The sequence below is a fragment of the Chelonia mydas genome, chromosome 19 (assembly GCF_015237465.2).
Source record: "Chelonia mydas isolate rCheMyd1 chromosome 19, rCheMyd1.pri.v2, whole genome shotgun sequence".
Taxonomy (NCBI): Eukaryota; Metazoa; Chordata; order Testudines; family Cheloniidae; genus Chelonia; species Chelonia mydas.
In genome coordinates, this window is record NC_051259.2 from 9,492,759 (window position 1) to 9,561,258 (window position 68,500).

Consider the following 68,500-nt stretch of genomic DNA (forward strand, 5'->3'; position numbering starts at 1 on the left):
CAGTTTGTTTTTAAGCATTTACTTTTTTTTAATTTTCACAGCTGTCAGAAGTTATGGAGGGGTCAGACAAAAGACCGTGAGATTCAAAAAGTTAAAACTTTATAACGGTTAAAACACAAATTGTCAAGATCATGTGTCAAAATATACAAAGTAAATAGCCTTAAAGCAGACTCTAGTAACTTCTCAAAAAGCATTTTTCTTTCTTTGCCTATCTGTAAATTTTTATTATGGAAGAAAATATTTTTTTCATGGGCTTGTAGGTATAGGGTGAAATTTGATGTCTACTGACATTTGCTGATTAAAAATCGAATCCTTCCAATTCTATCTATGTTCATGGAAGAACAACAACATCAGTAATTTTTCTTTTGGTTTCCCATCCGTGTGTCACAAATCTGACAACAGGGACTGATGAGACATAAAGATCAACAGCTAATTTTCTTACCAATAGAAATGGCCCATGTCCATTCAGTCCCTGCTCTCTCTGCTGAGGCTGTTAATGAGGGTCTAAGTCATGGTGGTAAGAACTTGTGTATAAGACCATTAAGAAGTGGTCTGAGATAACAAAAATGTTCTTGTACATACCAATGAAGGCATCAGATTGCAACAGTTTTCAGTCATTGCCACCCAGGGCTGTCTTTTGAATCTCTGAAAGACCCTCTCTTGTTACCAATCCTGTTAGGCTTTTGAGCCTATCCCAGCAGGGTATCTGTAGACCGAGATGCCTCAACCCTTTTGGGTCACTGACATATAGCCTATTAGAACAGAGGTTCTCAAACTGGGGGTTGTGACACCTCAGGGGGGTAGTGAAGTTAGTATGTGGGGGTTGGAAGCTGTCAGCCTCTGCCCCCACACCCTATTTCACCTCCAGCATTTATAAGAGTGTTAAATATAAAAAATGCTGGGTTTTTTTTTTTTAAATTCAGTGTGGGGGAGGGGTCCCACTCAGAGGCTTGCTGTGTGAAAGGGGTCACCCATACAAACGTTTGTGAACCACTGCTTTAGAATGACCTTTGTACTGTTAACTTATGCTCAAATACACACCAATGGGAGGTTCATCCTAGGGGGATGTCTGTGTTATGCATTGGAATAGTCACTTATTCCAGAACGATGCCACAAACTGTTCTGAATGTGTGTAGAAATTGTCACCAGCCCAGCAATGACATCTTGCAACATTAGCCTCACTGCAAAGGATTGGAGGGAAGCATTAAAAAAAGGTACTAACTGGCACGTCTCCTTCCTCAAGTATAGTATGTGGGCAGAATGCCCAGATATGACTTTATTGTTTAAATTAGTCTGGTTTTAAGTTGGAGCTGGAAAAAAGCCTCCACAGTCAGAGGGCAGCACAGGTTGCTTGCTTAGACAGATCCTGGACCCAGTTAGATGTAATTGACTCTTTTTGGGGAGGCATGTGAAATGACACTGACTCCCTAGCACACTTGGGTCCTTGGCTAGGGCTTCTAAGCACAGCAGTAATGCTAATAATTATGATGAAAAATCTTAGTTGTGATAATGAGTGGAAATATAAAAATACTCTCAATGATTAATTTAAAAAATTATTAGTATGAGTGTTCCAGACTGAGGGATTGTACAACTGGGGTGAAATGATTAATGTATAGAATAGCACAAGCTGTAAACTTTATAAATTCTATTTCCTTGTCTTCTGACTCCCCTGTCCCTCCACCAAAGAAATCTTTCATCTTTGCCAGTGCATCTAAATCCTGACCTATGATACCCTATCTATCCCAGTGGAGAAAATGGATCTGGTTCCCAGCTGCGAAAGACTTGTGTGCTAAAATCAATAAGCTAATGCGTTCCTCCCTCTGGTCCTTAAAGTATACATTTTTGCTACAGGATAAAACTGATTTAATTCAAGGCAAAACTGTCCCAATTCCTTGATGGACTGACTTATTTATTTTAATTTTTTTCAGAATGATGATTTTTAAACAAACTAAATTCCCACCCAACAAACGAAATAAAATGCTAAACCTACATCAATTCCAAATATGTATTACAGGTTAATGCTTTTAAAACTGAAATTAATGTGAGTGACGCAATGAAGGCCACATTTTTCAAAATTTAACACAACTACTTTATTTCACTAATTTTTTGCAATACGTTAAACTCTAGTCTGATCTTGCTCATGCTGTATTTATTGGCAGGGCATTGCTCTTTGAAGCTGGGGTTGTGAACTTTACTTGCTTTTGTTTTTGCTTTCTGTGTTCATTTAAATAATGCTCTTCTCTGTGCATTGGCCAATCAGGGCACCTTCCTAAATTGCAGCGTAATGATAGACGTTTCTTTTGCGGTTTAGATAAAATCCTGTCTGAGGAAACCTACAGTAATTATGCCCTGCCCCTTGGAACATTGCCCTCTTTTAAAGTGCTGCATTTTTTTCCCCCTTAACATTGACTGTTTGTTAGGACAAGGTCCATTTAAGCTTGTGCAATCTGCATAATGAACTTGAGGTTTTTGTGTATTGTTTTTTCTTTCCTACCAAGGATTGGTGTTCATGATTCTTTTATGCTTGTGTGTGCCAATTAAATGTCCTTCTAAACTTCTACTGAAGAGCTGTAAGAGAGGAGAAAAGGGTAATGAACTTCTACTAGAATACAAAGGATACTGCTTCAAGGTAAACTAGCAAAAGATGTTTAAACACAAACCATTTTAACAGGGCCCCACAGCTCGCAGGAGACACTGCCAAGTAGCATGTGCTGTGCCGCATTTCTTTTTCGGTCATGGGGTGAGCAGCTGATGCAAAGTGCTGGTAATTCTTAGAGGTACAGTCCCACCAGTTAACAAAGAAGGATTTGTTACACTCCATATTAAATGCCACAAATTGCCTCCGTGTGTCTGACCTATCTGGTGAATATTTATGAAAATACATTAGAAGAATACCCAGCTCTTACAGTGCTTTCCATCCGTAGATCTCAAAGTCCTTTATGAAGGAGATCAATATGATATCCCCATTTTAGAGATAGGTACAGAGGTGAAGTGACTAGTCCAAGGTCATCCAGCTGGCCAGTGGTAGAGACAGGAGTAAGAATGTCTTCAGAGGCCCTGTGCAGTGCTCCATCCACTAGGCTGCACTGCATCAGATTGGCTGGCAAACTGCTGACTAAAACAGAAGGTAACTGTGTAAGGAATGACAAATAGTTGTGCCAACTCTAATATTTACCCAGTTCAGCTAACACGTTCTATTGGCTGTAATTCAGAACTTTCAAATGTCCCACTGAGTAATATGGAGCATGGCCACAAGGTGGCACATGATAACCATGATTTTTGCCAGAGTCTGCCTGGGTTTTGAATTGCCTCACTTTAGTGTTGATGGTGATGAGATGAGATGAAAAGCACTAAGTCTTACATTTATTTTCAGTGAGAGCCCTGGAGCCTGAAATTTTCTATACAGCAGTGCAAGCTTTCCCCCAGGCTGCTCCTCTAATGTCCCTCAATGTGACACAGAAAGACCATTTCTAGGGGAGTCAAGGTGACCCATTCAGTCTATGGCCTCTGCTGTTACTGCCACAATGGTCCCACTTGTGGTGATTTATTGATGTGAAGCCCTGTTCAGTGAAATCATTTTGATGGGCCTCATAGAAGATCATAGAACATAGATCATAGAATATCAGGGTTGGAAGGGACCTCAGGAGGTCATCTAGTCCAACCCCCTGCTCAAAGCAGGACCAATCCCCAATTTTTGCCCCAGATCTCTAAATGGCCCCCTCAAGGATTGAACTCACAATCCTGGGTTTAGCAGGCCAATGCTCAAACCACTGAGCTATCCCTCCCCCTGGAGTTCTCACTGGAGTTCTCACTGAAGTCACGGGAAGTGGTATCCTAGAGGTGAATCTCCCTTGCTGCAGATTAAGTCCATTACTTCTTGTCCTACCTCTAGTGGACACAGAGGACAGTGGCACTCTTAGAGGACAATATCAGGACTCCTAGAAACTATCCTCAAATCACTCCCCTCAGAAAGAGCCAGTTGACACAACCGACTTCCTCCAGAAACTCAGGAACATCAACAACCCCCCTCTGAACACCATCCTTGCCACTATGGATGTCCCCTCCCTGTACACCAGCATTCTTCACAATGACAGCACTGCTGCTTGCCTCAGATATCTACAAGGCAATGGACAATACTCAGATATCCACCCCAAACATCACCAAACTCATCCATTTCATCCTCATCCAGAACAATTTTACATTCAACAACAAACATTTTGTCTAAACCATGGGAACGCCGTTGGTACTAGGATGACTCCCCAGTATACCAACTTCTTCCTGGGCTGCCTTGAGGAAGAACTTCTGGACAAACACACCATGCAACCAATGACATACCTGAGATACATCAATGATATTTTCATCCTCTGGACACAAGACTTAAACTCCCTCATAGATTTCCACCACAACTTCAACAACCACCTCCCATCCATCAAACTCTCTAGAACACTTCCCCACTGGCGTCAACTTCCTGGACACCACGATCAGCTTCAGGAATGGAACTGTATGGACAACTACATACAAGAAACCCACTCATCGCCTCATCTACCTTCACAGATCCAGTAACCATTCCAAGCACGCCAAGAAATGTTATCTACAGCCAGCACTCAGATACTACAGAAGAAAGTCCAGCATGTACACCTTTTAACACACTTAAAACTGCCTTTAGTGAACAAGGACGCCACCCAAGAAATAGATGCCAGTATGGAATGGATCCCCCCCCAAGATAACCTATTTAATGGGGGGGGCCAAAAACCTCTGATCACATACCCCTAGTTGTCACCTACCACCCCACACTGGAATCCATACACGGTATCATTAAACAATTACAACCCATATTCCACGGGAACCGCTCCTGAAAGAAATTTCTCAAACTAAGCTCATCATCAGAATCTAGCTCCCCCCAACCAGGACTCACCAACTCAAAGCGGCAGCAGAGCCTGCCAAACAGATGCAAAGCTTGCAGATGTATCTCCGCTGCTTGGAAGATCAATTTCTTCCTCCCCCCCACCCCCCCCAACACACCTTTCAAGATCCATGGGTCCTACACATGCCTTTCACAACATGTGATGTACCTCATCCAGTGCACTAAATGCCCCAACAACAACTATGTGGGTGAAACCAAACACTCTGCTCTTGAATGAACTCACACAGAAAAATAAGACAACCACCGTATCTTCCATGGGCTAATATTTTTCACAAAATGATCACTCCATATCTGACCTCAGTCCACATTCTCAAAGGAAACCAGCTCAACACCTTCAAAAGATGAGCCTGAGTGCTTAAATTCACAACTTTGTTAGACACTAAAATCATGGACTGAATGGAGACACTGGCAGTTATGGTGGCTTATGACAATCTGTAACCCATTAACCCTTCTCTTCTCCCCACCCCCCCTTTTTTTCTTCTATGACTGCGCGGTGGTGGTGGTGGGGGTGGGGTGTGGTGTGGTGTTAACAGGCCACTTCACCTTGAATGGTCTCTTACAATATGTGTTAATTACTTATGCTAAACCATCTGTTCCACCTTGTATTTAGCTGAGACACTGAGTACCTTCCCCAGACCTAGAGAAGTGCTCTCTGTAGGTCAAAAGCTTGTCTCTTTCATGAACAGAAGCTGGTCCAATAAGACATTACTTCACCCATCCTGTCTCACGAAGAGTTGATCCCTGTCCTCTGTGTAACAGCCTTTAGCATATTTGAAGACTCCTATGAAATCCCCCTCAGTCGTCTTTCCTCAAGACTAAATATGCTGTTTTTTAGGTCAAGTTTTCTAAACCTCTTGCCATATTTGTTGCTTTCCTCTGGATTCTCTCCAATTTGTCCACATCTTTCCTATGGTGCGGTGCCCAGAATTGGACACAGTACTCCAGCTGAGGCCTCACCTGTGCTGAGTAGAGTGGGACGGACAGTTACCTCCTATGTCTTACAACACTCCTGTTACACCCCAGAATGATGCTTGCCTTTTTTGCAACTGCATCACGTTGTTGACTCATTCAATTTGTGACCCACTGTAACCCCAGATCCTTTTCAGCAGTACCAGCGCTTCCCCATTTTGTAGTTATACATTTGATTTTTTTTTCCTTCCTAAGTGTGGAGTACTTTATTGAAATTCATCTTGTTAAATTTAGACTAATTCTCCAACTTGTCACGGTCCTTTTGAATTCTAAGGCTGTCCTCCAAAGTGCTTGCAACATCTCCCAGCTTGGTGTCATCTGCAGATTTTACAAGCATCCATTATTCAAGTCATTAATGACAATATAGACTAGTACTGGACCCAGGACTGGCCCCTGTGGGATCCCACTAGGTACACCCACCCAGTTTGACAGTGAACCACTGATGACTACTCTTTGACTACAGTCTTTCAACCAGCTGTGCACCCACCTTTATAGTAATTTCATCTAGACTGCATTTTCCTAGTTTGCTTGTGAGACTGTCAGGAGGGACTTTCAAAAGCCTTACTAAAAATCAAGATCTATCATGTCTACTGCTTCCCCCTTTTGCCCTTCTCCCCACCCTCCCCCATCCACTAGGACAGTAACCCTGGGCAAGAAGGAAATTAGGCTGGTTTGGCATGATTTTTTTTTTTTTTTGATTAAATCCATGCTGGCTATTTCTTATAACCCTATTATCGTCTAGGTGCTTACAAATTGATTGCAAGCACCCATCTCCCTTTCCTACCCCGCCTCTCCCCTTCCTATCAGTGCTGTTGAGAAGCTGTAGGTGACTACTGTGGATTAGATACCTTGCATCTTAAACACTGCCTTGATCCTTTTTGTTTTCGATTTATAGACCAGTACTGCCCCCGCCCCCACCCCCTCCCCAAGCTCTAGTTGCAGGTGGACGGCCTTCCACCTAGAATGAACAGCAGACAACACCCAGGCATAGAAATCTAGACACTCGCAGCTCTGGTGCATCAGCTCATCTCGCAGTGAGACAGTCATACTGTCCTCCAACCATAAGGGACTTTTATGGATTAAAACAAGCAAGTAGAATTGCACCTAGAAACAGATGGGTATGTTACATGCTCACTGTGGCATCCGAATGCTTTTAAAAAACAATCTCTGAATCCAGATGAGTGGTTGCCACCCAGCTTTCCATCACTCTCATCCCGCCAGTCTTATTTTGCCCACTACAGGCAGAGTCGTATATGGCTTTTGTTCTTTCTCTTGCACCTTGGCCCATACTATATTCTTTGAGCAGTCAAGCCGTTCTATGTGCTAGGCAAAATCTGATGTGGCATTCTCAAGTGGAAGGTATATTGAATGTTCTTGAGTTCTTACTATCGAGTCCTCGAACTCTGGTCCGGGAAGGACTAGGAGATGACATGGTAGTAAAAACACCTGAACTCTGTGCTCTAGCTCAGGGGTTCACATACCCCTGGGGGTATGCAGAGGTCTTCCGGGGGCACATCAACTCATCTAGATCAGTGTTTCTCAACCTGGGAGCTGCAGCCCCAGGGGAGTCACAGGACAGATTTAGGGGGATTGTAAATGCAGGGTCAGCATTAGAGATTGGCAAGCAGGACGATGCCTGGGGCCCCAAGCCAAAGGGGGCCACATGAAGCTAAGTTACATGCTTCAGCTCTGTCCCCTGGGGCTCGGTCTTCAGACAAGGCTCACAAGTGAAAAACAGGCTGAAGTATCCCACTGAAATGTAAGTACAATATTTATATTTCAATTGATTTATTTGATGATTGTATGGTAAAAATGGGAAAGTCAGCAATTTTTCAGTAACTGTGCTGTGACACTTTTTTGTATTTTTATGTCTGATTTTGTAAGCAAGTAGTTTTCAAGTGAGATGAAACTTGGGGTACCTAAGATAAATCAGACTCCTCAAAGGGGCATAGGGGCAACTGGAGAAGTTGAGAACCAAGTCTAGCTTACACTATTGCTAGCACTGGTGGAGAATTACAGGTCAGGATTTTGTCCGTATAGATGCAGCCCTGAAAGGTCGCCTCACCATGCCCCTTATAGAACGTTGCTCTGAACACAACGGATACACACATGTACATCTTTTTAAGGGTACACCTTGTAAAATGACACAATATTGCACACACAAATCTTATAAGCCTGTCCTCTCCTGCTCTCTAGGGCAAAACCTTTGTTGCATTCTAAGTGCCAGCAGTCTCTCTGGGCAAGAAAAAGTTTGAAAGCTTCTGTTAAATGTGTAAAATTTTTACTAAGTTACAGGAAGAAAAGTGGCCTTCATTTTCATCAGTGCAGCAAGCTGACGGCTCACAAGAGAGCCTATCCTGAGGAAACTGAATAGAATTGGAAAATTCAGTTGAGTCAGTGGGTGGCTATCTTCCAGAGGAGTCAGGATGTCTCACTTTGGGTACGTCTGCCCTGCCATCTGACATGCGATTGCAGCTCAGGTAGACCTACTCACGCTAGTTTCACCCACGCTACCATGGCTAAAAACAGGCAGCCTAGGCTATCAACATGAACGTGTGCCCAGGGTCCTGGAGATGCTTGTACAGCCCTTGTAATTGTGTCTACGCAGCTATTTGTTAGCTATGCGACTGTGAGCATGTCAACGTGCTGCAATCACACCTCCAATTGCAGTGTAGACATACCCTTTGTGGCGAAGGACTGTTGTACTCCTGGAGGTGCTAGAATGACTGGCATCCTGATTGCTCTGATCATTAAAGATCTTGTCTCGCTTTTTGTGGGAGTTTGGCTGTAGGCCTGGCTGTCCAGGTAGACTTCCATCTCTGGAAAACACATTCTCCCTCCCCTCCCTGCAGTCTCGACTGAACGCAGCAGTCTTCAGTTCTTCTCCCACATGTTTCTAGTGTGTAGCCTTTCAAATTATTTCTTGCTTGATCATCTGGGGTAAATTAGAACTGCATGCAGTCCTTAGTGATCTTCCTGGACTCTTCCATTCTTCTGCCTTCCTGGTTTATAAGATGCTTTGTTATGGGTTGTAGGTAGGTAGATATGAAAGTCCTTTGCATATATTGTTGTCAGCATTGCCAACCCCAAGTGTTTCATATGTTAGGCCCACCAAAAATAATAAGTTTACAAAATAACAAATGTTGGGTTCTTCTGATTTACTCCCTGGCTCTTCAGCCTTTAGAATCCCCATTTTCCAGCATTTTTCCTGCGAACATGAGGGCTGGAGATCTTGTTTAACCCTCCCTTCCTCCCCCTGAGATTGTCACATGATCACCTGACTCCAGGAGCTGGGGCTTTAAGGAAAACCCTCAGATAGCATGAGCCCCATGATAAAAGTGCAGGAGTGGCCGACACTACTCACCAGTGCATATTAGGGGATACTTTGGAATGGACTTTTAAGGTAGCTTGTTGCCTCAAAGGTGGCCTCTTGTGCAGGTTTCACAATAACTTATGTTGCTGCATCGCCTTTCACCCCAAAGTGCTTGACAAACTATATAAAGGGATCCCTTCACTCACTTGTGAAAGCAGCCCCCTCTGGATGAAGGAAGGTAGCTGTTCTACACTGCAAAGCAATAGTACCTACCTACCCTACTGGGTAGGAGAGGAAATAAAGAGGAACTTGGGATCCGATTGAAACTGCAAGCGGAATTTGAGATCAGCTGAACTGGAAAATTTTGCTGAAAGTGAGGGGGATTTAGGTACTTCTGAAAATTGTTTTCCAATGTGTTTACAGTGGGCTGGATCCTTACATTAATTTACCCAGGCAGTCTGTGCGCGGTAAGCCTGAACCGCTGCTGCTCAGGGCTGGAATAAAAAGGGCTTCTAGTTCTTTGTTGCTCAGCTGAGCTGAGAATAGATGCAGCACTTAGGGATTTAATTTAGTAGGGCAGCAAAAGCAGACACACTCCCGAGGCTCCAGTCCCGGGAGCTGCCCTTTTCCAGTCTTCTAAGGGAAGCTGGAGCTGGCTGGGTTATTGCTGGCCGATGAGGCCTCAGAAACCTTTGTTGTTGTACCTGGAGAGGAATGTTGGCTTATCCCGCAGCACCCAAGACTGCCGTTAGATCGTGACTCGGGGCTCTAAGGCATGATCTGATTCAGCGTGCTTCGTGCGTCTATGCTGCTGGCTGGCGTGGTGGGAGTCTCTTGAGAGCAGCTGGGGACGGTTCCTGGGTGTGCTTTTGTATCTCTGCCTGCTAGGAAGGTGCAGGCTGTCGTCAAAGGTTTGGTAAAAGGGCCAGGCATTAGCAGGAACAATCCCCATCTGCTTGGCTGCTATTACTCACCTCTGTCTTTACCAGAATAGCTGGTTGAATTCCAGCGCTGTAAACAAACTGAGCATAGTAACCCATGATTCATGCTGGTGGGGGGCTGCAGAGCTAACAATAAGAGGATGTTTTTAACACTGTTTGTTCTTTTCCAGCTTGGCATTTCCAGCGTGGGACCCTCCTGTCCCAGAAAGTTTGCTGAGGGATTCTTCATTTCCCGCTCTGGGTGACCCTCTCTCTCCCCCATTCTCACTCCACGCAACTGTTGACCAACAGCCGCAAAGCATGGGAAGGACCAAGCGTGTGGGCCTGGCACTCAGGTGCGAAGTAGCTCGCTGGGGTTTTCACACCTCGTCCCATCTGATCTGTGCACAAAAAGCTGGGATCAGCAGTGTCTGATGTTGCCCTGTTCTCCAGCCGGACCTGCCCAGCTTTCTGCAGTGACGGGAGCACTTTGCTCTTCGCAAGTGCTTTCCACCCGCTCTGGATGCCAAAGCACTTTACACACACCAGCGGAGATCACTGCAGCCGGGGGTGGGGCTGAAGTTAGAAGCTCAGAGAAGTTAGTAGCCTTTTTTAATTTTTTTTTTCCAGAGGTGCTGGGCGCCCTTGGCTCCTACTGCTGTCAATGGAACCATGGGGGCTCCGCACCTTTGAAAATCAGCCCACACGTGGCTTACCCACACCATGCACAGTGACTCTGTAGCAGAGATGTAGGAATAGAACTTAGGACTCCTGGCTCCCAGGCTTATGTCTCCGTCACTCGTACAGAGACCCACCCAGGTCAGGGGCTAGGATTCTCTCTGTAAGTACATGGACAGTTAAGTCTAGCAGTTAGAACAGGGCCCTGAAAACCAGGCCACTGGAGTCTGATTTCTGCCACTGACTTCCAGACTGACCTTGGCCAGGGCCCTTGCTCTGGGTGGTAGCTCCCTCAGGAGCTGCAGCGGAGTCAGTGACTGCAGGTTGGGGACGTGCTGTGAGATCCTTTGCTGGAAGGCACTGAAGAAGGGCAGAAAGTTGCTCTCCAGCTCAGCACTTTGTCTCCTGTTGCTACATGAGCAGCAGTAAAAAAGCCCTTAAGAAGGAACATACCTATGGTATTTTCACAGTCCATAAAGGCCCCCACCATCCCCCAGGGGGTGGCATCGTTAGCAGGAAAAGCAAGCTCGAAGCTCAGCCATTGCTAGTCACTGTATACCCTGCTGATGGCACTCAGATCTCTTTCCTTCCCTGCGAGCGGAGTGCATGCAGCTGCCTCTGTCACTTTCCCCGCCGGAAGCAAAGGTCAGGCTGCAAATCATGTGTTTTCTTTACCCAGACCTCCCTCCCCGTTGCTCCTTTATTATTTCAGATGGGCTCGACGGAGACTTCCACCCCTGGGACGATGTGCCGGGGAAGCCGAAGTGAAACCTAGCCCCTTAGAGTTTTGCTAAGGCCCCAATTCAGCAAGGCTCCTGAGCATGTGAAATTCAGCAGGTGAGTGGTCCCATGGGCTTTAATGGGACTAATCGTGTCATTCAAGCTATGCACATGGATAAGTTCCAGGCTGAATTGGGGCCCGAGACTGGAGAAGGACCCATGGATCCGTGTAGGGGTTGCCTACTGACATGGGAGGTTGTCTTTGATCGTTCAGTGCTGAGAGCTCGAACCCTCTCTAGCTCTTTAGGGCCTTGTGCATGCTGGGAACAAAATCACTGTCGCTACAACGGTGTCTGAGCAGGGTTGGAACGAGCAGAGCTCTAGCTCGTTTCCTTGAGCAGTGCCGGCTGGGCACTGCCAGCTATGGTGCTGACTGGTGCTGATAGTGGAGTCGGCATAGCATGATTCTCAGAAGACACCCCTGCCCTCAGTCGTCAGGGAAAGCAGGCCAAACTCTGCTAGCAACACCAGCCTTGTCTGCCATAAAGCTCCCACCAATGCTAGCATCGTCCTGCTGGGGCGAGCGCTCCATCTGTGGCTGTCTATTGAACCCCCTCTAGGGCGGAGCAGGCTTAAAGCACGGCTTGGGCCCGTCCACTAGGCAAGACCCAGCTGCGCTGGGTCACTTCTTTGTTCTAACTAGGGCCCCTACCGTGAAGCTGTCTGGTGTAAATAGTCTTCCGGTTATAGAGGTCCTTCGGGCCAGGAAGAAGCCGACACTTGTGTACGACAGGTGCCACAAATAACTAGGCAAAGTGTCCTGTAGGATAATCCCGAGCGTGAGGAGCGTTCAGAGGCAGCCTCGCTCTAGTCACAGCAAGGACAGCGTGAGCTGTCGCACTCGGGTCCGTGAGAGAGACGTGAAGTGAGCAAGAGGAAGGACGGCATTTCTGCTTTGATACAATGCACGCAATAAATGCACCAGGGAGAAGGCTGGACAGTTACGGTGGGAAGAGAACAGGGAGACAGAAATAACTGAACAGGGGCCAGAACTGTCCTCATCCCTGCTAGCGATTTGCGTCAGAGTGGCACCTAAAGGCCCCGGCCACGTTGTGCTAGGTGCTGACGTAGAACAAAGAGACGAGTCCTGATCTCACGCTCTGCGTCTACACTAGAGCTATGCACCATGGCCGCATAGCCCCCTCGGCTAGGTGCAGCCTACACCAACCGGAGCGTTTCTCACTGTAGGGACACCACTTCCCAGAAGGGCGTTAACTATGGGGAGGGCAGCCCTCTTCTGTTCAATGAGCTGCCCCGACACTGAGGGGGTGTTGGCATACCTACGTCAGCCAGGCGTGGCTTTTTCACAACTGTGACTGAGGTAGCTATGCTGACAGAACTTTCAAGTGTAGATCAGGCCTAAATATATGCAAAAGACAAGTGGCTGCATCATCTCATTGTTATCTTGCAATGGTACTGGGCCGATCCCAGCTCCTGGCGGTGCCTCTGGCCAGGCAAGGGGGAGCTGGGCTGATCCTGGCATTACCTCCACCCAGACAGGGGGAACTGGGCTAATCCTTGTTCCTGGCATTGGCTCCCTCCGGCAGCGTGGGGCTGATGACGACGCAGGAAGGAACTGACTGCTGGAGAAAGGTGATTGTTGACCATTGGACTCTGTTTTGACTGTGATATAAACAAACCAATCTGGGCTGTAGCCCCGGGTGGATTTCCCTTTCCACTTTCCTTCAAGTCCCCCTTCCTTTTGGCGCCATCGCTTCCGGCAATCGCGCTTCGGGGAAGCTGGGGGCTGCAGTCACTCCCCGCCTGCTGGAGCCGCCCTGGCCGCGTATCGACCTGCGGCAACAGCGTGCCCACTTTGTATGTGTTACATTGTCCTGGACTCAGCAGGCCACTGGCGTGAGCAGGAGCCCTGCACTAAAAAGTGCATAAGTGTAAAAACACTGTTGCAACTTCTGTTATAAACCAACCCCAGCTTCCGTTATAAACTGACTGTAAATTGAGCATTGAAGCCTGGGGAAGAGCCTGTACGAACGGTGGTGCTGCAGGGGTAGGATGTAATGTACTCGTGCCCCCAGTGCGTTGTTTCAGGGTTAGGTCTCGCTGGCTTCAATGGGACCAGCGTTGCTGTGACAGGACCAAGCTGCAGCCCTGAAAAGGACGGGAGCCAAACGCATCCCCTGGGAGGGAGGTGAGCTGGGGGCGGGGGTGATCTCTCTCTCCTTGGGCCCGGTGCCGAATCTCACTTTCCCCTCTCTCGTGTCTATGCTCCTGTCTCTCAGAACGGGGGGCTGGAGCACGGAGAACTGAGCCAGGGTTTCAAGTCTGAATAAGCTGAAAGCAGAAGGAACAAGCTGCCCCGTGCCTGCTTCAGCTCTGCCTGCAGCCCCCGCTGGCTGCCCCGAGAAGTGTGCGGCGTGGTGTTTACAGAGCTGGTCAGTCTCCCTGCCTCGGTGCTGGGGAGGGCCCTTTCCCTGCAGAATGAACAGCCCTCGGGCAGGTCAAAGGGCAGATGTAAAAATAACCCCTGGCTTCACTCCACCTTCCTGCAATTTATAAACTCCCCAGGAAAGACGAAAGGCAGGAACCTTCCCCTGGCTGGGCTTGGCCAGCTCTTAACCCTTTTCGCTGCCAAGGAAATGCACCAGCAGGACTTGTGCTCTCCCTCTGCCGGTTCAGAGTCTCGTGTCTAGCACTGTTCTAGGGACAGCGGGACACGTGCCTGCTAAGGGACAGTGAGAGGGGAAGTAAGTAACAGAGGTTAGAGCTCAGGCTCAGGGCTTGTGGGGGTTAATGAGCCTAATTCCCCTCTGGTGCGGCTTCACTGCAGTGTGTGTTGGGGATGGATCTGGGCCAGCGAGTAAATGCAGCAGATGCAGAGAAGTTCTGGGGAACTCCCACCGCTATCCTTGCGGTACCCGCCGGTCCAAGGTCCGGGCAGACACAGCCGCCTGTCAGCTCATCAGCGCTCAGTTCATGTTTGCTCGCTCAGCGGGGCTCCCCGGGGAAGGTGAATTGCAGTCGAGTTCCTGCTGCCCGGCTGCACCCCGGGCCTCTGAGTAATGAGGTGTAAAATGAGAAACAGCTGGGGCCCCCGTATCACTTTGTCTCATTCCAGACCTGGTGCTGGCAGGGAGAGGGCAAAGAGAGGAGTGGCTGTTTGCTGCAAGGCGTTGAGGGTTATCTCCCAGCCCAGACAGAGACACCCACTCCATTGGTGTAAACTCTTCCCTCCACCCCCTCCTGCAATGCCCCAAATGGCAGATCAGGCTGCCGAAGCGCAGACAAACTGAGCAGGGGGAATGGTGTGAGGGTGGAACTTGATCTAGACCAGGGGAGGAAAGCCGGTAGGGAGGAGAACAGGACATAGACTCCAGGACTTAAGCCCAGCTCCTCGCTTCCTTTGTTGTGATGGGAATTAGGTGCCGAAAAAACCTTGGTGAATTTGGGGGTTAATGACAGTGGGGCTTGTTTGGAACAGCCCGGGGAATCGGGTGGGTAAAATCCGGCCCTGAGCAGTGATGGGCCCCCGGGCGGTATTTGGATGTTACCATTTGTGGCAGAGTTGCACGCACAGGCCGCAGCTCGGATTAGCAGTATCGGTGGTTTGTCATGCGTTGTGCTCGGCGCTGCACGTACACCTGGGGAGAGTCCTGCCCTGAATAGCGCGGTCGACCTGAACAAGACAGGAAGGATCCTTGCCCCCGTTTTATAGATAGGGGAAACTGAGGCCCAGAGAGATGACGTGACTTGCCCAGGCTCACTCAGGCATCTGTGGCAGCGCTCGGCACAGAACACAGCTCTTCTGTGTCCCGGTCCACAAGGCCAGCCTTTCTCTGCAGCCACTTAAAAGGCCAGAGGTTTCCTGTGAATGTCGGAGTCAAACCACCCGTGCCGCTCCAGGCAGCACGCAGACAGGGCAACGCCAGGGCGCCAACTGAAACCTGCCAGGGAGATCAACTGCAGCCACAAATGGATCCTCCCTAGCCATGTGTGCATGCAGCCCCCTCCAGTACCCTAGAGACAGAGATGGGGGCGGGGGGAGCAGCAGGGGAGTTGGAGGGTCTTCTCATCAGGAAAGAAGAGGGTGAGGCATGGACGGTAAAGCAAAGAGGAGGAAGGTAGGCAGAGTTAGCACCGGGGTGTCATTGCAGAAAAATCTGGGGGAGGGAGGGAAGTCATGTCGTTATATGTGATTGTCTATTTCCTGGAAAGTCTGGTGGGTGGAGTGGAAGACCCAATGGAGCATACAGACCTATGAAAAGTCTGGGGCGGGGGGGGGGGGGGAACAATTGCCCCATAGCAAATGACGCCTCTGGTTAGGAGGGGGCAGATTATGTGTAAACAAGCATAAGGCAGATGTAGGGGAAAGGCCGGGGGCAATGTACAGTGGGTAAGAGATGGTGGGACAGTTTTAGATAGAGTGGGCACTGTGGTACGTGTTGCATCTGTGCAGAAAAAGGGAATGTGGGCATGAACCTAGGAGAGGGAGGGAAGGTGTTACTGCACTAGGAGCAGGAGGGCAAGGGTTAATACTGGGTGGGGTCAGGAAAGAAGGGGTTAATTCTGGGTGTGAGCGGGAAAGAGTTAATGCACTGGGTGTGTGGAGGGAAGGGGTTAATGCTGGGTGTGAGCAGGATGGCAGGGGTTAATACACTGAGCTGGAGAGAAGGGGTTAATGCAAGCTGAGGGCAGGTAGGCAGGGGTTAATGTGGGCGGGCAGGGGATAATGCAGGCGGGCAGGAAGGGGTTAATGCAGGCTGGGGGGTGGGCAGGGGTTAATGCACTGGGTCTGAGCTGGAGAGAAGGGGTTAATGTAGGCTGGTGGCGGGCGGGAAGGGGTTAATGCAGGCTGGGGGCAGGCAGGGATTAATGCAGGCTCGGGGTGGGCGAGCAGGGGGTTAATGAGGGCAGGCAGGGGTTAATGCAGGCTGGGGGTGGGAGGGAAGAGGTTAATGCAGGCTGGTGGCGGGCGGGCAGGGGTTAATGCAGGCTGGCGGCGGGTGGGTGGGAAGGGGTTAGTGCACTGGGTCTGAGCTGGAGAGAAGGGGTTAATGCAGGCTGGGGGCGGGCGGGCAGGGGTTAATGCACAGGGAGGGGATGGCTCTCCCCTGACCCTGTATATCCCGTAGCCGCTGCAGGCCCTGGCTGAGCTCAGTTCCCTGGGAGCTCTTGGCAGGGCAGGACCAGCTGGCGCTTGACTGGAGATGCCTTAGCCGGGCTTGGTGAGTTCACCCTCTGTGTTGAGGCACCACTTGCCTGGAGCCCCCCACCCTGCCCTGCCTTACAGCCGCGCTGCTCAGCTCAGCAGAATTTCTGCTGCAAGGCTGGGGTGGTCCCAGGGGGTAGCAAGCAGGGCAATTTCTTGGGGCCCCGTGCCACGGGGGGGGGCCATGAAGCTAAGTCGCTCAGGCTTCGGCTTTAGCCCCTCATGGCGGGGCTCGGGCTTTGGCTTTCTGCCCTGGGCTCCAGTCAGTCTAACACCGGCCCTGGGAGGTAGTAATGGGGGCATGCGTGGCAGTGCCAGGCTCTGTGGGCAGGGCGTAGTGTCTTGTCCCTTGGGGCAGGCCATGCCCTGCTGTGGGCTCCTCTGGAGCCCTGTTTGCTCTGTGCAGCCCTGGTGAGCGGGTGCTACCTTCGGGCGTCCGGCTCGGGGCCCGAGGGAGGCTGGAGACCTGGGCTGGTTGCTTTTGGGAACTGAGGTCTGGCTGCCCTGTGTTTAAGCGCGGGCTCTGCAGGGCACGGGCCAGGGAGGCGGGTGAGTGTCTGCCCTGGAACTGCTTATTTATAGCACTACATTTAGGAGGCAGAAGGTCAGCTCTTTGGGCTTTTTATAGCAGGGTTTTTTTGTTTTTGTTTTTTTCTCCTTGCATCCTAGTGGCCCTGGGATAACACAGGATGGGATCTAAGCTCCCAAATGGAGAAACTTTGGTCTAGCTTCAGTGCTGTGTTAGGATCCACAGGGGAACGCCCCCAGGGGGAGCCTTCCTGCAGCCTTTGCAATCAACCTCTCCTGGGTGAGCAGGGCAGGGGGTGATCTTTCGAGATGCATGTTTTTCCCCCCCTGTGAGCTCCAGGGCTGGAGCCAGGTGTCTGGCAACAAGGGGCAACGAGGCATCTCATGCGTTGGCTGCTGCTGTCCCAACTCACGTGGCATGGGTGTCTTGGTACGGCACCTCGCCCATGGTGAGTCTTTTGTCTCGGGGCTGGATCTTCAATCGGGGCCAGGTTTTCAAGTGCTCAGCTCCTGTTTATGGCCAGTTTTTCGAGGGCATTCAGTCATCAACCAAGCTGAGCTCCGCTGAAAATCTGGCCTTTGGTGTCCTGGCCATATTCTCACTCGGGAACTCTCTCTCTGCCCTGGCAGTTTCACCTGTGCATCATTCTTCTCCTTTTCCTACACCAGCCGTTGCTATAGTGTGGCGGTGGGCTGCTCAAGACCTGCTGCATTCCACCCCATAGGTGGGTGCAGTGATCCTTACCTGGCTTTACATACAGGACTGTTGTGTGGCTTAATTCATGGGTGTGAAATGCTTTCAGGTTCCCCACAAGGTGCTGTACCCAAGCAGAGTGGTGGTGGTGTGGTAGGAACAATCACATTTTGACTCAGAAACTCCACAGCAGACCTAGCTGGAGTATACTGGGGAGAGCTGGCAGAAAACTTTTCTGGCAAAATATGGAGGTGCGCTGAAATAAAATTTCCCTGTGAAAAAAACTGTTTGTCTTGTGATAGCATGTGAGAGGCTCAGTCAGTGCACCAGGACCCATTGTGGAGGCGCTGTACAAACCTAGGACAAAGAGACAGTCCCTGCCCCCAAAAGCTGGTCTGTAAGACCAGAGACGACAGATGGATGTAGGCAGACAGGGCGGCACAAGGGAACCAAAAATGTTGATTTTTTTATTACGTTTTTTTAATTGGGAAAACGCAAAAGGAAATGGCTTGAACGAGTGTTTCACTCTGATGGAACACATTTCCTCTCCCAATTTCTCAGCTTACCAACTTTTTGCTTCATGAAAATTCTCACCGTTTTGACTTTTCCTCCTCCTTTGGGATGAAAGCAAATGTGGAAAGAGGGATTTCCTGCAGGCTGGAAATTCCATTTCCCCAGTGGCTCTAATAACAGCTTGGGAGCTGGCCTGTTTGCTCCCCCGCTGACTTGATCTCTGCCCTGAGAGCTGGAGTTGAAATTCCTGCACTCAGGACTGATCAAGGCAGTGAGCCTTTTCCATCAGAAATGCCCCTTGGGAAGGCGGCAGGGAATTTGTGCCTTTATATCATGCAACCCCTCTTTGCATGACCGAACTGGGTAAGCCAGACCCTGGGCAGCCTCTCCCTGGGTGGCATGAAGTCTCCGTGTGAAAGTCTTCCTGATCTCCAGCGTGTGGGATCTTTACCATGACCGTGCAGGTCAGAAGTGTGTGGTGGGATTAAAGGGCAGGAAAGGCAGAAGGAAGTGGGGCTCAGCTGGTGGAGGGTTTGGGTGCTGGATTCAGCATCTCAGTGGGTGCCGATCCCTTCCTTCCTAACACCACAGTATCAAACTCCAGCTGTTGCCTCTTTCTCAGTCCCGACTCTTGCTTCTCGTCTCAGAAGTCTCGGTTGGTTCAGCTCCAGGGCGATCTGGCTCTGCCATAGACTTCCTGTGGGATCTCGGGCAACTTGCTTAACTGCTTCATGCCTCAGTTTCCCCACTTGTAAAATGGGAATGAGATGGATGTGCCTCCGGGGGATGTTGAAAAGCTTATTTTTGTTCTTGTTTGTCATGTGCTTGGAGATCCTCAGCTGAGAAGGGCTAAGTGTTCATGAGACAAGTTAGCTGGGGGGGTGTCCTGAGTGTTCCCTGGCAGGCTGGAGGGGAATTTGGGGGGGAGGGAACGCAGCTCAGAGTGTGGATGGGCTTTTCTCCAGCAATGGGCAGAGAATGGTGACTGCCTGGGGCAAGCAGGCTGGTTAACCATTAGCTTCCGATCAGTCACTTCAGCACCATTTGTGTCTCTTCTGTTAAAGGAAACCATCTGCCTGGGCCATTTACAGCTTCTGCATCTGACTCCAGGCCCCCTGCACTAGCTGCTGTCAACTTCAGCACCAGATTTACTGCCCTGGTCCCACCCTGGCCCCTCTTTAGCCAGCCCCTTAGGCTCAGACCTTGCTTTGTCCTAGTCCTTCCCTGGATGGATGGTCAGTCGGGAGGTGAATAAGAGCCATTATGCCCAGTGGGCTAATAATGGCTCTCTGGTGGTCACGATGCCAGCAGTGACCTCTGGCTGCTCATTTAGGGGCTCCTATGAATTAGGAATTAGTCATGGAGCAAAGCCAGGGGGGATTTTGCCCTTTCTAAGCCTTGTTTGTTGGAGGCTTATTCGCTGTGAATGAGAGGTGGTTGGGATCTGAGCCTGCAAAGTTTAATGGTTCGGGGATTGGCCCACCTATTCCAGGAGAAGGTTCTTTGGTTGCCGAGGATAAAGGGTCCCAGAACCAGACAGGTGCTTGTTTATATGACAGTAGCACACGGAGGCTTTGCACGCATACCTAGTCAGAGCCAATCCCTGCCCCAAAGAGCTGACCATCTAAATAGATGAGCCAGATGGGGAAACTGAGTCACAGAGACAAAGGGGTAAGTGACATGCCCAAAGTTGCCCAGCAGGTGAGAGCTGGGAGTAGAACCCATGTCTCCTGACTCCTCGTCCAGTGCTCTAGCCGCTGGGCCATGCTGCCTGCTGGGGGGCTCTAGCCCTCGACAACCACTATGGAGTCAGTGTGTCAGCTGGCTGAGACTTGGACGGATTAAAAAAAGCCTTTTTCTTGTTTTCCTTTCTGAAAAGGGAAACCCAGAAGGGAGCCCGTCCCAACCCGGGGCCGCTCAGACGCTGTGATTATTCTGAGCCACGCGGAAGGCGAGTGGAGCCAGAAACGCCCTTGTGGCTTTTCCACCTCCTGCCGTCTGGTTCCTCCCCTCCCAGCTGCTCCAACCTGGCTCCTCCCTTGCTCCCCGAAGGTAGCACTGGCCGTGCTGGGGGCTGCCGGGAAGCGTGGCACTTGATGGCCGGATTGTCTTTGTTCTGCTACCGTTGGGCACATAAAGATAAGGCTGCGGGCTCCGGTATTTTTTCCTGTTTAAGTTGCTCTTGGAAGCTCTGCAATAACCCAGGCTGTTCAGTGCTTTCCTTTTCCTGCGGTGATTATTCCCACCTAGGAGCCTGTTGCTGTCTAGAAAAAGGCCCCGTCTTCTGTCCCCTCCCAGGCTCTCTGCTGTGCATCTGAGCTAGCCAGTCCGGCTGTTGTGCCAATGGGCCGTGTGCCCTCCTTGGCTCCTCCTCGGCGTGAAGCACGGTGGCATCCCAGCAGAGCTCAGCCTGCGATTTCTCCTTTTCCAGCATCCTGGCAGCTATGATGCTTCAGAGGAGCTGGGGCTGCCCCGGCGGGGAGAGGGGGAAGTCGCACCCATCGGAAAAATCGCCGGGCCCCTCAACAGCCCGACCCAGGCCGCTCTGAACCGCACGCCGCGTCTAGAGGTGGCATCAAAACCCTCCCTGAAACCGCAGTCCCGGCGGGCTGCCCCATCCCACCAAAGTGCCCCCCTCCGTCTCGTCAGTGTCTCGTTTGCTAAGCGGCCTTCTGCGGTAGTTTGGTTTCCTCCTGGCACCTTGAACGCAGCCATGGGGGTGGGTGGTTCACAGGGGCATCTAGCCTGGACCCTTTACTGGACAAGAAAATCAAGCTCCTTCCCCGCTCTCGTCAGCTCCGTGTTGCCCCTTCGCCAATGCATTCTCCTCCTCTTCCTCTCCTCCATTCCCCTACCCCCATCGTCTTGGGCTCTGGACTCTCTGGGTGCCCATCTCTGCCATGGTGAGGGGGGGAGGCTCCAACCAGAACCCTTGTCTACCCCCAACATGGGGGGTGGGGGGCAAGTCCCATTTTGTGGGGGAGGTGGGGCCTGAACAGACTCCTCCCCGTGGGGCTCTTATCTTCCTCTCCCTCCTGAATCCTTGATCGATCTCCCACAGAGCAGGCAGCAGCTCTGGGCTGTCCCGTCCCCTGCTGCCATATCCAGGCTCTCTCTGGCTGCGGGGCCTCGTCCGAAGGGTCTTGCTTTGCTCCATCTCTGGCTGGTGCAGCTGAGTTGGACGCGCCGCTGCCCGCTGGGGAGAAGACTGTGCTGGGTACAGGCTCCTCCTGACTGCATCCTCCGCAGCCATGGAAAGCAGCTGGGCAGCAGGCAGAGTGGAGCTGGGGGGGGGCTGCAGCCTGGGTGCCATATTATACTGGTGGGGAGCGGGGCACCTCTCTGTGCCCATACTGTGGTGTTGCGCTGGGGAGGAGGAGATGGCATATATATGTGTGTGAATGACCCAGCTGGAGGGCGGCTTCCCCTTGAGATGATGGTTCCTGCTCAAAATGGTCCTTCTCCTGGGGGAAGCTTGGGTGCTACATTATCCGCGTCCCCATTCTCCGCACAAACTGGAGACTTCAGAACTTCTCCTGTGGTGGGACCAGGTCCTTCCCCATCTTGGGGATGGACGGCAGCTGCCCGTTACCCATGCAGGGCCCTTCGCCGGTGGTGGCGGTGACAACTTTCCTGTTACTAACCACTTCCCTCCTCTCCTTCCAGGGGCTGAGTGCACCTTCACCACGGCCACCGAGGACTGGCCCCTGCGGTGGGGCAAAGAGCAGAGAGCTGGTTTCCGGGGCTCCCTGTGGACGAGGAAGCTGGTGCCAGAGAGCCCCTCTTGCAGTCCCGTCTGGATACAGGCTCCAGCTTCTGGGTGAAGAGCCACGTCTGTGTCCTGTGGCCCACGTGAGGGGCTGGCCTTAGAACAGTGTGGATTTGGGGTTCAGGGCTTTTGCGCTATGGTTCCCCTGAGGGGCCCCCCATTGCAGGTCGCCAGGCCCTGTCCCTGAGAGCCGAGGTGCCAGAGCACGAGACCATGAGGCCTGTGTCTCCTGCAAGCAGCGCATCCCCCCTGGGGCTGCTGAACCGGGGCCCGGAGTATCTCCGCAGGCAGATGGAGGTGGGGAGCGGGGGCCGCACCCCGAGTGCCGTGGAAAGGCTGGAAGCCGACAAAGCCAAGTATGTCAAAACCCAGCAAGTGATCAACAGCCGGCAGGAGCCGGTGCTGCGTAGCTGCCCCCCGCGGCCTTCCCCTCGCAGCAGGAGGCGCCTGACTCTCCACCAGTGTCACGAGATCTGTCAGAGCTCAGAGCTGGGCCGAGAGAGCCCCAAGCAGAACGGCCCCAGGAAGCTGCTGCCTTCCCCCCAGTCCCCCGTGGCGCGCAGGGGCAGCAGCAAACGCCTGCTGAGGCCCGACTCGCTCATCATTTACCGGCAGAAACGGGACTGCACGGCCGTCAACAAGGAGAATGCCAAGGGCTCCGGCCTGGTCAGGCGGCTCTTCCAGGGGCCTCTGAGAGACAAACTGCCCGGCTCCCCCTCCTCCAGGGGCCTGGACGATGGGCAGCAGGGGCCGGAGAGAGACGAGACCCCCATGGTGTGGGTGCCAGTGGAGAAGGAGGCTGCTAGAACGCAGAGCCCAGGGGACGGCATCTTCAGCCCGAACGCGAGCCCCGTGGGGCAGCCTCCACACGGCACCCAGACGCACCTGCCCAGCCCCCAGTCGGGGCCAGGCCCGAAGGAGGCCAAGAGGGAGCTGGGCCGAGGCTGCTCCCTGCCCCTCTCCGAGAAGGAGAGGTTTTTCAACTACTGCGGCTTGGACCGGGACCTGGTGGAGGTGCTGGGCAGGGAGAGGTTCGGTCCTGCTGGCTGGGACGCGGCCTCCTCCTTGCTCCTGGGGAGCGCGGGCTCGGCCGGCTCGGAGCTCAGCGGGCCGGCCCATTCCAGCGGCTGCGAAGCGGGGCCCGAGGCGGAGGAGCCGGGCGCGCGGCTCTGCTCGACCGTCTCCATTATCGAGCGCAACGCCCGGGTGATCAAGTGGCTCTACGGCTGCCAGCGAGCCTGGACCACGGCCAGGGAGTCCACGGTCTGAGGGAAGGGCCCTGGCCGGCCTAGAGAGACCCCGTCCCGTCTCAAAGGCTGGGGGCAGGCGATCTCCACTCCAGCTCAGGGCCCACACCTGCCAGTCCGGCCTCCAGCGAAGGCCATGGCAACCGCCCCCGGCTTGCTCTCAGCGTGGGCAGGAGGCGGCCTGGGGCATGAACCAGGCAGATCGTTTGGCTCCTGGGTGAAACAGACGCTGCGGGGGGAGATGCCCTGAGCTGGCTCCTCCCTCCTGGTCTGCTCCTGCCTTGTATGTGCAACTACCCACAAGCACCTGTCTGCACTGGGGCTGCCAACTGGGGGACTGTAATGTAAATGTGGGGGGCCCCAGGTGCTTCCAGCACCGCATGGCCTAATCCTGCTGAGCGGGGGAGGGGGTGCAGGTGACATTCACCTCTGAGGGCCAGTGTGCTCAACAGAGACTTTCCTCTTTTGAATGATATTTTAAAAGGTGCCCGGGGGAGGCATTGTGCTGGGAGAGGGGGCTTGGAGCAGCTCCCCCTGGGCTGCCCCCCTGCTTCTGCTCCCCTCGGTTGAGTCTCACCCCCCTCGAGCGTTTGTAGCAATGGGACTGGAAGGGGGAGACAAACTGGCCCTTTAAGCCTTTCTCTGCTGCTACGCTCTCGGCCTGGCCCCTTCACTGATGCAGCCGGCCCTGCAGTAGATGAGGTCGTAAGGGCAGAAATGGACCCTCTGGCTGCGTGGTCTCCTCCCTCGCTGAGGGATCCGGGAATGGCCGGAGGCGCTGGCATGACGCTCGCAGGTTGGGGTGTGTTTAGGTGTGTGGCTGCACCATGAGAACAGGATCCAGCTGTAACTAACAGCAGTGTGGGCAGCCGTGGGACCTGGCTGTGCCAGTCCTGGGAGCCCCCGCCCCCAACGCTGCAAAATACCCCCCCCCCCCCCCATGAGAAATTTTCATTTTGGCTGGATCTGAAAAGTTGAATAAAGCTGGCTGTGTTTTAAATCCTGCCGTGTGTGATCTCTGCTCACCTGCGAGGGGCAAAGCCTGTGAGGATATGTCAGAGCTGCGTCCCGTCTGTGTTTCCCTGCGCCCCACCCCAGGCACTCCACATGGGAGCAGAGCAGCAGAGTGAACTGAGGAGGGCTCTGAGCCATTGCCTCTCCTCTTCCTGCTAGAGCCGAGCAGAGGGGTAGACAGAGGGGAGGCGACTGGATGGCAGTGGGGCGTGCTGGGATCATGGCCATGCTCAGGTGGGGTACAGGGCATCACCAGTTCTCCCACCCGTCTCCCAGCGGCAGAGTTCAACATCATTCTGGAGAATCTGCTTCTCTGTGGCTGGTGGGCCAGTTTCCTCCTGGGGGCTGCAGGAAGATGCCAGCAGGCTCTGCCCTCCTGAGGCCCCTTTCCCCCCCGCAACATCAGCTTTGCCTTCAGCAACTTCTGCTGGCCACCATCCCTAGCCTTGCTTCCCTGTCCCAGCCCCCCGCAGGGCGGAGCTGAGCTCCCAGGAGTAGAATGATCCTTCCCAGCCTGTGCAGATTCCAGCCTGACGGGAACCTGCCTGAGTGCGCTCTGAGGGATGATTTACTCCTCCTTTCAGGAGCCTCGATCACCCGCGTGACCTGTGCCCTCCTCCTCCAGGTGCAGGAGGGCTCTGGCACCCGCTATGCTCCAGAAGCTCTGCCGTGATTAATGGCTCCCTTTAATCTGCCGGGGAAGAGTCGTCAGGTTATCTTAGGGGAGTGCTGAACCAACCGACTCCTTTCATGGCCTCTGCTCCCCCCTCCCCACCTGGGCAGTGGCAGCTGCCTCTTGGGGTCACACCTTCTGCTTGACTTAAAACACAAACGGGGGTTCATGCCTCTAGGACTTTCCCAGCCAGCCCCACCGCTGGCTCTAGCAGAAAGGCCTGTAACCGGCCGGGAGGAATGACCAACGGGAGAGTGGTTCTCTCTGGTGGGCCATGGAAAGGGAGCTCCTTGGGTGTGGGAAGTTGAGGCAAGAGGACCCTTTAACCAAGCAGTCCTCAGAGTGGAAAGGGGTGGAGACCCAAGATGGAGCCTCTGCCTCTAGGATGGTGGGTTGAAAGGAGCCCCTCTTATGATTGACTGAAAACTGGAACAGTCCAAAGCCTGTTCAGTGTCTTGGGTTATGAGTTTGTTGGGCCTCAGTCCGGCTCATAGCAGCCATAACATTGCCAGAGTGGGAGGCCAAGCACTCAACAGCGCTGGCCATCCACGCTTCTGTCTTTGCACTGTGCTTCCTGAACAGCTTGGCCTGTGACCCACTGTACGGGAGTACTGCCAACTCCTCGGTCCACAGGGCTCTATGCCTGTGGCATTGGGGCATAGCAATGCCCCAAAGTCCTAGCAATTAATCTTTGTATTGCTTGAGCTGTCCTTTCTTACAGCCAGGTGCCTCTGTTGCCTGGCATGCACTGTTAGCAAATAACACCTGGATTTCAGTATCTCACTAGTGTAGGGGGCCCTCTGAAGAGCAGGGGGGCCCACTATCCACCTTAAAAACTGTCTGGGACAGTCCCTGTCTATTCGAACACCTGTCTGCTTTGTGTTTGGGAGCTGCCTGGCAGCCCTGAATCTGAGATCTTCGAGCTAGCCACCGATCGCCTTCAGAAAGTTACATCCTCGCTGCTGCAGCCGAGAGGAGCAGATGATGCTTCAAGTTAATCAGCTGGAACTGCTGAACTCTTGGGCTTGTACCTGGCGTTCTACACGTTTACACTTAGTAAGGCCTCCTGGAAGCTGGGCTAGGGAGGTCTGGCTGGGTGACCACAACTGTCCTTTCTGGCCTTACACTCTATGAATGAAAAGGAGGACTTGCGGCACCTTAGAGACTAACCAATTTATTTGAGCATAAGCTTTCGTGAGCTACAGCTCACTTCATCAGATGCACACTGTGGAAAGTGTAGAAGATCTTTTTATACACACAAAGCATGAAAAAATACCTCCCCCCACCCCACTCTCCTGCTAGTAATAGCTTATCTAAAGTGATCACTCTCCTTACAATGTGTATGATAATCAAGTTGGGCCATTTCCAGCACAAATCCAGGTTTTCTCTCCCCCCCCCCCCCCCAAACCCACTCTCCTGTTGGTAATAGCTTATCTAAAGTGACCACTTTAGTGGCTAAGTCATTATGCAAGGTAACCTATTTCCCCTTGTTTTTTTCCTACCCCCCAGCCCCCCAGACGTTCTTGTTAAACCCTGGATTTGTGCTGGAAATGGCCCACCTTGGTTATCATACACATTGTAAGGAGAGTGGTCACTTTAGATAAGCTATTACCAGCAGGAGAGTGGGGTGGGGGGAGGTATTTTTTCATGCTTTGTGTGTATAAAAAGATCTTCTACACTTTCCACAGTATGCATCCGATGAAGTAAACTGTAGCTCACGAAAGCTTATGCTCAAATAAATTGGTTAGTCTCTAAGGTGCCACAAGTCCTCCTTTTCTTTTTGCAAATACAGACGAACACGGCTGTTATTCTGAACTCTATGAATGAAAACTGAAGAAGTTTGATCAGTTCTTTTCTCATGCTGTAGACTTACTGACACCTAGTGGCTGCTCTGGGAACAACAACCGAGTCAGGATGACTTTTATTAAAGTTTACCCCGTTGATGTTCTTTCTCTTTCGCAGACTTGGGGGAGGAGGGAGGTTGGGGGAGGCTTTATATTGTTAACGAGAAATTAATGATTGAGGGGTAGGGCTGTAAAATTGGGCCAGGAGCTAAGGGCTAGGCTGCAGGCTTCATGTGGAATCTATCCCCATTGTGCTGGTGCCAGGAGTGGGAGTTGAGAGGCCAGGCGAGGGGCTGGCTGGGCCCGTGCTCTGTAAGTGGAGATGCGACAATACAGAGGGGGTGGAGGTGCTTTTGTAAAACCTCATTGGCCAGCTCCCATGCCAGGAGTTTGGGTGGGATCCCATATCCTCTGAACCTGAAATTGCAGGGGTGGGGCACTATTGGGATAGAGGATTCCCACCATATCCCAGGACTAGCAAGAAGGTTAACAAGGCACCATGCTACATTAAAGCCGCTCCTGGTCCAGCCCTCAGAGATCCCAGCTCCTGCCTGGTCTTTATCCCTTTTTTTATGCATAGGCAAAAAGTGAGAAGAATGAAGGCCAGAGAGGCTCTGATGGGCGAGGTGGCTTCCCTGAGCATATGATCTTCCTCATGTGCTCTGTAAGCCTTGCTCTTTGTGTAGAAAGAAATACCTGCATCTCAGGGTCAGATGCAGATAGAGGCGCTGCAGGGGGTGCAAGTGGGGGTCATGTCCCCTCCCCCAATTTCTGCCAGGTTTTATATACCCTGTCCTGAACCCCGCTGCATACCACCAAAACCTTTACATTATGTGTCCCGTCCCCGCCTCTGCTGTCAACAGTTATGAATCATCTCTGGGTGCAGGGAAGGTGAACTCTTCCCCAGGAGGAGAAGGGCTTGGTTGGCCTGTGCACGATTGTAGAGATGGTTGAAAGGTTGTCATGCGGTCCATGCAGGAACTGAATCTGTCTTAAATTTCTCTTGATGGCCAACTCTCTGATGCCAGAGCAGAGACCGAGAGAACCCGGTGGGCGAGTGGCTCGCAGTCCATCGGCCCACTATGCTGGTCTCTCTCTTTCTTGGGTTCCCCCATTTGAAAGTAGCTCAGGAGAGGGGGCTGCATGGGCCTGGTGAGGGGAGAGGGAACCTGCCCCTCTAGGTTATCCGTTCTGAGCTGGGGGCAATGGACCTATCTCACTGCTAATCCCATCCGAGAGGGGTGGCTCAACACTGTCCTTAAACAGCCGCCATGGACTCCAAGGTTGTGTATCTACAGGCATTATGTAGGTCGTGCTCTGTGAATTACCTGGCCCTTGACATGGTGAACGTTCTCCCTCTGCCAGGCTCCCAGGTAAGTCACTCTCAGGTCGGCTCGGGGCCAGTTTCCGTTGGAGCTTTAGTGCATGCAGCAGCTTATCCCCCAGGGACTAAGCAGAGAATGCTAAACTCATCTCATTCGGACTCGGGGGGGTGGATCCTCAGTGGGTGTAAATAACCATAGTTCCATTGACATCTCTAGTGCTATGCCAATCTCCACAAGCTGAGGATCTGGCCCAGGTTGTCTGGTTTGCCAGGCTGTTTTTCCACTAGACTGCTCAGTAAAGCAAGGGGACGTTTGGCCCTGTTGCTAAATGCTCCCCCTGGGGCTCAGCTACTCTGCAACCATACTAAGTAAAAATGTGAAGACCTTTCTGGTTGCAAAGGGGTGACTGTCCTTTGCAGTGCAGCCCTGAGCTTGACGCTGAGCGCCGTAGAGATGACACAAAGAAATAATCCCAGGCCGAGCAATGGCCTCGGATTGTGGAAAAGGGGGTTGAGGGAAGGGATCTTTACTTCGTACACTTCTACATATGATAAAGATCAGCTGAAACTCACTGCAAATGACACCGTCAGTGTTAAACAGGCACAGCGGCAGGAAAACGCCTCACTCATGTGCACGCTGCAAATGCCCCAGCCAGTCAAACTGCAGCCCCCATCCATGTGCGATGGTGGGTCTGAGTCCCAGAAACAGAGTTTCATGCAGGGAAGCTTGGCTGCGTCGGTTCCCTGGGGCTGGGCGATCCAGGCCTTACAAGGATCTGTGGATCAGTAATTGACAAGCTTCAGGGCAGCACCATGAACACCTAATTCCAGAACTCCTCCTGCTGGAGGGTGAATTCTTGGCACTCCTTAGCCAAACACTAACCCAGAGGTGCGAAGAACCTGCTCCTTCTTATCCAGGCTTTGGCCAAAGAAAGTGTAACCAGGGCAGCCAGGCTTTCAGACACAAGTTAGGAAGGAAGCCACCACGGCCAAGATCTTTAAAGCGCCTAGTGATCTTTGGTTCTTCATTTTCAGGGTATCCAAATGGAGCCACCTTTAAAGAGGGTCTGGCTTTTCTGAGGTGGGTGCTCTGCTCTTTCAACAAACTGGGCCCCCTTAAGGTCTCCCAGGCTCGGCACCCACAGTCTCTGGTCACTTCTGAAAGCCTTGGTTTGCCAGGTATGGGAAATCCCAGTACGCAGAACTGCAGCTCCTCAGGCTATGGGCTTCCACCACTCCAGCTATGCAAGGATCACAGAGCGCTCTAGGTACATTAATTGCTCAGTCCGTGGGGCAGGATCAGCCCAGTCACCTCACGCCATGCCTGGGAGGTAGCAGATAGGCTCTTGCTCAGATTTCAGATATTGTGCAAAGAGATTACGGGACTTGCCCACAGTCACTCAATTCAAGTCAATAGCAGAGCAGGGACAAGAACCTGGCAACCCAGGTCCCTGCTCTAACCGCTAGGCTGCGAGCAGGCTGTACAGTACGGGCAGGGAATGCTTAGCCCTGGGAAAGGCGTTACACACTGGAGTGGTCCCAGAATCTCTCCCCGACAGTGCAAACGGTACAGAACACAAGGGGGGAGCTCAGTGGAGACCTCGCTCTGACAAGTGCTTCCCAGCAGTGGGGACCTCATCCATACCCTGCAAAGAGGCCAGAGCTGCACCAGGGTGATCCACGGGGGGTGTTTTCAGCTGTTTCAATGCTTTACCTACTTGAGTCTCCTGGGCCTGAGGGGTGCTGGCTGGACCTCCCCTGTGTCCCCAAGATGCTACCCCGAGCCCTGCACTCCCAACCCAAGTGCCGCTGTTGGCCCGAGGCGAGGCGAGCAAGGCTCCAGGGCAGGCGAACCCTGCAGGTCCCTCCTTCAGCCTCAGAGTGCTGGCTTCCCCGTGCCCAGCCACGTGCGCAGGCCCAGAGGGCGTCACTGTGAGCAAAGCCCATGGAGACCAAGGTCCCCCGGTGAGCCACAGAACTTGGAGATGTGAGACGCTCTAGTCTCTCCACCCCAGGGCAGGCTGGCATCCCCAGAGGGAGAGGGTGTCAGACACTGAACAGTCCAGCCCCTTAGCTCACAGGGACAGACGCTGGGGCGGAGGGGGTGGGAGGCTGCAGCCACGCTGTGGGTGTTCCAGGCTGACGGCGCTGCTGGGGGGTCCTTTGCAGTGACTGGAAGGGTTACAGTGCTGGGTGTTCTCCTCCTGAGTGAGGGGCCCTGTGCTGAGGCTGATGGGAAAGGTCCTTCCGCTCTAGTTACTCTTGGGGGCATTTTTATTCCTTATCTCAGCCAGTTTGCTGACCAGGAAGCCCCACTTGAAGGCGCCCTCTTCTGGCTCCCGGAGGTCGCTGCCGTTGTTAGAATAGGAGGCCTTCTCTCCGGGGGGCTCCCCGGGCGCCCCGCTGAACTCGGCCGCTGGCTCGCTGATCTCCGGCTGGGCCGTCTTCTTGTCCAGCGCAGAGGCCTGCTGCCACTTGGCGGCAAAGACATCCCAGAACCCTGAAGTCGTCTTCTCTGCAGAGGGCGACTCTGCTGGCTTTGGTGCCAGGGGGCTGGAAGCAAGAGAGGGGGAGATTAGGGGGTGGGGAGCATCTGAGCATAAAGATCCCGACACACACAGGAGAGACGGGAAGGGGGAGAGCGTCAAGGAAAGAAAGAGAAGGAGATGAGCAGCAAGAGGGTGTCGGGCAGTATTGCAGCATACAGGGAAGAGACTGAGCCTGTGTAGGAAAAGCACGGGCAGACAAAATGATCCCCAGGGAGGGGCAGAGACAGGATGCTGAGTCCTGGTGTCTGGCAGGCTGCTAGAGTGCAAGCGAGAGAGGCTGATTCGCACAGACGTGACTGTAGTTTAATGAGAATCCCTGAGCCACAGGCTTCCCCTCAGCAGATGTTATTGAACCAGCCTTGTTGAGAAGGGCGTGGCTTCTCATAAGGCGGGCGGGGGGGTACCCAAACCCTAGCCCCCGTTCCCAGGCGCAGGGCCAGAACACAGGCACCAGCCCGGGTCTGGATTTTATAGACACAGCGGAAGCGATGTGGGCGCTGGGGTGAACAAGCTGGCTGCAGGGCTCAAGGATCGCCGTGCACACAGGACTGGGGGATGCTCTGAACGGGGGGCTTTGAACTCTCCTGGCTCGGGAGGATCTGCACGTTGTGCCCCAGGGTGTGGGACAGGGAACTTCTTATTGCAAAGCTGCCGGCTCTTGGGGCTGAGCCAAGGCTGCCCCGGCGGGAGGCTGGAACAGTCTCCACACAGGCAAAGGAGCCCATGGGAACTGGGTAACTTTTCTACAGTGTGACTGAGGCACCTGGTGGATCTCCAGCGCATTTCTTCTCTCTCCTCCTACGCTGGCTCCGGGGCCAGGAAATGCCTCTCAATCTAAACACTTTGCATCCAGCACTGGAACCACGGGGACAGATTTCCACATGGACGTGACCAGGACAAGACAGCAGGGTGTGGTTCTCTTGCCTTCACCTGCGGCCATCTGAGTGGCCCGTGCATCATGTCCTCTGGCTAGTAGCGGCAGGAGCGGGAAGATAGCCGAGGGCGCTGTTGTTGGACACAGTTTCGGGTTCAGACTCAGCCATGGGGTAAGCAGGTGTAGCTCTCGCTGATCTCAATGGGAGTGGGGTCCACATACAGCAGGGCTGAATTTAGTCATAAGCCCTCTCTGGAATCCAGGTCAATGACAACAGGGTTACTGGACTTGAGAGGACCCCTCGCCTGGCTGAGAGCTCAGGTGTGCAGGGCCGTACACTCATCCTTGCTCTGGGGGGGCGAAATCCAGATACGCTTGTACCTCGCTGCCTGAAGTCTCACCCCAAGCCACCCCTCGTCCTAGTCCTCAGGCCTGTGGCAGACCCTCAGCCCTACCATAAGCTGGGCCATGACTAGCTGGGCACTGCCTAGAAGGACGGGATCCCGACGGGGACGCTACGATGCAGACGCGAGCGTCAGTCTTACTGGTCAGCGCAGGGCTCGGGGGTCAGCAGCTTGTGCTCATCCTCCCTATTGAACAGAGACGACATGGTCCTCCAGCCTCTGGCGCCAGCCCCCTGGACCTGCAGAGCAGAGGGAGGGAACCACTGGTCAATGAAGCTGCCCGGGTCCAGGCAGGAGTGGTGCTAGTGTGGTTCGGCCGAGCTCACATGGGCCCCTGGGAATGTCAACGGGCTCCAGAGCTTTGCTCCATGGGACTGACGCAGCAGGAATTTATTTCCTCTGCCTCCTCCTCCACCACACACAGACTAGCCTCACGGACGCACCCCACAAAGCGTCACCCTCCTCCTCTGTCACCCTCAGCATTATCCCCCCTCCCCCCAAAAGAGCAGTGCCTGTCTCCATGCCAGCCACTCGTCCCAGCTTAGGCGATTCAGAAGAGGGGTCTCTGCCCCGCTCAGCCCTTGCATGCCCACTGCCCCCTTGTTTTCCATGCCCCCCTTTGAGTGACCTCACTGGCCGTTGTGCGGGTGAGGAGTGGGTGAGGAACAGCTGGCAGAGACCCCTGGAGCCCAGAGGAGAGGGGGCGTTTGCCCTTTGTCTTTGTTAGCCTGGGTGTAGGCTCTTTGGAGCAGGAACCAGCCTTCTGGTCTGTATTTGTACAGCACCTGGCGCCAGGGGGCCCGGGTGCAGGACTGGGCCACCTCGGTACTATAAGGACAGCACAGACATTATGACAGCAAATGACCAGGTTCCACGCTCACACTGCCTGTCCCCCACGACACTCAACCACCCCCGCCACCTGTTTATGGGCATCTGCCACCCACTGCAGCAAGAAGGCCTTTTGGTGCCGCGTGAGGTCTCGGCCCACGGGGAGTTCTGCTCATCAGGGTGGTAAAGGGGCGAAGGTTTGACCAGCTCGAGCAGGGCTGGCTGGAGACTGATCAGAGCCAGTGTGGCTGGGTCAGGGAGGGGAAGGCTGACTCTGGAGGGAAGATGCAGCCAGAGTAATGGGTGTCTGGATACAGCTGGGCACCCAGGGCCACACCACCGCACCTAATTTCTAGGGTGCTCGGTGCTCTGTGAGCACCTAAGGCTCTGATCCGACAGTAGACTGGGGGAAGCAGCGCCCATGCCAGGATGTGATCAGGGCCTCCAGCAGACAGGCACAATGCCCCTGAGGGGGATGTGGGCAACCAAGTGACTTTTTTCCCCTCTTGCGGTTGCAGATCTGCAGTCCCTTTCCGTTATCTGCGGCCTCTTTGCCTTAGGCCGGGCTCTGCACTGTACTGGTGCTTTGCTGTCTACCTTTGGAGGGGGTCTGTTTCTTTAAGGACACGTGGAAGAAAGACCAGGCTACGGTCAAATCAAACGCACCTGTCTCTGCTAATTCACATTCATTAAAGAAACCTGCGGCCGGGTGAGGCCTGGTATTAGGGCCAGGGGGCTTGCGGCCTCCTTATAATAGCCTGGTTTGATTCCCTTGCTCTCCCTCAACACATTATTGTGCACTAAATCCCGCATCTGGCTTTCCCCTCGGAGCACTGATACAGTAGGGTTGCCACCCCTCTAGGATTGGCCGGGAATCTCCCGGAATCGGCATCGATCTCCCGGTGGCTGCTGAAAGCCATTCAGGAGATTTTAATGGGATATTTTAAGAAAATGACATTACGTCAAGTTGGGGGGCCAAAAAAAATCTCCCAGAATAGCTTCAGTCAGAGTTGGCAACCCTAAGATGCGGTGGCACCGAGTGGGGGTGACAGAAAGCCAGGCGAATCTCCAGGGTAGATTGGAACCCGCAGAAACTCCTGAAAACAATCCCAGTGAGCAGAAAATCCCCCCGGCCGGTTCGGCTGGGGTGTGGTGACTGGTGCCAGAGGTATGGTGCTAAGAGAGAGACGGCAGCTCTGGGACGCAGGTGGGTCGCCTAAGATGGGAGGCCTTACCCTTCGTGCCAGCTGGGAGATGGGGTTCGATCCCTCCTCCATCAGAACTGGGGCATCTGTGGTTTCCACCAGCTCGGGGTTATCCCTCTGAAACAAACTCACAGTATCAGCCATGGGGCAGCAGCGTGTGGAGAGGAGGGCCATGTGAACAGCTGCAGGGGCAGCACCTGGAAAGACCGGCTGGCTCTGTCCCTGGGTGAGTGGAGTTAGCAATGGGATTTCTCACCCCCTTGACTCCCCTCACCCCATTCACTTTTTTCTCCTCCTCCTCTAGCTGCTGCCTCTGGTCTTGGTCTGGTCCATGCACTAACTATTCCCCGTGCAAGGAGCTTCCACCAGACTTCCTCAGTCGTTTGGCCCTGGTCCTAGCGGAGTCCCTTGTCCTTGTGTTTGACCCAGGCTCGGTGTTGTGGCATCTCCTGTCTATTCCCTACTGAACAGAAGGTCCCTTCTGCGCTCCCCTTCTCCAACGAATCAGGTCAAGCCCTCAAACCAGGGTGGGATTAAAGAATTTGGGGGCCCTGCACACTATGAAAATGTGGGCTCCCCACCTGCCTTCACCTAGACAGTTCAGTTAGCTAGATACTAGCTGTGGGCGAACGAGGCAGCTGCCTAGGGCTGCAGGGTCTGTCTAGGGGGTGCTGGGCCAAACCTGAGTGCGTGGCTCTTGATCCTCCCCCACTTCTACCATAACCAATTTTTTGCCCAGTGGTTGGGGGCCTGCCTGAGATGGGGGCCTCATGCAAGTGCACTGAGTTCACATTGGCTAATCTGGGCCTGCTTCAAACTTATGTGACTAGATGGGAAGCGGAGAGTCTCATGTTATCACCTGACTCCAGGAGCTGGGGCTTTAAGGAAAACACCAAAATTTACACGATTGGGCCACAGTGAAGATAAAGTGACCAGGCGAGGTCTCTCCATGCCCCATCTGCCATGCTACAAGAATCTTCTCTGCTCCGAGCTCAGTGACCCCTAGAAACGGGTTTCCCTCATTTCATAGCACCGACCAGCTCTGGAGTTGTACCCACCCCTTCACTCCAATCCCTCCACCCCGACTGGTCCTTCTCCCTGCCCTGTAACAAGCAGTGCTGAGTTCACGGGGCCGGGGCTGGGTTTGTATTTCTCTGCGCTGAAGGGCGCGAACCCCATCGCTCTTGCCCCACCCCAAGACTCTCCAAATTGCTCGGATCTGATTTTTCTTTCTGACTGGATGATTTGTCAGCGCCCAGAACACAGATCCCTGCCAAAAACCGGGGCAGGGCGAGCAAGCCAAGGAGAGCGGCTGAAGCGGCTGGCGGATGCCGGGGCACGAACACGGGGCACCAGAGAGTGACTGGTTGCCACAGCAGCAGCAGGGGGAGGAACAGCACAAGGAGAAGCAGCAGCAGGTAGCCTGGTGGCCACAGCACTAGGGGCCCCGGGGGCAGTTGTCCTGCCAGAGACTAGACGTGGCAGCAGCAGTGGCCGTGCTCTGCACTGTGCCTCTCTGAGTCTGGGAATCGATGAATAAACCCCAACGTGGCGTGGGGGAGGCTTGTGCCAAAGGGATAGAGGGGGCGGAGCTGGGACTGGGCGGGGATCCCGGGGGCGCAGGGTACCAGAGTGGGTGGAGACAGGGGCTGGGCACGGATCCTGGGGGCTCAGGGTACCAAAGTGGGTGGAGCTGGGGGCTGGGTGGGGATCCCAGGGGCTCAGGGTACCAGAGTGGGTGGAGCCGGGGGCTGGGCACGGATCCTGGGGGCTCAGGGTACCAAAGTGGGTGGAGCCAGGGGCTGGGCACGGATCCTGGGGGCTCAGGGTACCAAAGTGGGTGGAGACGGGGGCTGGGCGGAGATCGTGGGGGCTCAGGGTACCAGAGTGGATGGAGCCGGGGGCTGGGTGGGGATCCCGGGGGCGCAGGGTACCAGAGTGGGTGGAGCCAGGGGCTGGGCGGGGATCCCGAGGGCTCAGGGTACCAGAGTGGGTGGAGCCGGGGGCTGGGTGGGCATCCCAGGGGCTCAGGGTACCAGAGTGGGTGGAGCTGGGGGCTGGGTGGGGATCCCAGGGGCTCAGGGTACCAGAGTGGGTGGAGCCGGGGGCTGGGTGGGGATCCCGGGGGCGCAGGGTACCAGAGTGGGTGGAGCTGGGGGCTGGGTGGGGATCCCAGGGGCTCAGGGTACCAGAGTGGGTGGAGACAGGGGCTAGGCGGGGATCCTGGAGGCTCAGGGTACCAAAGTGGGTGGAGACGGGGGCTGGGCGGAGATCCTGGGGGCTAAGGGTACCAGAGTGGGTGGAGCCGGGGGCTGGGCGGAGATCCCGGGGGCGCAGGGTACCAGAGTGGGTGGAGCCAGGGGCTAGCGGGGATCCAGGGCGCAGGGTACCAGAGTGGATGGAGACGGGGGCTGGGTGGGGATCCCGGGGGTGCAGGGTACCAGAGTGGGTGGAGCCGGGGGCTGGGTGGGGATCCCGGGGGCGCAGGGTACCAGAGTGGGTGGAGACGGGGGCTGGGCGGGGATCCCGAGGGCTCAGGGTACCAGAGTGGGTGGAGCCGGGGGCTGGGTGGGGATCCTGGGGGAGCAGGGTACCAGAGTGGGTGGAGCCGGGGGCTGGTTGGGGATCCCGAGGGCTCAGGGTACCAGAGTGGGTGGAGCCGGGGGCTGGGTGGGGATCCCGGGGGCGCAGGGTACCAGGGTGGGTAGAGACGGGGGCTGGGCGGGGATCCTGGGGGCTCAGGGTACCAGAGTGGGTGGAGACGGGGGCTGGGCAGGGATCCCGAGGGCGCAGGGTACCAGAGTGGGTGGAGACGGGGGCTGGGCGGAGATCCTGGGGGCTCAGGGTACCAGAGCGTGAAGCCAGGGGCTGGGCAGGGTTCCCGAGGGCTCAGGGTACCAGAGTGGGTGGAGCCGGGGGCTGGGTGGGGATCCCGGGGGCGCAGGGTACCAGAGTGGATGGAGATGGGGGCTGGGCGGGGATCCCGGGGGCGCAGGGTACCAGAGTGGGTGGAGACGGGGGCTGTGTGGAGATCCCGGGGGTGCAGGGTACCAGAGTGGGTGGAGCCGGGGGCTGGGCGGGGATCCCGGGGGCGCAGGGTACCAGAGTGGGTGGAGCCGGGGGCTGGGTGGGGATCCCGGGGGCGCAGGGTACCAGAGCATGAAGCCAGGGGCTGGGCAGGGACCCTGGGGGTGCAGGGAAGTAAAGCTGGGAACCCCTGGTGCGTGCCCCCGTGGGCAGCGATAGAGACCCGAGGCCCCTGCCAGGGCCGTCCCTACCTCATCCTGGAACTCCCCCTCCTGCCCCTCGCTGCCCAGACTCTGCAGCACTTTGGACTTGTAGACTTTCCAGAATCCCTGAGTCATGGTGGCGGCCGGGACGTTGGCCCTGAGTCCCAGGGCAGCCGCGCTCCTACCGCCGGTAGCAGGAGAGGCCCAGACAAGCAGGCTCCTTGTGGCTTAGGTGGTGCTGTCTGCCTGGTGCCTGGCAGCCTTTGGCTCAGCTCCTGTGCCCCGCGTGCCTAGGGCTGGGGTGGGGTGCCATTGCACAGCTACACCCAGCTGCTCCAAGGGCTCTGCGGGGAATCGGGGACTTGACGGGATGCTGGAGAACGCTGCAAACTCGCACCTGGTACGGGCGGGTGCCTGCTGGGATCTGGTGTCTTCATTAAAATTGCAGGGGCCGCCTATGTTCAGACCACAAAGAGGAACTCGATCCGGGTCTGACCCAGAATGCCAGTGGGCTCCTAGACATAGGGCCGGTGGGCCTGCGGGGAGTTCTATCCGCCTGATCCTGGAGGGGCTGTTCCCTGTCCTTCAGCTCCCCCCATATCTTGCCTCCAGGAAAAGATTCTCTCTAGCCCCTCATCCATCCCCTCTGTCTTGTTCCCAAAGGGGGCTCTCTCCTGGGCCACAGCTACCTTCTCCACCCCACTCCCTGAGTCTGTGCCTGGCCAGACAGCATCTATGTCCCTTTGCAACAAAGGTCTGTCTCCTGCCTACTCTCTGTTACCCTGCCCCTGTAGAGTCTTCCAGCTCCCAGGGTGAGGTCCTTGCATGGCCCCCACCCCCTCCCGGGTCCTGCAGACAGTCTCATCCCAGCTTGGCTGAGCTCTTGCGTTACACTTCATTGTTTGTGGCCTGTAACAGATCCCCTCTGAGAAGGGGCGCCTGGAACACAGTATCTCAGCAACCAGCTGAAAATAGTGTCCGGAAGCTAAATTATTCCTTAGGAGTCGCCAGCCCTGCAAACCCATCTCTTCTCATTCACGTATTTAATTTCCGTTCAGGGACTGAAAGCTTTTTGGAGCTGGGTCTATGCAAATTGCAAACAAGGGAGGAGAACTTGAAGCTGGAGTAGAAACAGGGCAGCTAGCTACAGTCTACGAGGAAGGGGCTTCTTGCCTGCCACATATGAGATGAACGGACATGGAGGCAAATGGCCACTGGTGTTCTGGAGTGGCAAGACCCTGATGTCTGGTACGGGGGTGTCTTTTGTTTTGCCACCCTACCTGAGCCGCACTGTGTTAATGACAAGAGGCCTGTCTGCCATTGCTACGTGGCTGTATGTATTATTGATTCCTAAGCAGAGAGGTAATGTGATCACAGGTGGCTAGCTGACTGACGGCTGCTTCTTTGTTGTGGATTGACAGGTGTATCCAACATGCACAACTCCATGTTTGCTGCCCTTCATGCCATTAAGACACCCATCTACAGTGGAGTTTAGTCATGCTGAGAACCCCCCAGCTCAGTGCACCAGTGACTTCACCCAAAGTGGCAGCCATGCACTTCCCCGTTCCAAAGGTCACCCTCAGGTTAAAACCCCCTCACTGTGTTGTTTACCTTTTGACCCTCACTCTGCTTGGGCAGAAAGAGCAGAACAGGGTGGGTCACTGGTTCTCTAGTCAGTATCAGATTCTCCCCTTGCAGGGGAAGGTTGCAGACACTGCAGACGAATTTACACACCCCAATCAAATGCTATTACCTCAGAAAATCAAGACCCACAACCACGTTTCTAGGTTTGTTATTTCCTGCCAAACGCTTTAAACACATCAGACAGGACCTGGTAATGGCACTTTAAGCTGCCATCCCACAAAAGCCTGCTTTTGATTTCATCGAAATGCAAAGCCAAAGTCAGACTCACTGAGTGTGTTTAGGTTTCAGAGTAGCAGCCGTGTTAGTCTGTATCTGCAAAAAGAACTTTCTTTCTCTTCGGGCTTTCCAGATCATTCCCTGTAAGGGTGCAATACTGCGACTAACTGCACGTGTCTGTATCGCTTTTCATTCAGCCAAGCTGCCTTAAAGAGTTTATTTATAGAGATCATTCATCCACCACTCAGGCATGCCCACCTCAGGAGTGGGAGGTTACAGCTGTTTATATACAGCAAGGGGCAGGGCCCAGTGTGGTTTCAAGCAGAAAGTGAAATACATTAGAACATAAGAACGGCCATACTGGGTGTGCCATTATGAGTGTAATATAGTATCTCATGCATTCGATGAAGTGAGCTGTAGCTCGCGAAAGCTTATGCTCAGATAAATTGGTTACTCTCTAAGGTGCCTCCTTTTCTTTTTGATAATATCTCATTGAAAGGTGACAGGGCCAGAAAGAGTTAATTAACTCACAGACTGACCTGACCCATGGCCAAACTTGAGAGACTGGTTAGGAAGATACGTAAATGAATAGAGCTTTGAAATGCAAGCCTGTATTGTTAGAGATAGAAGGGTAGATGTTTGTTCAGGTCTTGGGATGTAAGCCAACAAGTCTTGTCTATAGCTTTGATTCAAAGATCAAAAGAAGTATTAGTATTTAGGAAGACACTTGAGGGAAATTGTATTATTGTCTATATGTCTCTTTGAAGGTTGTGTGTGTAACCTGTATCTGAACTGTTTAATGGATAAATTACCCTGTGCTAATTGCCATGATGTTTGGAAGAAGGAAAGTTAAGCCTATTGTTTTCTCAGGCCAAAAAGCTGCTGGAAATGTATAAAAACCTTGGGACATGATCCTTCTTCATCTCAGATCTGCTTTGGGTTTCAAGAGGGGGAAACCTTAAGCCATAAGGATTGAGATCCCCAGTCACTGACTGGAGTCACCCTGAATATGGACATTGGACTATAACCTATGGACTATTTCTAAAAGGACTTTTGGCAGCTACAAGCTCATCTCTGCCGTGTACCTGAACCTCAAGAATTGAACTCAGGTCTGTCTGTATATTGATCTTTTAACCAACACTCTCTCTCTCTTCTTTTTTAATAAATTTTAGTTTAGTTAATAAGAATTGACTGTAAGCGCGTATTTTGGGTAATATCTGAGTTATCATTTGACCTGGGTCTGGGGCTTGGTCCTTTGGGGTCAGGAGAACCTTTTCTTTTATTTGATGAAATCAGATTTTCAGAATTTATCATTATGTTTGACGTGTATCTGGAGGGAGGCCTGAGGCTGGGTACTTTAAGGGAACTGCATTATTTGGACGTCTGAGTACTCAGGGAGGTGCTAGAGAAGCTGTTTTGGGCTGGCTGGGTAAATCTAAGTACTGGAATATCCACCAGCGTTTGGGGTTTGTCTGCCCTGTTTTGTTTGCAGTTCACCCTAATTGAGTGACCTCAGCTGGCTCCCACGGGCAGCACCGTCAAACTGGGTCAGACCAAAGGTCCATCTAGCCCAGTATCCTGTCTTCTGACAGTGGCCAAGGCCAGGTGCTTCAGAGGGAATGAACAGAACAGGTCATCATGCCTCACGGGGACACCAACAAATACATAGCTGGAATTAGACTGCCTCACCTGTGTATTAGTATTGTTAAATAGGTAACAGAGTTATAAAAGTGTGCTTAGTGTTTAGACCGCGGTAGTCAATTATTTTTGCCAAGGTCCACGTTTCTTGGTCAAGGTATAGTCAAGGTCCGGGCTCCAGAGAAACATTTTTCACACCAAGTGTCACTGTTCAACGAACACATACAATCCTATGTTATATACCCTATTGCTTATATTTTTAGTGCATTAAATGAAAAATAAAATCAAACCACTGTATAACCTAAAAATAACCTCCAAGAAAGATGTAATAAATTACATCTGAGACTTTGAGAAAGTACATAGAGAAAAAAGAAAAGGAGTACTTGTGGCACCTTAGAGACTAACCAATTTATTTGCATTTATTTAGTATGCATCCGATGAAGTGAGCTGTAGCTCACGAAAGCTTATGCTCAAATAAATTGGTTAGTCTCTAAGGTGCCACAAGTACTCCTTTTCTTTTTGCGAATACAGACTAACACAGCTGTTACTCTGAAACCTGTCATTATACATACAGAAAATGTCAAATCGATGCAAATATTAGCATTAAAACACTTTCAGACAACTGTTTTAAGTTTTGAATGTGTTTTGTCAAATAAGACTATTGTAGGCATATATGTATATAGAGAGATAGAAAAACATATTTGACACTTTCAAGCCTTTTGTGGTTTATTTAATAAGTATCAGAGTATGAAAGAAAATAACACCTAGTACACATGAACTCTTTATCTTTTATAATTCAAGTCTTTCCAATAACAAATACACACGCACTTACATGTATTAAAAAAAAAGAATCATGAATAATTACTGTGAAATACCTGTTAAAACTGCAGTATCACTATTGAAAATGTAATTTTATACAGCAGTACAAATTTAAAATAAAATATGCGTGAATAATGTATGATTATACTGCTCGTCATCGGTGGGGAAAGTCATAGGTCCTCTGCTGGACAAGAGCCTTGAAGTCTGGAGTGAGTTCAGTCAATGCAAGACGAAGGCAATTGCGCAGATGATTATCAGTCAGAACAGAGCGATTACGGGATTTCATGTTGTTCATTGTTGAGAATGCTGATTCACACATGTAGGTCGAGCCAAACATAGTCAAAATGTTAGACATGCATCCGACGAAGTGGGGATTCACCCACGAAAGCTTATGCTCCAATACGTCTGTTAGGCTATAAGGTGCCACAGGACTCTTTGCCGCTTTTTCCAACTGTTAAATGCCACCTTCCTCAAGTGTGGATACGGGGAGTCCAGAAAGTTTCACCTGTAGTTTCAGCATGCTGCACCCTTAGCACTTCATTGGCTTGTAAATCAGTAAACTCCTGCTTTAGTTTTGCTTTTTCAACATCAGGAAAAGATGCTTTTGCTTGATCAGACTAAGTGCCATTTGCTTGGACCACGAATGGATTCCTTACACACAGGAAGATGTTGTGAATGCTTTCAGATTCTGGAATCCTCTGCAGGAAGTTTTGAAGAAGTATGTCCAGAGATGATGCCACCCGAGTAACGTCTGCAGTGTCCCAGCAGCTCAGCAGGGTTGGGAAATGCAGCATCTCTCCAGGTTCCAAATCACTTTTGAAGAGACTCAGTTTGTTTTGAAATGAGGGGACACTACTGTGGAGATCCATTATGTTGTGATTTTACCCTTGTAGCTTTAAGTTGAAATCATTTAAGTGGCCTGCCAAATCAACAAGGAAGGCCAGGATGCTCATGCTTGCGGCATCCCTCAAAACCACATGTAACTCTTCTGCCTTTTTCCCTGGAATGTTATGTAGATATTCTTCCACATGAACTCAAATTTCCCACAGCCTTCTTAGTAGTTGCCCTCTGCTCAGCCAGCGGATGTCATTATGAACCAACAGGTCATCGTAATTGGCAGATACTTCTGAAAGAAAGCTTTTGAACTGTCTGTGTTGCAGTGATGACTTGGACCAAAGGAAGTTGACAAGTTTAATCACCACTGACAATACAGTCGCATACTCATTGCTAAGCTTCGCACAAAGTTCGGTCTGGTGAATTACACAGTGATAGCAAATCAAACTGGGGTTCAGAACTTGCAGGTGTTTCACAAACCCTCTGCGAGTGCTGATCATGGCAGGAGCGCCATCTGTTGCAATTGACACAATCTGAGTTACATCAAGACCTTCATTAGACAAAACAGTTTGAACAGAATTAAACAAATCTTTGCCTGGCGTGCAACAGTTATGCAGTATAAAGGTCAACAACTCCTCCCCAAAATTCTCTCCATCAAAAAAATGGGCATACAGTGCTAGGTGCGCTGTGTCCCTGATGATATGGGACACTTCCACGGCCATGGAAAATTTTCCCATTTGCTGTTTCATACGCAATTGCTTGAAAAAGTCTTGTGCCATCATCTCAGTGTGCCTAATAGCTGTTGTGTCTGAGAGCAGCAGTTGTCTGAAGGCTTCAACAATGTCTTTCTTCTCTGCAAAAAAGCATTTCAGCTGTAGTAACCATGCACTGCTTAATAACATCTGCATCTGCAAAAGGTTTCCTGTGTTTTGCCATTATCCACACACACCTCAGTGATGCTCCAGTTGCCTTTTCCTAAGCACAAGTAGCCTTTGAAATAGTATCAGTGCTCAGGAAAAGGCAACGGAAGCATCACTTGCCTTCAATATGTATCCTTCAATGAAGCGATCTTGTCTGATCTTAATTGGGAGCCCAGTGGATACTTGTGGTCAAAATCCATGTGCTTCATTTCGTAGTGCTGTTTGAGGTTCCCACATTTAACAACAGCCACAGTCTCTGTACAAATTAAACATACTGGTCGACCCTTTGGACGTGGTGGCAAAACAAAACAATAAGCGTCGGTCCACTTTGCTTTAAACGAACGGTTCTCGGTGTCGACTTTCCTTTTCTTTGCGGCCATGTGTAAACACAGGTGTGGAAAGGCCTGGAGGTGGGACGACCTTGGCTCACCTTTGCTCCTCCTGCAGTTCACCCCCGCGCCCCCCCCCGCAGGCCTGGGAGAGGTGGTGCAGGGAGGGAGAGGAGCAGGCCCAAGAGCCCTCCCCTTGTCGCAGGAGCGGAGGACAGGGAAGCGCGACTCTGCCGCAAGCCACCGAACTCTGTGCCTTCTCCTACCTGGAATGGGGCCTGCTGGGGCAGGGGGAGCGAGCAGAGCCCGCTTCCCACAGCAGCCCTGATTGGCGGCAAAGGATAAAGCAGCCAATCAGAGGTGGCTTCCCCAAGAGAGGCGGGAAATATACCCCCGCCCCCAGCAGCTGAGGGGGAATTGTGGCCACAACCCCGAGGAGCCATTTTGGATTTTGATGGGGGAGGGGGGTCATTGCAGGGAGCCAATGGGGGCGTGGCCCAGCCCCGCCCCGCCTGCCCTGAGTTCTGCTCCCACCCTGGCCCTGTGCCTTTCCCGCATGCGCGCTAGGCTCGCTCCCCTGACAGGAGCGGGAGGGGGGGTCGCTCTGTGATGAGGTCACAAGCCGGCGCCGGCCGGAAGCGGAAGTAGGGGAGGAAGAGGCGGCTCCGTTTTCTCTCCCAGCCGCGCCATGGCTCCGCGGAGCTCCCGTCACACGGGCTCGCACAAGGCGCGCTCCCTGGCCCGCCAGTGGAAAGCGAAGCGGCGGCGCCGGGACCTGGACCAGATCCACGGGGACCTGCGGCCGGACAACGCGGCCAGGCTGCTGCACCAGGAGCCGGACCCCGACATGCCCGGGAGCGCGCAGCACTACTGCCTGCACTGCGCGTGCGTGAGAGTGTGGGGGGGGGGGCATTGCGCGTGAGGGGGGGCGGCTGGGGCGTCCAAATGGCCCCTCCCGCTCCCCCCGGTCTGTCTGCCCCTCGCGCTACCCGGGCTCGTGCTCCTGCCTCCGCGGGGGCGGGGGGAGCCCAACTGCCGTGGGGCCCCGGGGCTGCCCTGGCCTGCGGGGTGTGAGGGGCGTGTTCCCAGGGCCCAGTCCCCTGGGCTAACCGGGAAGAGGCTCCCGAGCCTGCCTGCCTTCCCCCATGTTTGTACAGCGGGGCCCGGGGCCGAATACTTAACTTCATCAGGCCCCTTTCCCCACCTTCTGATAGAAACAGTGTTTGGTCAGTGATGACCTTTGGTATCCTGAGCCTTCAGCTCTGTCTTCGGTCTGAGCCTGCAAAGCCTCCTGTTTAGTTCTTAGCTTGACTCTTTCACGGAAAGGGCAGGATTGTTTTCAACTGCCTGAACATCTTTCTTCTCTCCCGACAGGCGATACTTTGTCGATTTCAATAGCATGAAGGAACATTTCAAATCTAAAGTTCACAAAAGAAGGTAATGTAAATTCTGTTGTGAGGGCATATTTTTCTTAGAAGCCTATTAGCATGAAGAAGAAAATCTGATTTATTTGGGGTTCTTATGAATAAGAAATCCCCTACTCCCTTTTCTCTTCAAAAAGTTACTTGAAAAATCTCTTTTCCCATCTCTTCTCCCCACCCCACCAGTCTTCATGGCTTCTTAAGTCTTCTAAAGATAGTGTAATTCCGCTAGTGGCTGAAAGTGTCCATTTAGTCACAGAACAGGTGGTGCAGCAATGATAGCTTTGCCACTGCTGTTTTTCAATCCCACTCTGACATTTGAGCACCTGAGATTTAGTCTAGATGTACCTGGCAATGTCAAGTGCAGCTCTAACTGGTTTGAGTTTGTGGTAGTTTTTAAAGTGCTAGACTTACAGGGGGAACATTAAAGATCACAACCCATGTGCCTCTCTTGGGTTTTTTTTTTTCTTTTTTTTTTAGACTGAAGCAGTTGAGTGAGGAGCCTTATACCCAGCAGGAGGCAGAGAGAGCAGCTGGGATGGGATCCTACGTTCCTCCAAAGAAGATAGAAGTACAGACTCAACCGCTTGAGATGGAGGAATCCAGCTGAATAGGGAGGACCAGCAATTGTTCTCCGATCCATCAGAAAGCGCCCTTGTTTAAAGCCGCACTTCGTGGCAGCTTCTTTTCTGAGTTCAACAAGTGTCTTTAAAAACACTCCCCCTGCAACAAGGCATAAAAATTAACTCAGCTGTTGTCATTAATTCTTCAGCAAGGAGTAGAGCACTGGCCAGTGGAGACCTTTGGACCCTCTTGGTTTGGCAGATATTGTGCGTTATGTTCTCATTGGCAACATGGACATACAGTGCAGCTAGAGGTCCAGAGAAAGGATGACCAGCGTCCTGGTGATATTGACCTGATTGTTACAGTCTTTTCTTTTTGTGTTTAGTATTTTAAGCAGTGGATGCAGCTCTTGAGGAGTGTGACCTCTGTAATCATCCGTCAAACTATTTTAATAAACAAGCTGGCAGCTGCTAAATGAGCCATTTTGATCCTGATTGAGTTGTAGGGACTCAGTTTGAAAAATGAGCTGAGCTGAATAGTTAGCAAAAACATCCCTTTCACCATCCAGCTACCTGGATGGGGCTAATCCCACCAGCTTGATTGTCCATTATGACTGTTTGAATTTAATTGGTTGAAGTAGCCTATCCTTTCATTTGTGGGGCACCTAGATAAGAGGTCTGAGCAGCCTCCAGCTTGGTCACTGCTAAATTCACTGCTATATTTATTCTTAATATATTTCCTTTGGCAGATGTTCTAACATCTCAAACAATTTCCTTTCTGCCCTCTTCGTGTGTCTAGCTAACTCTTCCCTGGTATGGGAGGATGACTTACTAAGCTCCTTCCCTTCTCTTCTATCAAGAGGAGTCCGCTGAAAGACATCCCCAACCCAACTGATCCCAACCTCATCACATTGTTAGGGATGGATAGAAATTGCATATGAAACTGTTTAAAACCCACTGACAGTCATTTGATTGCGGGAGATCTCCTTCCAGCCAGGGAGCTGTGTTTGATGAGGTCAGTAACCTAAGAGGAGGGACATGCAGAGGGTAGGCAGAGTCCGCATTGACCCACTTTACAAGTAGGGGACTAACAAATTCAGCCCTGTTCCACCAGATGTAGGATACTACTGGCCGGCACGTGCCAATATGCTGCCACAGCATAGCTGGGTACTTGGCTTGAGCCCCTCAAACAGTGAGGCACTTTCTAGAAAACACACAGTCTGTGTTAGGATAATCTCTGGATCTGCAGGATGGAATGTGGGGAATGCCACTGTCTGCTGTAAGTCCCTGCAAAGCAAGTTCAGCTAATGCCGGCCACTGCAGTGCATCAGTGGAAATTAAACATCTTCACTTCTCTTCTCCCCCCCCCACCCCCAAGGGTGGGGAGACCATCTCTCCCACCCCAGGCCTTTGTAATATTTTTCTCACTTGACCGTGTATACTCTATTGGCCACATGGAGGTGGGGTTGCAAAAGGATGAAACAAGCAGGTCACTTAATATAAAGGGATTTATTTGACAAACACCAAATGATTTCCTCTGTTCTTTCCTCCCCAGGTATAAAGGAGGGTGAGATAGATATCAAAATTTAGAAATGTCTTGTATTAACATCTAGCCTTCCCTGTTAGCAGCATAAACCTAGCAAGCGGGTCGCAGCTGTAGAAATGTTCAGAGAGGTGATGGGTGTGAAGATTAGCCTGATGCTGTCTGAGAAGGTGAAGTGTACCTGTCCCTGGTGGGTGGGAAGAGACATGTACTAATCTCTCCATGACAGTGTCCTCGCACAATTGCTGCAATTAAGTATTTAATGTCAGCCAGACTGGACTTCTTGAAAAATCCCCCTTTCTAATCTGTACTTGAACAGCATGATTTAGGTCCCAGCCATCTCATTGTGCGCATTGTTATATAACAGCAATCGGCAATGACCTTGTTCCAGCTTGTTTTGCTATCCTATGATGCACCGCTCCTAGCTGAGCTGGGCGGGGGGAGATGATGATAAAAGGGCTCAGTCAACCATGTGTAACATCCTCTCTCGCTGTCAATGCAGCGCATTCCGCCTGTCATACCCCATCACATTGGTTTAGAGAGGGGGACACAAGTGCAGCCAGTGATGTGGAAATTGCTGTCTGGAAACCTCTTGCTGGAAATCTCATAAGCCAGGGTGACTAGTAAGCTACCAAGGTGGATTCTACCCCTGGCCTGGGAGGATGCCTTCTAGCCTTTCAGCCTCAGTTCCTGCAGATCCTACTTTATGATCTCACTTCTGTGTAAAGTGGGAGACATCCCACTGAAGTTTAGATTCCAGCCTCCCGTATGGAAGTAGGTTCCCCAGCCTTCTGTCATGAGCTCTGGTAGAGCTGCAGGGAGAAGTTCTAGCCTTTCATTTAGTAGCTTAGTTGCATGTAGTGGAAGGGTGGAGCAAGGACAGGTGCTGGGGTGGCCACTGGATGGGGTAGGACTTCCCAATTAAAATCCATTGGCCCAAACTGGTATAACTCCATGAGAAACTCTGGAAGGGATGTGGCAGCTTCACCTACTCAAGGTCTCTGGACAGCAACTACAGTGAGAGGCTAGGAAAAGCAAGACAGGCCAGAGAGCATGTACCGAGCGATCCCTTTCAAGCCAGCACAAAGCAAGTTGGGAGATGCTTCTCGCTACCCTTTTAGCATGGGTCCAGGAGAGCAGCGTGAGGGAAGCCTGTGACTAACCTTCCATTACAGACCAAGGAAGGAGGATGTAGCTGACCCTACTGTGAGAGCAGGACTGGAGAGTGATGCTGTTTGTACCTAATGGATGTCCCCTGTGCCCCAGAGTGAATGCCAGTGCCCAAGACCTGGTCCCCACCACCACCTCAGAGCTGCAGGAATCTCCTTCGCTCTGGAGCACTCCATCCACGCAGCTGAGCCTCACGGTTCTGGTGGGGTTCTAACTGGGTCAGTCATTTGGCGGACACTGTAGTAGGACAGACTGAGCCCCATGATGGCAAGGAATAGAGCCAAGTGATTCACCAGACGGTCTTTAGGTTCGGACTCCAGCCCCCTGGCCAGCTGCATCTATGAGAGGAGAAAGGCAGCTTTTTAGAACAGGTGAGGCAGATGGTCCCAGCAGATTGAGGGGAGAGGAACTTGATCGTCTCAATGCTTGAAGGACAAGGGAAGTCTGTCTCCCATCAACCCCTGTGGGTTGTGAACTTGAAGAAACCCCATATTCCTTGTGGATGGCAGGAGTCTGTATCCAGTGATCTGCACCAATTAGAAATGGCTGCAGTTATATCTGCAGTGCAGGCTTTCCTTTAGCTAGGGGCCTGCCACAGGGGACACCTTTCCTGGTATGCAGACAGCAAGGAACACCAGCTGACCATTCCTGGCTAATACGCAGTTATGTCCATTCAAAGCCGCCCCAGGAAATCTTAGAAAGTGTTCTCCATGCACGGCTCCCTGGATGATGGGATTTAATATGCGAGTGGCAGGTGCTGTCACTTCTGACCAAGAGGCTGTCTGTAAATTCTTCAACTCTATGCTCTAGCGGAGTGAACCCTGTTGCTGAATATATCTAGGCATCGCTGCCCTTCTGTGTGGAACCATTATCTCAGCCCTAGTGACCGTGCTCCAAATTAAGAGCGGATCAGGGTTTCTCTTATGCTACAGTGGAAGGTGTCTGTTTCTCAGCTGTGTTCTCATTTGGGATGGGGAATCCAGGCCGCCGTGGCCCTGAGAACAGAGTCTGGGTCTGAAATGCAGCCTGCCCATTTTGATAACCAGCTCTTCCAAAAGAGAGATTTTCTGTGGTGCAGTGTCCTACGTGGCAAGGTGGAGGAGAACAGACAGACAAAGCCTACAACAGTTTTCACAGGGGTGGTTCTGTCCCTTTCAAAGCGGGGATGACAGGAACAATAACCATCTGCTCTGCAGGTACTGCCAGTGAAGCCATAATAATGCCCTGTGGGGAAGGCGTTACCCTGCATTTTACCAGCTGAAATGCTGACTTGTTAGAGCCAGCACCGTTCCTTACGTGGAGCCCTTTAGGCAAACGCCCCTCCGTTCTGCTCCTGTGAGCAGAGCTCCTAGCCTGAAGCTAGCAATCTGAAACCTGCATACACCTGGTGGGTGATTGCCACTTTCCTCCCCACTCATGCTCATGGCCTCCCAAGGCAGGGCTTGCCGTCATACACACTATACCCCCCGTAGAGCAGTTAGATCTCAGCGCCGTTGATGATGCCCCTGGTCCCACTATGCCCCCATCAGCAGCATTGCTGCTTAAAAGCGGAAAATTCAGTTGCAACTCCACTCTGAGCTATTAGCTCCATCGGGAGAGGGAGAGGGAGACTGCCGCTGCATCCTCCAGCCAGTCGCTGGCGGAAATGGGAATGGAGCCCAGGAATGCTGGCTCCCAGTCCCTTGCTCTAACCACTAGCCCACGTTCTTTAAGCTGCTCTGAGTCTTATTCTCTTGCTGGAGCGGTGACTAGCCGGGGCAGGACCGTGACTGTGCCTGCCTGTCCGCATAAGGCTGTGTGCTTGGGATGGGTTGAAGGAGGAATCGGCAAACTGGCCTTATCCCGGCCACTGGTATGGACAGCAGAGAGCAGTTCCTTCTCCTGCATGATGCTGCGTGATCAGTGCTGCAGGGACATTTGCTCTCCGCTCACGTGTGTCTATGTAGGGCATCACTGCTCAGGCGGCACAGAGCGTGGCTGGCACCCATGGAGCCAGCGTGGGCAGGCTGCCTGTTGCCAGGCCTGGCTCAGGACGAGCTGATGAGGCAGGGGCAGGGCAGCCCCGTGAGGGTGGGGGGTGGGGGGAGGCATTAGCACCTCAAATTTTGATCTGTCGGAGCTGGGCAGCGATTACCACTGCGTCTGGGTGATTGAGGCAAAGCGGCCTCGGCACAGCTGTGGGCCCCGTACCTGTAAGTGCAGCTGTTCACAGAGCTATAAGCTGGGGGCCAGGGATGGCTCAGCAGGGCTGAGATGTGCAAAATGCCTGGGACCCAATGGCGCAAATCACAGCAGGCTCAACGCACTGTGAAGTCAATCAGAGGAGTTGGAGGTAGTTTAGTGGGTGTGGGCCCACCAAGTCCTGGCTATTCCGCGTGGACTCAGGCTCTGTTCAGAAGAGCGGGCAGTTGCTCCAACATCCTTGATTAAAATGTCCCCTCTCCTAACTGTGTGGCAGTTGGCTGCCACCCTCTCCCCCAGAAGAGGCTCCAGGGATTCCTCAAAGCACTGAGGTACGGGCAGGGGCTACGGAAGTGCCAGATACTGATCCTCGACAGGACAGGGAGGCCTGGTGCACTCGATGGGAACTAACTCTCGGCTTCGGGTCGAAAACACCAAGACAGACAGGAGGAGAGAGGCAAAGGGATCGACCCTATCGGAGCTTTGGGAATTGTAGCTCCTCAAGCCCCGGGATTGCTCTGCTCACTGGACAAGAGAGGGTTCAGGCCTGGAACTGGATCCCAGGAAGATCAGTGAGGAATAGGGGGAACAGAGGCATCAATAAAGGATCATGGACTGGCTGGAGTACCCAAGCAAACCAACAGCCCTACTGGGGTGTGTGTGTGGGGGGTGTTACCTGGAGCAAGCGGAAGTACCCCGGGGTTAAGTGCCTGAGGCGGATGATCATGGCTCCCAGAAGGAGGAAGGGTGGATGTCGGGTGCCGTCTTCTGCTTGTAGTCAGGCAGTTTCACAGACTTGCCTTGACTGCCTCCGGCTGTAGGAGGAAGATGGGCAGAGTTGAAGATCAGGGAGGCTGTTCAGGAACCAGAGGTAGCAGAAAACAGTCTCCACCCGGATTAACAGCCATAAAGACGTGTTCTTTGGCCCACGGAAATCACTGGGAAACAGCCTGCCCCCCTCGCTCCCCCAACCTGCTCCAAACCAGCGTTTCCAAAATGCACCCCCAGCCCAACGGCTGAGCGCTCCATCGTTAGGCCAGGATTAGAATCATGTAATTAGTGTTTCCCCTTAGATGCTCCTTCCCAGTCCTCAGCATTGGCACTTATACCCCAGGCTGCCGCTAATGGCCTTTCCCCAGGCTTGGGGGGAGAGGAGCATGTGTTTTCTCCCCACCCCATTTTGTGATGGGAATCCCTATCTAAATTCCCCTTCGCTCTGAACCAGTTCCTGGACCCCAGCCTGTCCTTCCCCCAATAGAAACAATTTCCTCTCAATGCAATGGGGATGGGTTTCATTGTTGATCGCTTACCTGTGTTGGACTCCAGTCCCTGAGTGCCAGGCAGCAGGACTGGCAGGCAGCTGTGTTGTGACGCTTTTAAATATTACCCACACACACACCCGCCCTGATGACGATCCCAACCACAGCCAGCCCCGGGAGCAGCTGTCACAAGAGATCAGCGCTCGTTGCTTCGCCGAGCGCATGCGAGAGAGACACTGAGAGGGAGAGGCATCTGCCCGGCAAGAAAGCGTTTCGTACTGAATATATCGTTCTGGAATCTCCTCCAGTGCCCGCTAAAGAGGGGCCAAGCAGGAGGGAAGCAAAGAATCACACCGGGCACGAGAGAACGGCTGGGGGCTTCGCTTGAAGGTTACAGATCTGGAGAGATGAGGATGGAAACATCTTACAAGTACCAACAGGGGGCGCCCTTGCCTGGCTGGGATCCAGCTGCCTTGTGGGAAAGGTGTGAGATGCCGGATGGAATGGTGCTGTGGTTAAAGCACTGGGCTGGGACTTGGGAACAGGGATCCGGCATGAAGTCTGAACCTCACGGTGAGCCGTTGGGATGGGTTGTGCCTGTCCAGGCCCCGGTGCATGGAAACTTTCTAATCACATCACCAAAGCTGAAACTCGCTTTCCGCCCCACGCCAACCCCCAGCTGCTTTCCCAAGCAGTTTAGACGGCTGGAGATTATCTCATGAAAACAATCCCAGCAGTAGACGGGGGCCAAATTCACGACAGCAGCAGCCTTAATCTGAGTCAGCATGGGAAATCCAGAAGCACAGTGACAGATGCTGATAATCCGGCCTCACTCCCTGGGGAGGAGGGGCAGACAATTGCTGCAGGACAGGAGGAGCTGTGTATGGAAGCCCTGGGTTGAAGGAACATGGAGGGAGCATCTTCCCCTCCAGGCCCAGGAGAGGCTGGAGCCTCCAGATCAAGATGAGAGCTCACTGGTGATGTGTTGGGGTGGGAGGTGCATGTCCAGAACTGGGTGAGCATCAAGAATGAATTCCCCTTTGTCAGTGAAGGGGGAAGCAGCTGAAGACTGAATTCCTTGTCCATCCCATGACAGCTGCGTCCTTCCAATGAGGGGGTGGCTTCCGAGAGAGGAGCAGAATTGAAAGAACATGGGGCGTGAAGGAGAGACCATCAAACGGCTCCAAGGGTTCTGGGAAAGGGTGAGGAGGACAGTAGGAGCCGTGGTGGGTGAAAGGAAGTGTGGTCTAATGAACTGGACACCCGACCCAGACTTCCTCTGTGACCGTGGGTGAGTCACTCGATCTCCAGAGCACGCATGGTAATGCCATGAGCCTTCCTCGCGGAGAGACCCATGACACCAGACCCTGCTCCATAGGTGTCTGCTTCACAAAAATCACAACACACCCGGTGCTAGCGGCTCCCTGTGGGTCCGGACAGCAGAAAGGCCAAGGGCTGACTGAACTCCCCTTTCATCGTGTGAGGGGGGCGCTCCTGAGCAGGCCCCAGGCACTCCAGCAGGGCAGGGTGGGAGTGCTGGTGCCCCTGCTCTATACAGTCTGTGTCTACACACAGAGCCTCTGCCGGCGTAGCCCCCGAGCGCAGCACAGACTCAGTGTGCACTGACAGAAGGAGGGTTTTGCTGGTGTAGGAACACCACCTCCCCGAAAGTCCTTAGCTGTGGCGTCAAAAACCCTCTTCCGTTAACATAGCAGCATCTACACTGGGGTTTTTTAGCTACGTCGGTCAGGGGTATGGGTTTTCACTCCCCCGGCTGACAGAGCTATGCCAGTATAAGGTTTCAGTGTCGATCAACCATAGGCAATATCAGCCACCCGTCCCTGTCCGTCCTGCACCTTCCACCCGCATTCCCTTCACTTGAGGGCAACTTCTAATCATAAAATCTAGTGCTTCCCATCAAAGGAGGTCAGTGTAATCAGCCCCATTTTACAGACGGGGAAACTGAAGCACAGAAAGAGGCCCAAACTCACCCAGCAATGGCGCTCGGCATAGAACTCACCGCTCCGGAGTCCCAGGCTAATGCTTTAGCTGCTGCTACTCTGGAGAGAAACCTAAAGAATACAGCCAAAGCCGCCTCTCTGATTAGACAGGTCTGGAAAACGCCCCTGCAGATATTGGAGTGTGGAGCTGGACAATCAGCCGGATGCCCAGCCCCTTCTATCCCTGTCTGATCCTCCCTTTGTATTTACAAAAGCAGAATAAAGCGCCTACCGATGCAAAACCTGAGCTCAGAACAATTGCTCTAGGCCAGTTCTCAGACAGGGCTCCTAGCCTGCAGTGGAGTGGGTGGGGTAAAGCTCCCTACTGGAGTCAGCATAGCGAGAAATGCGGGTGTCTCCCTATAACAAGGCAAGGAATGTGCCAACTGAAGTGCCTGAAAGCAAATCGCCTGTCGGTATATCCTCAGGAGGCTCCTAGGGTGTGATGCCCTGTAATGATGGGATGTCGGGCTTTCCTGTCCTGGGGCTAGTTCCTAGGGAGCTAGATTGTTAAAGGTATTTAGGTGCGTAAAGATCAGGCCCTAAGGGACTAAGAGCCGCAGTTCTAAAGCGTCTGTGGAATTGGTTCCCTTTGCCATGGTTTGTATTAGTGGAGCCTAGCAGCCTCGGCCAAGATCGGGGCTTGTTTGTGCTACGACCTGGAGGAAGAGACCGTCCTGCACCGAAGAGCTTGCCACTGAAATAGACAAAGAGCAGAAGAAAGTGTCGTGAGCCCCATTTGACGGGGGGACCGAGGCACGGCGGGATGAGGTGACAAGATCACGCAGGGGAGTCCATGGTAGAGCTGGGAACCGGAATCCCAGCCCAGGACCTTACCTACAAGATCATCCTTCTGTTCTGGGGAACTGCTGCCCTCTACTCATGAGGAACCCCCCACCACAGGACAGCGATTTTTCCCCCTCCTCCGTTCCTTGCCTGACTACAGACAAACCTCTCCTCCTCCCCCTGCAGATCTCAGACGCCGAACTCCCCAAGCGCATGCTACAAACAGTCTGCCCGGCAGGGTGACCAGTATCTGCAGCACCACTGACCACACCGAAGGGAAGATACTGCTGGGTGAGTGCTCAAGGGGTCTGTAGATGACTTCCTAGAGGAGTCATGTGGCTCTTCCAGCCTGGATCCAGTGAGCGACTGGAGCTGGCTGCAACAGCCGGATCTTGCAAAACCTTTCGGGAGCTGAGCTGACTTCAGTGGGGCCAGCTCAGGTGAGGAAGGTCGACTTGCCTGGGAGAGGCTTTGCAGGGTCAGGGTCATCTCTGTTGGTGCATCTCGCAAGCTGACCTGCCCCTTCGCTCAGCAGAGCAGCAATGTTTTCCAAAGGGAAAAAGAACAGAAAAAGTGGGCAACTCGACCTTCCTGTGTGGGACTCCCGGGCTGGCCTGCAGAGCCCTGAGTGGGGCTGCGGAGCTGCTAAGGGGAAAAGTTCCCCCCAGTGTAACTAAGAGATCTGGAGACTGTCCGGGCAAAGAGTAGAGTGAGTGGGTGGGAGTGAGGCAATCCTGGGGGCAGGAAACTCACTGGGAGGGTGTATGCGTGTGGGAGAGGGCTTGACAAGACCGAACAGGGAAGGAGCGTTCTTGCATGGGAGAAAGTACTGTGGGGGCGGGGGAGAAGATGGAGAACAGAGTTGAGTATTTTGCGGACATTATCTCAGGACTGTCATTGACTGGCACAGCCAGGCCTAACATGGATGAAGCCTGTAGGCCTGGGAAACAGGCAAATATTATCTCCATTTATAGAGGGGGAAACTGAGGCACAGAGAGGGTGAGTGATTGTCCCAAGGTCAAAGAGGAAATTGTTGTCAGAGCAGGGATTAGAGGCTCTGGCACCCAGTCCTATGCTCAGACCACGCCGCTTTCCTCAGTGGAGATCCCGCCTTTGATGGGACGGGAGAACAAAGAACCCAGTGAGGATCCGGGGAGGGGGGATTAAGGTGGCAGGTACGTGCACTGCCGAGGTAGGTGTGTGTGTGTGTGTTTGGTGGCGGGGGGGAGATGCACAGCATACAGGGTACTAGGAAAGAGGTAACATGCCACTCCTTCAAATCTTTGCTGCAGAGAGGAGGCTAGTCCAAGTGTTACAGTGCTAATGCAGCCCTTCAGTTGGAACTCCCAATGTAATTAGGAGACTTGGGCTCCAGGGTGCGCTGCTTCCACAGAACCAAACAACATCCAGAGAAATGATTCAGGTCTTTCCCAATACTTTAGCTAGAGAGTGAATTTACCATATGCTTTGTCCTCCGCTGACATGCTTCACTAGGATTGCAAAACACTTTTCAAGCAGATAAGAATATCTCCTCACACCGCCACGTGAGGTGGGCAAGCATCATTAACCCTCTTGTATAGATGGGGAAACTGAGGCACAGTGCGGTGAGTTGGCCAAATTCATTTTGGTGCCAGGAACAGAATCCATATCTCCTGACTGACCAGGCCTAGTGCCCTAACCGCTAGACAAGGCTACCTCCCCTTTCCTCACTGGTGTTTTTGGTTTTAGATAACCGTATATTTTAAAATGCACCGGCTCCTGGATCCTTACAGGGGCCCCCTGGTGCTCCTGAGCAGGGAATAGCAGCAGCAAACAGGTTACATTTGTTTCCTTTAGAATCAAGGGTTTTGACCTGGAAGTGTGAGCCAAGAGTCTGCAAGCCAGGCCCGTCAGAGCTGTCTCCCGCAAAGGGGAATCCGGAACGGTCACTCTAAGTCTGAGCAAGGATCCTTGGGTCTGGGTCATCTTTGGGATTGTCCAACTCAAGCCTCCTCTTCTCAGCAGCTACCTCATGGCAGCTTTGTGTTAGAGGCAGAATTTCATTGGCCTTTTGTCCCTTGCGCGACGAGTTTCTTTTGTGACAGGAAGATTTGGGCCAAAGTTCTCGGAAGTGGTCTCTGATTTTGGACCCCCGACATGAGACACCTCATGCCTGATGTTCCCATAGTGAGGAGGGGAGGGGAGAGCAGTACTGGGAGGGGGAAAGTAATCCGTTGCAGGGGATGTCATGAGTAACCCCAGCAGAAAGTCTGGGACCTTGTTACCTGGATAACTGCACTGAGCAGGTGTGGAGGAGGCAGGTCTATATTAGAAGGGGAATCCTTTATTATCGCTGATTGTAGTGCAGACCTAAGAGAGGAGGTAGCTCTGGGAAGCTATTGCACTGAGAAGAGAAAGGGGGGGGGGTAGTTGTGCCCAGGTGGGGAAGGGGAAGCCTGTTGCGGGGCTGGCTGCAGTGACCGCAGGGTATGAGAGCAGCTTTGCCTCGGAGCAGGACTGTGCTGGCGGGGAAGGTCTGGGCCCTTTCGCATGGCTGATGGAAATGAGGCAATGCACAAGCAACGGCTGCAAACTCCACAGAGAGCTGACTCTAGCCACGTGTGGAGCATTGGCTGGACAAGTAAAACAACCCCCTGGTGTAGAAGTGTAGCACTGGTATAAAGTGGGGCTTGCGCTGGCTGGCACATCTCCTCTGAGGGTTTGCACTGGTCCAACTACGTTGGTGCAAAAAACCTTAGACTTCACTAGAAAGCACTTAACAGTAAATGGAGAGGATTTATATGCATGATTACAGATGCTCCTCTGTGAAACGCTTATTTGCTTCCCCTCCAGAGGTCCTGGAGAGTTGAACTGTGCATGCCACTGTGCCCACCATTGTAATGAAGGAGAAGCTGTATTTAGCAACTTGGATTCCAGCTCTATTTATGAGGCTCCAAGATACTGCAGAGTCTGAGAACAGACTGAGGACGGTTTTTCTGGAGACCTCACCAGCTTCTGAAGAGCCGTAGTGAGGGTGCGTACAACAACGTGAGGGAACATGTTTAGCCGTTCCTGGGGTTGTTAGTCAGAGGGGATCCGGTTAGGGTAAAGCCTTCCAGAGAAGATTAGGTGAACTCGGAATCTGACCATCTTTAGGGATGTATATTTAGGAAGTGTTGTGGCTTCCTAAATATACATCCCTAAAGGCATGCCACCATAAGTGACACTTACAATTCAGACACCCCCTTTTGGTCCTGATCACCTACCAACTCCCACAAAAACCAAACCCTAACCCAAGCAGAGTTTAGACCCCAAAGAGGGAGAAATGCTAGACTCCATGAAGTTGCTATTGATTTTACGTGGAAGAAGCTCAGATACTATGATGTTGGGCAACAGTATGAAACCCTAAGGTAAATAGATAGTAAATGAGACCCTGATTAATGTCCAGGAAATATCTGTGGATGTTAACAACACCCCCTTGATGTGCAATAATCTCTGAAAACAAGGACACTGACTCTGTTAAGATCTGGGATGTGCACTGTTAACTCTTGTGACAGGTCTTTTGATGATCTTGACAAACTGGAGAAATGGTCTGAAATAAACAGGCTGAATGTCAATAAGGACAAATGCAAAGTATTACACTTGGGACGGAGTAATCAGTTGCACAGATACAAAATGGGAAATGACTCCCTAGGGAGGAGTACTGCAGAAAAGGATCTGGAGATTATAGTGGATCACAAACTAAATATGAGTCAACACTGTTGCAAAAAAAGCAAACATCATTCCGGGCTGTATGAGCCGGGGTGCTGTGAGCAAGACACGCGAAGTACTGCTTCCTCTCTACTCAGCACTGATAAGGCCTCAGCTGGAGTCTTGTGTCCTGCTCTGGGCACTGCGCTTCAGGAAAGAGGTGCGCAAATTGGAGAAAGTGCAGAGGAGAGCAACACAAATTATGAAAGGTCTAGAAAACATGATCTACATGGAAATAATGAAAAAATTGCTTAGTCTGGAGAAGAGAAGACTGAGGCGGGGGACATGACAACAGTCATAGGCACCGACTTCTAATGGTGCCCGTGGGTGCTCGAGCCCCCTCTGCCTCCGGCCCCGCCCCGACTCCACCCTGCCCAGCCCTCATTCCAACCCCTTCCCCAAAGTCCCCACCCCAACTCCGCCTCCTCTCTGCCCCTATTAGACTCCTTCCCCAAATCCCCGCCCCGGCTCCGCCTCCTCCCCTGAGCACGCCATGTTCCCGCTCCTCCCCCTCGCTCCCGGAGTTTGCTACAGCTGTTTGGCAGCGGCAAGGGCTGGGAGGGAAGGGGAAGGAGCGGGGACAAGGCGCGCGCTCAGGGGAGGAGGTGGAGAGGTGGGGGGGGGGGGGCGGGGCACCCACTAATTTTTCCCCATGGGTGCTGCAGCCCCGGAGTACCCACGGCGTTGGCACCTATGATAACAGTCTCCATGTATGTAAAAGATGGTTATAAAGCGGAGGGTGATGAATTTTTCTCCTTATCTACCGAGGACGGGACAAGAAGCAATGGGCTTAAATTGCAGCAAGGGCGGTTTAGGTTGGGACATCACGAAAAACTTCTTTTCTGACAGGGTGGTGAAGCACTGGAACAAATTGCCTAGGGAGGTTGTGGAATCTCCGTCACTGGGGGTTTTTAAGAACCGGTTAGACCAGTGATAATCAGACCTCAGAGTCACAGTAGTGTGAATTCCGTGTTTCATTTACTATTTATATATACTGTATATGACTCTCACAGCAAAATGACTGACTCAGTGTTATTATTTTATCAACTACAATTGGGTAATAACATAGGAAAAGCCCCCTGATTGGTTAAGAACTTAGATTGGTTAATAATTAAATCACACAGTGTTTTGATATCACATGCTGCAAAGAGCCACCGGAGACCCATTAAAGAGCCTCCTGCAGCTTGCGAGCCTCAGTCTGAGTATCACTGGGTTAGACAAACACCTGTCAGGGATGGTCTAGGCCTCAGTGCAGGGGACAGGACTAGATGACCAGTCGAGGACCCTTCCAGTCCTACATTTCTAAGATTCTGTATTTCTCCAATTATTTACCAAGGTGAATCCATTTTACAGAGAGGGAAGCTGAGGCTAGGTGACTTGCCCACGGTCATGCACTGGGGCAGTGGCTGGGTATAAAATCCAGGAGTTTCTGATTGCCAGCCTCTGCATGAACCCGGATGACATGCAGTCATCAAGGCTGGTGTTTGCTTTAATATTTAGAGTGAGGATGTGATGTTTAGCCACACTCTGTTAGTAATAATACTTTGTACTTTTACAACACATTTCATGTAAGGATCTCAAAGCACTTTACAGACTTAAACTCTCATGATTCCCCTGCGATGAGCTGGTAGGCCAGCTATACTTATTCCCATTTTACAGGTGGGGAAACTGAGGCACAGAATGTCAGTGGTGAGCATGGGTTACAGGTGCCGGATCTGCAGAGGCTACCTGTGACAGCCCCTGCTCGGGGACCTTGCTTCTTTAGCTCAAGTTGTAGCTCCGCAAGACCTCCTTTCGGTTCCAGGCGCGTCAGCCAAGATAGCAGGTGTTGTGTAAGTGACTCGCCCACGATCAGATGAGGACTCTGATGGAAGTTGGAGCTCCTGGCACCCAGTCCTGCCCTCTGCCCGCTAGGGCACACTCCCTCACTGGCCAGGGCTGAGGTAAACAACCTACTGTGGGTCTGTGCCTTTAAGAGAGTCAGGAGGCAGCCTGGGGGGGACTGGGTGTAACCTTGTTGAATCAGTGAGACTGGAGGAGGTTGGAGGCTGGACAATAGTTCTGAGCTGGGTTGCTAAGAGCTTGGAATTCCCCGTGGGGAGGGGAGCAAGGGACCTCCAGAGGGGGGCGGGCCTCACCCTGCTGAGCGGCAGGCAGCTGCACCAACCGCAGAGCTGGCTGGGAGTTACCTGGTGGGGCTGCCTCCGCTCAGGTGTGTCCGGGAGTTCTGCCCCTGGACAGACTTTCCGGGAAGGGAGCTGGGCATGGAGCCCATCGGTGCCTGGAGCCCTGTGAAGGTGGCGCAGTGGCTGAGAGGTGAGTGCGGTGGAGGTTTCAGGGCTGGCCAGGGGCTGGAACAGTTTGTACAGTGGGGGGCGCTGAGAGCCATTGAACCAAACTGTAAACCCTGTGTGTGATGGAAACCACTTCAAGCCAGCAGGTGTGGTAGCACCCCTAGTTCCAGCACCTGTGGCCAGGGGGTGCATTCCAGCCCCTAGGGCGGGCAGGCGGCTGCCCGCTCCCACGGCAGAGTCTGTGCTGGCAGGAGGAGCTGTGCAAGTCCTGCTGGAAGCAGGAGTGGCTGAAACCTTCTGGGGGGCTCTGGCAGAGGTGGGTTAGACTCATGCGGGCATGGCGTGGCTGGGCACGGCTGGGATCCCTGCCCTGGGGGAGGAGAGGCATTCCTGGGGGAGGATATACAGTCCAATGCAGGGAGGTGCACATGCTGGTGGGGGTGGATATGCAGCTCTCTGGGGACCTGCCCGTAGGGAGGAAACAGATCTGGCAGCCAGGGAAGGCAACTGGTGTTACACACTTGGTGGGATGGGGGAGAAGGTAGATCGGAGGTTCTGTTGTCCCAGTCTCCTGACATGAGGACGAGGGGCCCATCAGTGAAACAGAAAGGGGACAAACTCAAAACCGACGCAAGGAAATATTTTTTCCCCACAGTGCGTAGCGAGATGGTGGAACTCACTGCCACAGGATGCGTCTGAGGCCAAAACCTCCGCAAGACTCCAAAGGGGTTTGGATGTGTTTGGTGGATAACAAGAATGTCTGGAGTTAGACGAGTTAATGCTATTCTGGAAGGGCTGTTAAAGTGCATGCTTCAGGGCTTAAGCCAGCCTCTAACTCCTGGGGTTAGGAGGGTTCCTTCACCGTGCTCTGAAGCAGCGGGTGCTGGTCTCTCTCCAAGGTTGGCCTAGGTGGTTTCTGATCGAGCCTGGCAGCTCCTGCGCCCCTGAGGGAGCGGCGGTGGTGAAGGCGAGCGGACAGGAAGGCCTGGCAGAGCCGTCAGCAGAGGGGGAATCCAGGCTGAGGTGGCGGTGGCAGATGTCTGGACGTGGGCAAGCTGGGAGCAGCTGGGTAGTGACTGCGTTTGCCCCTTTCAGGCCTGGACAAGGTGCTGCAGCAGTATCCCTTTGAGACGTGGTCCCTGACCGGGAACGATTTGCTGCAGCTGTCCTATCGGCGCTTGGAGGAGCTGGGCCTGAGGCGTGTTGGCCATCAGGAGCTCATTCTGGAAGCTGTGGAGCAGCTGTGCGTGCTGGTGAGTGAGCGGCCGTGAGTCTGGAGCGAGGCCCGCTCCCGATCTCCAGCACCGCCTGCGGTGAGCGACGGTGAGAGGGTTCCCTCCCAGGTCTCACCTGCGGCCTTGCTTCCCAGAGGGAGGGAGCTCTGGGATTCAGGGGATGGGTGGATTCCCCCCCCCCCAGCAGTTTTGGGGAGCAGTGCAGAGTTGTGGGGTGTCTGCCACCCTCAGTCTTCGTTCTGAGCCGCTCCAGGGCTGGCTCCTCTCTCCTCTGCTGAGCTAGTTTGGATTGTTCCCCCAGAACTACGAGCTGGAGACCACCAGCCTGGGGACGCTGACGGAGAAGCTGCAGCAAGTCGCTTGGACCACCCGGACCCTCATCCTGAGCCGCAGGAAGGTGACCGCGTATGATGGCGAGGCCATCGAGACGCCCTCCCCGGACCTCCTGGCCTGCATCGCTGAGCTGATCACGGCGGCCAAGGGGCTCTTCACCTGGCTCAGCAGGTACTTGCTTCCCCATTCTGCAGAGGCCAGGGAAAGAGCATGGAGAGACTGGAAGGCCAGGGCCACGTGAGGAGGGATCCCACATGATAAGGAAGGGGATCGCTGAATGGCACGGGGTGCAAGCTACAGGCCTTCTGTTTCTGTGGGGTTTGCATACACTGTCTTTCCAGAGGCGGAAAGGGATGCCAGACCAGTGCTGTCAGGACTGGATGCGTGGCAGCCAGTGTCTCCCTGGCCAGAGGAGGATGGTCTGTTAGCACAGAGGGACAAGGCTCCGCTCAGTGACTGGGGAGGGGAGGGCTGTGACCACGCTATTCTTGGTGATGGTGAAAACAGCAGCAGGCCAGCCTGGAGCCTTCTGTGCAGAGAACGGGCACAGCATGGGCAGTGGCTGGACAAGGGTTCTCTGCCCGTGTGCTTCTGCCCTGGAGGGACCCCCTTTTGGGGCCAGAGAGGAGTTCTGTTTCCACAGCCTGCTCACTCCTTTGCTGAGCCTCCCCACAGCAGAAGTGGCTCTATGGGGTGCGGACACCTGTGTGGTAGAAACAAGACTGAGACTCCCAGCTTGTTCCACGCAGGCCACTGAGCACCCGGCAGCTGCCCACTGCAGGCGATGAGCTCTGTGTTTTATCGCCAGCTGCTTGGGCCAACTGGGGCCTCTTCAGAAAGCTCCATAAAATCCTTGAAGACTGTGTTTAAACCCCTGGCCCGAGGGGAGGACGGTGCCTCAATTAACTTGAGGCTCGTTGGGCCCTCTCCTTTCCTGCCTTCGTTTATCTGACGACTCCGTCTCACTCACACACCTCACAGGTATCTCTTCTCTCACCTGAATGATTACTCAGCCAGCCGGGACATTGTCTCGCTCTGCGGAGAACTGGCCCAGATCCTGCAGAAGGTCAGTAACGAGGGTTTAAAAATCCCAAGAAACCAAAGCCAGATTGTGTCAGGGTTGGCGTGTTTGTGTGTTACCCCTGAGATGTGCAGGGGCCTGTGGATATGGGTGACGTCTCTTCAGTACTCGTGTCATGCCGGGGTGTCTCATGACCTAGGAAGTGAGAGTAGGAGGGGCAGAAAAGGAGGGTGGCCCAAATACCATGGTGATGGGCACAGTGTAAGGACTGACAGTCACACACACCGCACACACTTTTCTCACTAGCAAACGATCAGTGAGATGTTTCCCAAAACTTCATCAGGATCTCCCCTCCAGAATGTTCCTCCTTGGCTGATAAATACTCCCTTTCCCAAGAGAGCGTGAGCTCCTAGCGGGACTGGGGAATCTATTTATTTGTTCTTATTTCAATTCAAAATATTTTCTCTTAGTCTCAGCAACACTGCTTGACCAGCAAATATTCTGGACGCTGTCAATTTAACCACTGTGTTACTAGCCCCTGGGATTTTAAAGCTTCTTTCCCATCCTCTAATTTGTCCCTCGTCATGCTTTGTCTGTGCATCTCCCTCAGCTCAGAGAATGAAAATTGCTCATGTCTGTTTCATGTTTGTTTCAAAGTCCGTTTCACTTTTGGGCTGTCCCCTGCTGCAGTGTTTGGGTTACTAATGCTTCAGGTAGATGTTGTTTAATAATGTGTGTTTTCATTACAATTTAAATCTGTACTGGAGACCTTCCTGTTGCTCTTAGTGTGTCCATACATCTAAATGTTGGGCCACTTCTGAACAGACAAGTGAACCGTGCACTGGTTATATAATATATTTTTCAGGGATAAAGCCGCGTGTGTTGATAGACTAGCCCAATGTCCAATTTGGAGCTTGTCGCTTATAGAGGAACCCAGCCATAGTCTTCTGCATTATGATTTTTATCCGTGAAATCTGGTTCATTTCATAGGCAAACAATTTGTCCTTCCAAAGTGTTTTTATCGGACACGGGGCGCCGTCCCCTCTGTCAGGGATGGGTTAGCGGTAGCTGAGTTAGATGAATGGATATTGGTGGAAGGATGGAGAGTGTTAAAAGAAGGAATCTGACTGGAGATTATAAACTGTCAGCTGATGGAACAGATAACCATACCCTGCCTTTCAATAGTTCCCTTTCCCTACTGTTCTCAAACTGATTTACAAACATGAATGAAGCCCTATTAAATAAGTCAGGGTCACCCACACGTGTAGATGGGGAAACTGAGGCACAGAGATGAACTGACTTGCACAGTGTGTCAGGACTAAAATGCCTGAATCCTGGCTCCTCATCTCCTGCTCTAACCACTAGACTCATGTCTATAAGCAAGTCGCTGCTGAAGGGGTGTATGTCGGAGTGGTGGTATTTGGGTAATAGGAAGGAGTGCTGTTAACTACCTTCATCCTCCAGTTCTCCTCTGTTCACGCGTCTTCTGCAGTGCTCCTTCATCTTGCATTCACAGGCTGCGAGATGGTAAAAGCAGCCTCGGGTCTCGGCATGCCTTCTAGCCAGCAATGCCTTTGTAGTCTACAGGGCCCAATGGGATCCCAAGTATGTTCTGACTCTTCTAACAACTTCTTGGACCCCAGCAGGGCTCTCCAGCTAGAGTAGAAGGTTAGCAGGAAGAGAGACCCACCGAATGCAGTGCTGGCAGTTCAAATCCTAGGCATGCGCCTTGCCTTCAAGAACCCAGTTTAGGGGCAAGTCCATGGGTACCTGGGGAGCCCATCAAGGAAGGGTAGGGAGGGACAGTAGGTTTTAGTGTTGCAAACATGCTGTGAATGCTTCCTGGAAAGAGGTCTGGAAGTGGAGCATCCGTGCCAAGTGGAGAGACCGCGCTTTGCCTGGGGTGTATGTGATCTGGTCACCTGAGCCCTCGTCGGTATCTATCTTGGGAATGGCCTTGCTTTACAGAAAGGTTATGCCAGTGATTCACAGCTGGCCGAAGGAACGCGTGTCCCTGAGATGCCCGGGGAAGGCTCGGTGCCTCTGAGGTGCTGCCCAGGGGAACGTGGGATATAGGGGATGAGAGAGCCATGGGTGTATCCGCGATCGGACACCTGGCCTCTCACAGCTCAGTCAGCTGCAAGGAAGGAAAGAGAAAATGACCAGAGTGTGAGCAGGGAAGGGACAAGGAGATAAACAACATCAAAGGGGGGGTGGGGAACTGTTCTTTATATAACCCTGTGATTCACCCTTTGAGATCAGGTTCCGGGCTGGGGGGAGCTCAGTTGTCCATAAGACTCAGCTGAGCGAAAGGGAGGAGAGAGACTAACGGGCCGAACCAGAGATTCGGGGGACGCTGTTCTGCTGAGCCACAGGTACTGGGAGCTAATAATTCTCCTAAAGATCCTGGCCTGCTCAGGGTGGAATGCAGAGTCCGGGGCACCCGCAGGAGAGGGCGTGTCAGGAATGGGCTCTGGGCTTCTCCGGCTTTGGAAACAGGGCCTGGAAACGGGGAAGGGACAGGTAGCTGTGAGGTGGGGGAGGGGAGATTGTGACATGGAGAGAGATGGAAAAGGAGACTCAGAGAAACCTTAATGGCTTGTAAATGAGTGGGAGAGGGATGGAGGGCAAGGGGACAGGGTCTTGGGGGCGGGAGAGGGGGTGGAGGGCTAGGGGACGGGGTCTGGGGGGGGAAGGAGAGGGCGTGGAGGGCTAGGGGACAGGGTATGGGGGGCAGGGGCAGGAGGTAGTGGGTTTAGGGCTGTGGGGCAGGAAGAAACTGACCCTACTAATAACCTAAAAGTAGAGCCTGCTGGGATATTTTAGGGTTAGAGCCAAGATCCACCCGTGCAACAGAAGGGCGCTCAATGCCTTGCCTGCTCTACCTTGCTATGGTTCACACCTTCCTCTGCCATGCTAAGCCAGGAGGTCCCTGCCATTGTGCCCTGCGGGGTGGGGATTCCTTTCTGCTCCCAGATCCGGAGGTTGGTGTAACTGTGTGTGAGCAAGAATGGCCTCAGTAAGGCATCTCTCACCCATTACCCCCTGTCCCCCATCCCATAACAATGGACTCTTCTCCCTTGGGGAGGGGACAGAGCCTTCCAAACACCAACTGCCCTCTGGACAGACACCCCTCTGTGTCCTAGCCCAGCGGCTGCCCCACATTCTCGCCATGTGCGCTGCCTGGGTTGACCAGTTCATTCTTATTTCCCATCTCCCGGGTGTTTTCCCCACTCCTGCCCCCCAGCAATCTCCTCTTGTCTTAGTCACTCTGATTTTCCAGTGAAATTCCCAAGAAGAGGCTGGAGGTGGGGCCTCATCCGAAGCCCCTGGAAGCCAAAAGGAGACTCTCAAAGGTCTGTCCTTGGAGCGAGGAGTACCTCCGACAGCAACTCTGATCCTGGATCCTCTTTCCGTTGCTATACGGAGTCGTGTGAGGGCTCAGCGCAATCGCCCAGTGACTCCCCAGCCAGATTGTCGGGGAGTCGTGCGCTGCGTGGGCGGCTGCGCGCTGCCTGCCCCCATCCGGGCTAAATGGCAGAGACTAAAATGACCTCTTGGCAGAGTACCCGTCTCTGGGAGCATGAGTATCATCAGCCCACCTGCAGGGGCCAATCCCCCGGTCTGTAAGGGCAGGGGTGGTAGCGCCTGTCCTCGAGGATCCCAGTGTGCTCCTTAGGCCTAGATGTGATCGGCCAGGCTTTCCCTCCCCCAAACACGGGCTTTCTCGCAACACGCAGCCGCTATCTGGGAGGAGCGAGGCGGCACTGACGGGAGCGTGTGAAGAATGGCGTCTCCGTTGGAGACAGCTGGAGGAGTTGAGGCTGGTGGAATGTAACAACCTGCCCTGGAAGCGGGCCAGGATGCTGGGGTTAATCCTGCTGCTGCACTTAAAAACCAGTGCTGAGAAGTCTTTCGTGACCACACAGCCTTACGTCTCGCCTGGAGGCCAGCGGCACGGCACCCTCTGGCACAGGGCTTCCCCAGTCTGTGGGCATTGGGAGAGGAGCCTCCAGCACCTGGGACTTGTGGGCTGTGTTGTGATCTCCACCCTCATCCCAAGCAGGGCCGTCATGATCTGCTCCTGGCTTGGAAGAATCTCAGGGAGTTACAATTTATAAAGCTGGATCGACCTAACTTATTGCGTGTCTCTCGTTCTTCTAGGACTGCGGAGTGTCTGAGAGAGAGAACCGGATCCTGCTGATTGTAAGTATGGCTGTGCACGCGACCCTGGAGTGCTGCCGTGTGTGTGTGTGTGTGTGTGTGTGTGTGTGTGTGTGTGTATTCCGCAACCCTTGAGGTCGCTGCTGCCCTTCTGTAGAGGCTGTGAGGTCCTGGCGGGTTTCCGGAGGAATGAGTCTCTCCTGCTGTCCTTCAGTGCAGGCACCTCGTGGGGATCTGTGAGAACATCTCGAGCTGCAGCCCGGCAGCCCTGCTGAACCAGACTGCCATCTTGGAGAGCGTCGACCTCGTGCCCACCGAGCCAGAGGACAGTCTGGTGAGTCCGCTCCTCCGCCACTGGGTCACGCTGGGAACTCGTTTGACGTTTCCAAACTCTGTCTGTCCCTCTTTGCAGGGCATCGAGATCAAATCCACTAACTCCTGCCTCCACTTCATAGCGGGAACCGCCACTAAGGTGAGAGATTTGTTGGGGCCCGGGGGCGGGGGAGGGGAGATGGCTTCTGATTTGGTCTTTCCAGCCTGCAGGTGCAGGGAGACGGCTCAGAACTGGTGTCCCAACATAGCCCCCTTCTTAAACCTGCCTACACTGGCCCATAATGAGCAAAATCCATTTTCCCCCTGGGTATCAGAACCCCCTGGGCTTGTTAAGGCGCCAAACCCTCTTCCTGAACCAGCTCTAGGACATGGGCTGCACTGGACAGGACTTGGCTGAGTCCTTCCTACTCAGCTGCCTTGTGGCCGTGTGTCACGCTAGCCTTGGCCAAGGCTTCAGCCGGTGCCTTGGTTCAGTCGTCTCCTCCTGCGCTCACGCCTGTGATTGAACGGGAATCGCCCAAAAGATCAGGCCTGCGAGTTAATGGTTAATCCCCCTTTCCTGAGCCCCTCTGACTTACATCAGCCAGAGAGCTGCTTAACTCTGATTAGGCCGCAGTGTAA

At 53.0% G+C, this 68,500-nt stretch overlaps 4 protein-coding genes across 5 annotated transcripts in view; 3 read left to right on the top strand and 1 right to left on the bottom strand.

Annotated features, from left to right (window-relative positions):
- Positions 1-16,675: 16,675 nt before the first annotated feature.
- FAM110D (family with sequence similarity 110 member D) lies at positions 16,676-24,176 on the top strand. Of its 2 annotated transcripts, none has more exons than XM_037882021.2 (2): positions 16,676-16,767; positions 22,153-24,176. In XM_037882021.2, exon 2 carries the CDS (start codon positions 22,469-22,471, stop codon positions 23,522-23,524), a length of 1,056 nt encoding a protein of 351 aa, XP_037737949.1. In that variant the 5' UTR covers positions 16,676-16,767; positions 22,153-22,468; the 3' UTR covers positions 23,525-24,176. The 2 variants fall into 2 exon arrangements, with proteins under 2 accessions (XP_037737949.1, XP_037737950.1); XM_037882022.2 differs by lacking the exon at positions 16,676-16,767 and adding an exon at positions 17,620-17,728.
- A 6,431-nt stretch (positions 24,177-30,607) lies between these two features.
- On the bottom strand, positions 30,608-37,582 carry C19H1orf232 (chromosome 19 C1orf232 homolog). The gene is made up of 4 exons (XM_037881866.2): positions 37,496-37,582; positions 34,248-34,334; positions 32,326-32,423; positions 30,608-30,910 (listed from the first exon to the last, which is right to left on the bottom strand). Exons 1-4 carry the CDS (start codon positions 37,580-37,582, stop codon positions 30,610-30,612), a joined length of 573 nt encoding a protein of 190 aa, XP_037737794.2. The 3' UTR covers positions 30,608-30,609.
- Positions 37,583-41,654: 4,072 nt separating this feature from the next.
- Positions 41,655-46,315, top strand: ZNF593 (zinc finger protein 593). The gene is made up of 3 exons (XM_037881932.2): positions 41,655-44,732; positions 45,222-45,284; positions 45,749-46,315. The coding sequence occupies exons 1-3, from the start codon at positions 44,536-44,538 to the stop codon at positions 45,876-45,878; spliced, it is 390 nt and encodes a 129-aa protein (XP_037737860.1). The 5' UTR covers positions 41,655-44,535; the 3' UTR covers positions 45,879-46,315.
- A 14,185-nt stretch (positions 46,316-60,500) lies between these two features.
- Positions 60,501-68,500, top strand: part of CNKSR1 (connector enhancer of kinase suppressor of Ras 1) — a 23,056-nt gene continuing 15,056 nt past the window's right edge. The window contains exons 1-7 of the mRNA XM_037881910.2: positions 60,501-60,815; positions 61,889-62,046; positions 62,330-62,532; positions 63,343-63,427; positions 67,547-67,588; positions 67,761-67,880; positions 67,959-68,018. Of these exons, the coding sequence (XP_037737838.1) occupies positions 60,764-60,815; positions 61,889-62,046; positions 62,330-62,532; positions 63,343-63,427; positions 67,547-67,588; positions 67,761-67,880; positions 67,959-68,018 (720 nt within the window). The 5' untranslated portion in view covers positions 60,501-60,763. The remainder of the gene's footprint in view (positions 60,816-61,888; positions 62,047-62,329; positions 62,533-63,342; positions 63,428-67,546; positions 67,589-67,760; positions 67,881-67,958; positions 68,019-68,500) is intronic.

Coding starts and splice junctions, on each gene's coding strand:
- ZNF593 (XM_037881932.2), top strand. CDS start 44,536: ATGGCTCCGCGGAGCTCCCGTCACACGGGCTCGCACAAGGCGCGCTCC. Junction 44,733..45,221: donor CACTACTGCCTGCACTGCGC/GTGCGTGAGAGT, acceptor CTCTCCCGACAG/GCGATACTTTGTCGATTTCA. Junction 45,285..45,748: donor TCTAAAGTTCACAAAAGAAG/GTAATGTAAATT, acceptor TTTTTTTTTTAG/ACTGAAGCAGTTGAGTGAGG.
- C19H1orf232 (XM_037881866.2), bottom strand. CDS start 37,582: ATGACTCAGGGATTCTGGAAAGTCTACAAGTCCAAAGTGCTGCAGAGT. Junction 32,424..34,247: donor TCTCCCAGCTGGCACGAAGG/GTAAGGCCTCCC, acceptor TCTGCTCTGCAG/GTCCAGGGGGCTGGCGCCAG. Junction 30,911..32,325: donor CCCGAGCCCTGCGCTGACCA/GTAAGACTGACG, acceptor TCTTGCTTCCAG/CCCCCTGGCACCAAAGCCAG.
- FAM110D (XM_037882021.2), top strand. CDS start 22,469: ATGAGGCCTGTGTCTCCTGCAAGCAGCGCATCCCCCCTGGGGCTGCTG.